At 33.4% G+C, this 72,089-nt stretch overlaps 1 protein-coding gene across 1 annotated transcript; it reads right to left on the reverse strand.

Moving 5' to 3' along the window:
• Positions 1 to 26,884: 26,884 nt before the first annotated feature.
• LOC136042352 (neurogenic locus notch homolog protein 2-like) lies at positions 26,885 to 52,388 on the reverse strand. The gene is made up of 36 exons (XM_065727320.1): positions 52,247 to 52,388; positions 51,885 to 52,034; positions 50,458 to 50,595; positions 49,734 to 49,883; positions 48,650 to 48,799; positions 47,564 to 47,713; positions 46,917 to 47,066; positions 46,555 to 46,704; positions 45,831 to 45,980; positions 45,107 to 45,256; positions 44,385 to 44,534; positions 43,299 to 43,448; positions 42,937 to 43,086; positions 42,213 to 42,362; positions 41,489 to 41,638; positions 40,766 to 40,915; positions 40,042 to 40,191; positions 39,320 to 39,469; positions 38,597 to 38,746; positions 38,235 to 38,384; positions 37,150 to 37,299; positions 36,794 to 36,937; positions 36,432 to 36,581; positions 35,740 to 35,889; positions 35,019 to 35,168; positions 33,927 to 34,076; positions 33,565 to 33,714; positions 33,203 to 33,352; positions 32,479 to 32,628; positions 31,755 to 31,904; positions 31,031 to 31,180; positions 30,028 to 30,177; positions 29,337 to 29,453; positions 28,580 to 28,729; positions 28,218 to 28,367; positions 26,885 to 27,051 (listed from the first exon to the last, which is right to left on the reverse strand). Exons 1-36 carry the CDS (start codon positions 52,386 to 52,388, stop codon positions 26,885 to 26,887), a joined length of 5,358 nt encoding a protein of 1,785 aa, XP_065583392.1.
• Positions 52,389 to 72,089: the final 19,701 nt, after the last annotated feature.

Raw genomic sequence — 72,089 nt, forward strand, 5'->3', positions numbered from 1 at the left:
ATTAAAATTTCATCGTTGTTATTTGGCATTAGTACACCTGGGATAGTTTCTGTAGTAACTTCTGACATTGAGGTGTCTAACTCTATTGGTTTTGTGTCAGTAGTTGTGGGGTTTGACGTGGGGAATGTGTCTTCCACTTCTGTTACTGGGGTATGTTCAGTTTCGATTGTTGTTGGAGTAAATTAAGTTTCTGCTGTGGTTTCCTCGTTCTGAATATCGTACTTCGAGAAGGTAGTCACTTCATATTTCTTTGAGGTGCTTTTAGAGATATCCATTAATTTGTTTGTGTTTTCTTCGGTATTAGAAGTAAGATGTGGAATATGGGAGGTCGTGTTGATTTTGGTAGCTTCCGTTCTAACGTTTATTATTCTACAAAAGTATTGACATTTAAATTTGTATTTCGGTTTGCTGGTACCATTAGTGGAATTTGATCCTACTTCAATATTTTTTATATCCCTTATTATCTCTGTTATTTATTTGTTCTTGTTACAAGGTCAGATACAATGTTTGTTGTTTGGGTTTCAATTGCAGCGGTTTGTTGTGTGTTTGGGGAAATATTTGTTATATCTCTCGTTTCAACTTCTGTTGGCTTTATTTCAGACAAATTTATTTCTTCTTGTACGGGTTTGTTCTCAGCCTTGTTAGCTTGTTTTGGTCCATTCCATAGTTCTTTGAAGAAATTCCATACTGTTGGCAATTCGTTTATTAATGCATATTGTCCATCGTAAAATTTTCTTTGTCTAAGTTGGGTCTTCATTGGTTTAATTACATTTTGGGTCTCTTTATCGGTATCTGAGTTTTGGTTTTCGTTAATTGATCTTTTTTTTCTTTTTTCAATGGCTTTTCCGAGTCCTATAGCTTTATCAATTTCGGCCATTATTTTATTTATTTTGACTTTGGGATAGATAGGGGATGGTATATCTTTCTTCTCTTTGTGGTTGCTTTGGCTTGCTTGCAGTCCCTTGTCTGATCTTAAGAATTGAAAAAATTGATTCTTTCAGGTCAAATGTGTTTTTCTCGAGTCTTATAACTTGTTGGAACAATGTTTTAAATAGTTTAGGGTCTAACTTCATGAATATTTTCCAAGCGTTGTTACTAGTTAGAAGTGAAATTTCGTGTTTGAATATTATCCCATGTTTTACGATATCTTGTGAATGGGTACTTATACACATGGTCATCAAAAATGTTAAGAACATCATTTCTTATCTGTAATTAATGTTTAATAAATTATTTTTGAATAAATATTATAAAAAAAATGAATTGCGTGGTAATGAGATTGATTAAAGATCATTTGAATTGCTGAGCATAGATTAATCTAAAGGGCCAATAACCTTGTAGTTATAAAGAAATAGTATTAAAATAGTTAATTAAATAATATCAACAAATCTAAATTAGAGCTGAGAACGGAAGTAGTGTTTTTTCATAAAATCAATTTACAATTAAGTAGTTTGTGGTAACAAACTGTGATAAAGAGCGATCTGGCTCAATAGTAACGAAACTTAAAAAAAATAGAATTTGATGCTAAAAGACACTTTAAAAGAATTGAATCTTCAATCTAATTCTAAATATATGTTTCATTAATAATTTCTTAGACCACACTGCTTTTTAAGAAATTAAACCCGCCCTTTCTCCAATTACTCTTTTCGTATAAGTTTCATTAGATTTAGTCCTTGTCATCAAAAGTTTCCTATTAAGTTACTTGCTGAAAAATGGGTCTTATAATCTTTGTAAATCTTGTATAGTATGTTTGGTTTTTCCAACATGACATTTTTATTTCTTCTTATTAGTATTGACAGAAATCTTAGGGGCCATATGATCGTATAGCCTCTTTCGTTATAGATTCTCCAGAAATTTTCGCTGATCAATTTTGCTATTAGAGAGTATTTTTGAGGGGGACTTTGTCAAGTAAGATCGTAAAAGTCCAAGACGCAAGTTGTTGTTTACATTGGAAGTCTTCTCTTCTTATTTTACGTGTAAATGAACAGAATAAGAAGATGAATAAAATTTCCGTTTATTAAATTATTACTGACAACTATAGGAACTTCAAGTAGGAGGTAGAGAGTTTGGTAACGTAAATCTCTTGTTGCATTCTTAACGGCAGTTTCTAAATCTCGGTCCAATAATTTGTGGTCAATTTTAGACAAGTTTGGCAAACTTTGGGTTTTACACGGAAACCAAGTTGTTTGGGTCTTGGGGTATCTTGGGGGACTTTTTATTGTCCTGGTTTTTATATCAAAACTTTCCCCACGCTTTAATCTGGTAAGGTTTGGATAACTTAATGTCCTTTTTAAGGACATTATTTATATCAATATCTGTTAGTTAAGAGCAAGTTAGTTAGTTAATTAGCGGTTACCTGATTGACACCGTTTCTTCTAGAATTGGATATGATGTAAGGGTATTTTCCTTTTTCACGGCCAACCAAATTTTTCCTTTATTTTAATCAGTCCTTCTTTGTCTACAAATTAGAAAAATTAAATAAAGGGTGTGGAAATATCTTACTGAAACACTGTTTTAGGATCGTCAATGTCATACTTTTCCGTAAGTCTTAAGATTGGTCCATTATTGGACAGTAATTTACATTCTGATTTTAAAAGATAGGGGGTTGTAAATGTTAATTGGAAGTCTTTGTTGTCTACTTCGGGACCGTTTTCAATGTACATTAGATATTTCTTTAGGACAGTGGGGATTTGGAGGCTATGTATAGAATAATGAATATCCTTTTTTTTAACATTTGCCGTATTTGCTTCCTGCATTGATCTTTTAGACTGAGTTTATTTGAGGCTGTGTGAATTATCTTATAAATCAATTGCTTACGGAAGCATAGCGGGCTAGTTGTGTCTAGCAGTTTTTCATACACAATGATGTCTTTATTTGGCAAAATTTTTGATCCAAAATTTTCATCATTCATGTAGAATTTAATTGTTACATGTTTTAATTTTATATACCGTTCATCATAAATATAACGGGTTGTATTGTTTACAATCATTGGGTCAAAATCGGCACTGTACCATAAATAATTCTCATATATTCCCAACAATGTATTTTCATCTTCCACTATTTTGTAATTCAAGTCTAGTAGCAACTCCAGAAACTTCAAGGGCCAAACTATCTTGAAACCTGGTTCTTGTTGCATGTGCCAAAAGTTTTCGAGTTTTAAAGATGCTATTAAAGGATACTTGGCGGGGGGTATTGCTCGGAGTAGGGCTGCGAAGGTGTATAAAGCATTTTCGTGCCTATCATTGTAATCTTTGCTCATTATATCTTGTGAAAAGGAGCCATATAATAAAATGATCATTCCGTGTATAATGAAATCGTCTTTAAAAATAACGGGAACTTGTAATAGAGAACTTAAGGTATTATATTGTAAGTTCCTTATTGCATTAGTTATTGCGGATACAAAGATTATTTCACGTAGTTCATAGTCTATTACCGAGAGGTTTGGTAAACTTTGGGTTTTATTTGAAATCCAAAATTCTTGTCTCGTAAATACCAGGTCTTGGTTGGGTCTTAAAGCATTGGTGCTACTTAAGGTTCTTTGTCGCGCCATTTTTCCCCGGTTAGTACTAGTTACGCGTACAAGCAGGCTAATTAGCTAATGAGTAATTACCTTTTCAGCCTGGAGTCCTTCTGGTGTTTCGTCTAAAAAATTGTACATTTTCTTTATCGTTTGATTTTTTTTATTTTAATTTAATTTTTATACGCGTCTTTTTTTACTTCTACTGATTTTTTTCGCTTTAAGAAAATGTTTTTTCCCCTTACTGCATATTCGTGAGATGTTGGGTCATACATAAATTTGGCATAATGTCGGATTTCAGCTAAGGGGTGGTGTACTCCTTCGTACTTGATAGAACTTTTATTTTCTTCGATTTTATAACAAATTTTAGGTGGTCTACATTTTTCAATTAAAAGTAGATCGGTTTGATTGGGGCCCTTACAAAACCAATAGCTTATATTAAATCTTTGTTGTAGTTTTCTTATTAATAGTTGAAGGCTTGTCAAACTCTTTCCTTTATTACTTTTATTTGAATATTTTAGTTTTACTTCTCCTCTCGCGGGTTGGTACTTAGGGGTATTTGCTAATTTTAAGCCAAATCTATATGTATGAGGTTCAAATTTTGTTAAATCATAGTTAAGGTACCACGTTTCAGCGTACACTTCTTTACCATTCTCGTCTTGAACTAAGATCGCGGCCGCGTATATAATATTTTCTTTAGCATGAATGATTGAAATAAATTCCGTATCTATAATTGCTTTGGACATATTTTGGTGGTAAACGGGGTAGTCAATTAAGTTAAGAGGGATTTAATAACTTGGAGAAATTAAATGTTGGACAACAAGCAGAAAAATACAACGATAAAAGAATTTTTAGTCAAATTTGTTAAAAGACGAGCGAATATTGATTATATAAGTAAATATAAGGGAGAGTTTATATAAGTGAAGAAACTGGAGGTCAAGAATTAGGAACGGTCTCACCTACTGATCTAACAAAACGATCGGTTGGCGAAACAATTCCAAACTTTAGTCGCAAACATTTAGAACTTTGTCACAAGAAAGAGGAGTTGTTATTTTATGATTATTTTATCTGATTAGTTTGCAATAAGGAAAGGTTAATATAAATATTTTTTTTTTTAAGTATGATCTTTATTGGAAAGAACTTGAAACGAAAAGTAAACGAGTATTACTGTTCTTTTTCTCCCGATTTTTTAAAAAGTATGATCTTTATTGGAAAGAACTTGAAACGAGAAGTAAACGAGTATTACTGTTCTCTTTCTCCCGATTTTTCTCCCTTCTTTTTCGATTGATGGCCATGGCCTTCACCAGTAATCTGTTCACCGGAATCGTCTGCGTAATTCTCTCTTCCAGTAAGAGCCGTCTCAGTAAGGAGAGCTCTTTTCTTCTTCTTGTACGTTCTAGGTGTTCTAGGTGTTGAAGTGGTCGGTTTGCTGCGAGGAGGCTGGGGGTCGGGAGGGGCACTTTTTCTCTTTCTTCGGCCAGTAGTTGTACTTACATCTGGCTGCTGAATCTGAAGTGGATCGGTGGATCCGAATCCACCATTATCCCCTGAAGGTAGAGTATAAAAGATGTAAATTGATTGGCAGTTGAATGTATCACCCATTGATAAATGTCGTTTCACCCTTTGCCAATGCCTACACAAAACGAAAAAATCCTACAGGCTGCGCCATATGTTACGGGGGGGGGGGGGTTTAGTGAAAATAAACGAGTTTGGTGTGAATTTTAGCTTAAGGGGGGTTGTTGCCGTGAGGTACTTGGAACTTTTCTAAGTCTTTGCAGTTTAATGTTGAGGTGAGATATGGGAGCTAAATTATTAACAGAATAGAAAGGTTCTGTAGACAATCCCCAGTAACCAGGGAGACAGAATCATCTCAGTGTTGTTCGAGGTCTCCTAAATAGTATAGATTCCTTTGGGACCGTACCTGAAGACTAGAGGAACTGTACCTGATGCCCTAGTACATAGACAAAAGATGATTAAGGACAATTAAGTTTTATTTACTTACAGTATACAACTTTGGATAAAACAGCTCCAATAATTTATAGCATGAATATACACTGGAACTTGACTATTATAAAACTCCTGAAACTGAACTACCCACTGCCTGCTTTGAGCTGATATAAGTCTAACGCGATTTCTAAACAACAACTTGGCGGACAGGCCTGGTGACCTGGGTGGTTGACCTCTATCGCTAATGTTGCCATACCGCTGGTATTCCCAAATCATGATACTTTGACTAGTCTCCGCACCCAGAAGTTATTTTCGTAACAAGGATTTCCCTTCTTGTTTTGAGTTACAAAAAGTAAGGTTCAAATAAACCTGTTGGTTGGTTCCAAAAGGAACATTTAACTTGTGTCTAAAGGCACATAGTCCACAAAATATTGAATAACTGCTAAATTTTAGATTCTATAAGACTTTACTTAATCTTTTTTCTAATTTGAAATTTACTAAAGGTGTATTTTTCTAATTTGAAATTTACTAAAGGGGTATGACTGAGAAATTTAGTCCTGAATTTAAGAGTTTCTAGAGGAGTATGGATGAGAGATTTGGTCCTGTATTTGAGAATTTCTATGGGGTATGAATGAGATTTGGTCCTGAATTTTATAGAGGGGGGGGGGGGCTGGTCTATATGTTACAACTCCAAAAAGTTGTTCATCATTTTCATTGATATGCACTTTTAGTTTGGTATGATATAGGGACAAGTTAGCAACCTCTGGTTCTACTGGCTAATGGATCTCAAATATTAAGTGGGTTTTTATTTCATATAGAATGTTTTCCAAGTTTGAGGGGTCTACTAAGTCGTAGGACAGTTATCCTCCCGTTAGTTCAAATAGTGCGAATTCGAACTTTCTGACATTACCTAGGTTCAACAATAACATTATTACTATATCAAATGAAATCATCGTTAAATCTCTATCAGAAATCACTCTGTCGACTTCATTTGTTAAAACATTCATGGTGTCGACGGTTTTGAAATTTTTTTGGAGAGGGTTTCAATTTTTTTTATAGTTGGCTATACTCGCTTGTATTTTTTGTACATGTAACGTGGTATTCATGACTGTGTTTAGTCTTTTAACATTTCCTCTTAGCATACTAAAATATTCTTCGGTGGAAAATCTGAATGAGCGAGTTGCAAGTTCGCCAATTATGGGAATTAGGCTTGTCCATCTTCGATATTTACTTCTGCAAAAATATACTTCAAATATTCGTTTTTTGGTTTGTTAAAGGTTTTGTATTTCTGCATTAAATAGCTCAAATATCACCACCAACCTTTGCCTATTTAGCATTAGGAAGGCTTGGTGAGTAGGAATTTTATAAGCGTTTTCCATAGTTAAATCTGGAAGAATTCGTCAATGAGCATATATTCTGCTTCTGGTACGACGCTCATGAAGGAGTTAGTCTCTTTAATGTTATTGGGGAAGGTAGATATTTTTTATAAGTCGTATATGGACTGTTAATTGACCAGTGGAATTTTAACTACTGGAAAAAGCTGTTCATGATTTTTGGTGACATGCACTTTTAGTTTGGTATGATGTAGGAACAAGCTAGCAACCTCTGGTTCTACTGGCAAATGGAGACCAAATATTACGTGGGTTTTTATTTCAATGCGAATGCGATTGCCTCTTGGCAATGAAGTTTGAGGGGTCTACTAAGTCGTAGAACAGTTATCCTCCCGTTAGTGCAAATAGTGCGAATTCGAACTTATTGACATCATTAGCTAGGTTCAACAATAAGATTGTTACCATATTAATTAAAATCATCGTTAAACGTCTATAAGAAATCATTCTGTCGACTTCATTTGTTAAATAATTCATGATGTGGACGGTTTTTGAAATTTATTTGGAGATGTTTTAAAAAAATTCTTTTTGATAGCTGGCTTTACTCGCTTGTATTTTCGTACATATTATGTAATATTCATGGCTGTGTTTAGAATTTTAACATTTTCTCTTAGTATTCTTAAATATTCTTTGGTGGACAAACCGAATAAGCGAGATGCAATTTCGCCAATTATGGGAATTAGGCTTGTCCATCTTCGATATTTACTTCTGCGAAAAAATACTTCAAACATTCGCGCTGGCTAGCGTCAAAAGAAACATTTTTCTTTGCTGTTGCAAGATCATCAAATAAATCGAAGCAATGTTCAAAGCTTGAATTTTGTGGGGAAATAGAATAGAGAATTTTATTAGAATTTTAAAGGGAAATAAACGTGGCATTTTATTTTGAAAATTATTGGGGAATTGCGGGTATATGTGTCAAACATCCCCCTTCCTAGTGTAGAATGATGTCCTCATCATTTAGAGAAGTCCTCTTTAAATTTTATACTTTCTCAAAAATCTTTATTGCTTGTTAAAGGTTATTTTTATAATTAACTCACCGCGAAATGGTTATTGATCTACATCTATGGTATTACATAGTGTATTTTTTCTTATTTTTGTCCTTACCCCTTTAATTATTGTGTTTTAAAATTATACTCCTGCACCTAACATTAATATAAAGCACTTGAACAAAAGTATATGTTTATACTGATAACACGTAGTTTCAATATATTTTGTTAGTGGTAATTAGTTTTTTGTTATTATAATTCAATCCTGGTATCCAATTGCTCAAAGGTATTCGAAAACATTAAAGTATTACAGCTAGATTAAATTTACATCATAAAATCACTACTGGCAAATGTGTCGTAATTTTTCACCAAGTTAATTTTACTAATCACTGTTAGTACATTGTTTTATCATTCATCACTAAGTTTATAATGTTTCTTTCTTTCACACCTATGCCGTAATTTTTATGTCTGCCCATGGGACTAATTGATTTGGTGTATTATCGTTTGTCCCTTCAACTAATATAAATCTTTTGTTTTTCACCACAAAATACTCTACTGTAAAATTTCTTTACAAGTTCGGTAAAGTTTAACATTTTTGAAACGTTTGTTAAATTATTTCAAGGGTAGTTTTACTTAAATAGTTGTCAAAACCTTACTGGGTATGTCGATTCATAAGTTATAAAATTGTCATTCTTTTCCAAGCTTCATGAGTATTCGTGATTTTGACAATGTTGGGTTTCTATATACTTTTGCAGGCGATCTGTTGTTTTTCATATTTCTCATTGGTGTTCTACATAATGTTTAGTGGGTGTATCTTCTCAGCTGTATACTTTTCCTTCTTAGGTTTACATAGTTTAGTTGATAGGATAAGAGATGATTGTAGAATTGCAGGTGGTACTGTCGTTCATACGATTGACGTTTTTGGGGCATTCTGCTTTTGTATATAGCTGCTGGGTATGGAATTTCAGATGTGTGATTTATTTGTGCAGTTTTTAATGGTTGATAAATCATTAAAACAGATGTTACTCGTTATTTGTTTTTTGACCATAATGCATCTTGGGTCAGTGCCATAGTATGCCAGCTATTATAATAAAAATTTCTTGGCAGAATTACATTCTTAATAAGCAAAATGACACATGATAATATATATTGTTATCTTAACACTATGTATATAGCACATAATAAGTAATATTTGAAGCATTAATATTTTGCTACTAACTACATATTATGGCTGCGAATACAAGAGCACTGTTCTAAAAAGACGGTTAAATACGTGGTAAATGTTAGAGGTTTTAATTTTGCATACTATATTTTCTGCCAAATGCTTTATATTTCCGAGGCATGAATGTGTTGAAAAGAAACGCAATTTATTGTGTCATAGCCTTTCAAATAACTTATATCATCAATATTCCCAGCTATAGGGACAGGATGTTAGGATATACAGAAGATGACCTCTTAATTTTCTCTTGCTGCTATAAAAAGGGATTAGTTCTTGGTAATTGTTAGATATCTTAATTTTCTTCATAATATTTTCTGCCAAATGTTTTATATTTCTAATTGGTACAGGTTATACGAATAGGATTACTTTCGGACATAATATAAGAGTATACATGAGACGACTTCTTAATTATCTTTTATTATTATTTCCTCCCAGTTCTGATTTTTTACAGATCGTCGAGGGTAGTAGGATTTAATTGATGTATTTACTGTGCCTCAATTTTATCCCGTTTGACCTTTGTTCTTCTCAGTCTTTTGTGCTTTCCATAGTTTAGTGCTACTAGTGCCCTTAGTGTCAGTGAAATGAGAAATACCTGAAATATAGTGATTATAATATTATACCTGGATTTTGGTTAAAAATCCCATCCTTTTTTCAACATATTTTAATCTTTGGTCTTCATTAGTGAATACTATTTGATATAATGCCTCCTTTATTTTCGTTAATTGCATTGTGCCTTTAATTTGTTCTGTTTCTGGTCCTTTGAATGTTTTTGATTCCTCGTTGTTTATATTTGGGATTGTAAATGACTGATTTATTCCTTGAAAGTTTATTATTTTTGGCTCATGATTTTTGTGCTCGTTGTGATTAAAAGTGTTTGCACACTCGTCTCTTTGGTTACGAGTTGACACCCTTGTTTAATGTTGATTGTTCCAACTTCCTGTAGTAGTAGTTCAGCTCGATAACTGGGGTTAATTTTATCTGTATTTTTTTAGAAGGATATGGTTCCCACCGTCTTTTAAATGAAACATATTCTTTTAATTCCTGGACGTTTGCTAGTCATATTTTCTTCTGTCCTGATCAATGAGCATATATTCTGCTTGTTTTACGATGCTAATAAAGGAGTTTGTCTCTTATGTTATTGGGGAAGGTAGATAATTTTATATAAGTCGTATATGAACTGGCAATTCAACTGATTGATCAGTGGAATTGTTACTACTGCAAGAAGTTGTTCGTTAATTTCGGTGGTAAGATTTTTAGTTTTTATAATATAAGAACAAGTTAGCAACCTCTGATCCTACTGGCAAATGTAGATCGAATGTTGAGTGTGTTTTTAATTTCATCTAGAATATTTTTCAAGTTTGAGGGGTCTATTAAGTCGTAGGACAGGGATAATCTTGTTAGTTCGAATAGTGCTAATACGAACTTATTGACATAAGTAGCTTGGTTCAACTATATCAACTGAAATCAATCATTAAACTTGAATTAGAAATTACTCTGACGACTATTTTTAAATAATTCATGGTGTTGACGGATTTTGAAATTTTTTGAAGATTTTTTCAATTTTTTCTTTTTGATAGTTGGCTATACTCGCTTTTTTTTTGTACATGTAACGTAGTATTCATGGCTGTGTCTAGTCTTTTAACATTTTCTCTTAGTAGGGGAGGCCGGCCCACATTCGCCACTTTTTTCGTTGTTTATTTATTGTAAACACAGTTTTCGACTTAAAATAATTCTGAAAACCCTGGAATATAGGCTTATCTATGGGGTATCTAGGAAAAAAATCCCCAGCAGTCGATCTTTTTCGATGCAGCAAAAAAAGAGCCACAGTGAGATTCTCCAAAGATGGCTAACCTGGGCCAACCTGGTTCACGTTCGCCACACATTAGCCGATGTTCGCCACCATCTTGCATCATGGCTATTAAAGCATCTATTGCTGTAAACGTAGCACTAAAATAGGTGTTTATGGATAGTTATTTCAGATATTTATTTTTCACGCAACTACAAAAGGAATTAGGTATAGGATAATTCACTTGAACCATCTTTTATACTGAAAGGTCCACACAAAACTTCAGCCGTTCAGAAAGTCTTGAAGTTCCACCTGAGATTGAGGGTTTTCCTAATCTTGTCACAACCACGGACTTCAAGACGCATGATTCCTCTTCATTCAGCGCGAACTTGCTGATTTATACACACTTCAAGAAGTTAACACCAAGCTCATCTGGATATTCCTTTAAAACTTTTCAGCATAGAAATGCTTGTCACTCTTTTTACCTGCAAGACCAACTAAGATAAAGTCGCCCACTTCTATTGACCTGCTTCCCTAATCCTTTTCATCTTCTCCTAGATTTAGACTGTTTCGCTATCATTATCGAGCTCCATCTCAACATGATCGGATTTACTTTCACTCAAGAAATAGTTGCTTGCTTGCTTCTTGTAATTTGTCTTTCTTGGCATTCTCCTTCCCCTGGCCCTTTTTCTGTTCTTTCTTCTTCTTCCTGGCAGTTTTCAGTTCTTCTTCCTGGCGGATTCTTTCCTTTACTGGGGTATCAGTCAAGATTTTGGTAGATTTTTTTTCACTGCACGTCTGATTTGTTTTCTTGGAGAACCTTTTGGGAATGGAGAGATGTCAACTAGTTCATAAAAGCTTTTGTCAGCCGATAGGTCTAAATCTGAAGGTAAGCCCGATAAAGATTGGGTAGCGTTGTCACAGTCGGTAGACTGGCTAGCCGCATCATCTTTACAGGAACCAGAAACTGGTGATGTAGGCACTAAAACATCCTGGTCCAAAGGATATGGTTGATCAGAGACATATGAGCTGAGATACTCGTTATCTTTGAAAACATTGGGATAGAAAGGGAAAATTCCAGTGCAACGAAAACCGCTCATTATGTTTTCTTGAGTCAGTGCTTTGGGACGCGCCTTTCCGCAAAGCTCGGATACATTGTACATGGAAATCTGCTTGCATTTGTGCTGGGTCCTAAAAGTCGCAGATTCCCTGTTGTAGAATACCTTCAAAGGATGCATAACTGACCTGTCAAGTGGTTGCAACCTATGCGTTGTTTGTGGAGGCACTGTCAGCATGACAACTTGATTCTCTTTCGCTAACTCAAGCAATTCACTACTGTAACGACTAATGTGATCGTCCAGAATTAGAAGCACAGGATTATCAGCAGCATTATTTCTATAATGCTGTCATCTAAATACCCTTTCACTTGACATTGCTCACTAATTGATATTGATATATAAATAGTTTAATCTAGTTTGAATTTCGGCATTATATCCCTTAGAGGAAGCAAGAGAAAGAAGCAATGAATCTCTGATTTGGACAACAATCGGTAAATGATGGAGAAGAAACGCTATTTTTTGTTACCTTGCTCACTAATACGTGAGTAATCGCAATTTTACATACGTAAGGAATCTCATTGGTGCATGAACCACGTCTGGCTTTACAAACAGATAAGTTTGAGCAGAATAATGGTGGTTAGTGCAGCACTAGTTACATCTTAATAAAGAGTGAAACACGAATTATTTTCAACTTAATCTTAAAACGCATGTTGTAAGAATCGTATATTGTGAAATATTTCCGAATGAACGCTGATACAAAATAATAGCTATTATCTGATTTAAAAAGAACAATAAACCTGTCGTTATTGAGACAAATTTTTGAGGATTTCAAAAGAAGCTAGAAACACCTCAAAAATGATGTCAAATTGAAATAAAAAGCGCACCATTGAAATCGAAATTCTTGAAAATTCTCGACTGAGGACTTACAGTCTCACACACTGAACAGAAAGGAAAAGCCCAAACTGGAACGATCAGTTTTCTTTTCATAGTTGATGCTTCCGCCACAACCACCATAGCAGCCAAAAATTTAAAACATGTTTGGAAAAAACTGCCAAGGGAGGAGGAATCGTCATTTGAAGCTGTTTTAGGAATATCAACTATTGTGTTTTTTCTCGGGGTTGATCATACCGACTGTTGGTCACAAAGTATAAGAAGAAAGGTCATTTAAACAAAAATCAAAACATTTACTTCCCGGTTAGGTAAAAAGAAGAAGATAGGCTTAGTCGGTTTGTTACGAGAATTCGACCGTCCAGGTTCGCCAGGCCCTGGTTCACCAGGGCTGGTTTTTGTTGGCGAACGTGGGCTTGTTCCCTCTTTTGAGAAAAAAAAGTGCTGATCAGTTATTACCATGGATGGTGTCATATATTCACCCATCATTGTTGCTAAGTTGCAGATAATCACGTTGAGATAAAGGTTCCTGTCATACCTTTATGTTAAGCATTGACTTTTTTCATTTTCCATCAGGATAAAATCTAGTTTTAAAGCACCAAAAAAAAAAACAACTCACCGCATAGAATCTACAAAACGTGTTTTAGCATGCTTCTTAATCTACTTAAACTTTCGCTTCTAGATGGTAAAACGCTAGATTATGGGATCCTCTCCGTGAATGGGTTGCAAGTAAAACGCAGATGGCGAACCTGGGCTATCAACTTTTGGACTGACCGTCAACCGGCGGTAAACTTGAATAAATATTTCAAAGGTAAAACGTTTTATCTTTATGCATCTTTGTGGCACCGTAAACTTTTGTATGTATTCTTTAGACACTTTAACACCACAAACATTAAGCGCATCTTTGAGTTTTGACCTATCTTCTTCATGCGAGCCAAAAAGTTTCTCTATATAGCTAACTTGCAACACTTGTTCAGATTCAACAGATTCAACATTAAGTAATAATCTCGTATAGGCTTTATTTCCGCTCTGGTATACAGAATAATTTCTGCTCATTGTAAGTTTTAATTATGCTTCTTATTTTTGTTTGAAAAAACTTGTGTTTTTATTTAATATCTGATTTATTTTTCAAATGTCTCACCAATGTCAAGGATAAATTAATTCTTCCCCCTCCCCTGGGCCGGTCTCCCCTATATTGAAATATTCTTCGGTAGACAAACCGAATAAGCAAGATGCAAGCTCGCCAATTATGGGAATTAGGCTTGTTGATTTCTGACATTTACTTCTGCGAAAAAGTACTTCAAATATTATGGTTGTGCTTTGCTTAAGCTTTTGTATTTTTGCATTAAATAGTTGAATAACGCCGCCACAACCATTACCGTTATAGTATTAGGAAGGCTTGGTGAGTAGATATTTTATAAGTCTTCTCCAAAGTGAAATCTGGAACAACTTTGAACTCAATTTTTGCCGGTTTGTCAGCCATTGCCAGTCTTGCACAGGTTTTTTTTTTACTTAACGTCAATCGTTTAACACTTCTATAATTATTATCAGGGTAATTTTCGTCTCCATCCATGCATTCAGTTCTACCATAGTCAGTATCAACAAAAGGTATTTTCCACCCAAATTGTACTCTTCTTTTTTTGAAGATTTCCATTACCCACTTGTGGATCTTACTGCCTGCCTTATTGTTATTAGGATTTTGTCGTTGTTATTTGGTCTTAGTACATCAGAGATTATTTCTGTAGTAGTCTCTGAAATCGAGGTATCGAATGCAATTGATTGTGAGTCAGTAGTTGCAGGTATATTAGTGGGGATAATGTCTTCCGTGTTGGTTGATATGGTGTATTTAGTTTTGATGTATTTTTTCGTTTGGACTACTCGATTCCCAGAAGGTAGGGGGGTTGAATATTTGTTCGAGACACATTTCGTGGTTTCTGACTTTTGCTAGTGGTCATCTCTTTATTATCATTAATCGTAATATTGAGATTTGTGGAGATTGTTTTATTTGTGTCCTTTCCCGTCGTAGTGTTTATTATTCTACAAAAGTACTGGCATTTAAATCTATGTATTGGTTTACTAATATTGTGTGTAGTACTTGACGTAATTTTTTCACTTTTGGTACCTTTTTTATATCTAGTATCTTATCTCTACGTGTTACTATGTTTGATTTGATTGAATGTCGGTTGGGACGGTTTTTGTTGGGTTTTGAGGAATATTTGAAGCAGGTTTGATCTGGATCTGCTTGATTTCAGTTGGTTTAATTTCAGACGAATCTTTTGCTTTATTTGCTGATTTTTCATCAAATTTACCACTACAAATAACTCACCGCAGCACCAAGTCGTCTTAAGTCCAACACACCTGCGCACGCTCCTCTTCCAATCTAATCTATTCAAGGCTTCCTTCTTTACACCCTCCCAAAAACGTCCCATTTCCTTTAAATTTTTATATATGACATCCTCCCAACCTAGACGAGGACGACCCGCTTTCTGTGTAGCCAGACGGTTGGCCAAACAGGACAATCTTCGGCAATCTATCATCCTTCTTCCGTAGAAAGTGGGCTAGCCATCTTAACCTTTCTTTCATTATAGCCCAAGATAGCGGGATTGAACCAAATTTTTCACACAACCTACTGTTTGAAATACAGTCAGTCAGCCGGGTACCCAGAACAATCCGTAGGCAATTTCTCTGGAAAACCTATAGTAAATTGTCATCTGCTTTTCGTAGCGCCCATGCTTCAGAGCCATATTTGACCACTGTTATTGCTGTAGCTTCCAATATTCTTATCTTGGCCTGCAGATTTTTTCTATTCTTCCAAACTTTTTTTTAACTGAAAAAAACGTCCACTGCTTAATTAGAATAACATCTTCACTGCTCCCACGTCTTCACTAATAATAATAACCAAGGTAAGTGAAGCTGCCAACCCGATCAATCTTTTTGTTACCCAACGTCACCTTCATCTTCAATTATTCCTAGACTTAGTGACTTAGTCTTCTTAACATTAATTTTCAAGCATATTCTAGCACCATGAACTCGCAAAACCTTTAAAAATTCATTCATTTTGCTCACACTTTTATATAATATGCTTAAATCATCAGCATAATCTAAGTCCAGGAGCGTTTTCCTCCCCATTTGATTCCATGGTCTCCAATTTCCTTTCCTGTGCTCCTTAAGACAAAGTCCACCAAAATGATCCATATAAAGGGGGCAATGAACAAAACCTTGCCTGACTCCTCATTTAATACAAAACCAGTTTCTAACCTCATTTCCTACCTTAACCTCAACAGTATTATTCCCGTACATAGCACAAATCACCCTGATGTATTTTTCTGGTATACCATATAAGGATAAGACCTTTGCTTACGCTTTTCTATCAGCAGAATCGAAAGCTTGCTCATAATCGACAAGACCAAGGGACTTCTTAATTATTAATCTAAGAGTGAAAACTTGGTCGACACATCCTCAACCTTTTCTAAAACCACGCTTTTCATCCCTTAAAGCTTTGTCTACACCATCTCTCAGTCTAAAAAGTATTATATTACTAAGTAATTTGCTACCTACAGGGACCAGACTAATGCCTCGATAATTACGACACTCACTCATGTCACCTTTTTTATACAGTTGTTTAATTGAGGTTTTCCTAAAATATTTAGGTACTTAACCTTTTTCGAAAATCGTATTTATAATCTTCAGGAGCTAATTCCTAACCTTAGAGCCACCATATTTAAAATATTCATTTTTCAAACTATCAGCACCTGGAGCCTTTTACTTTTTAAACCTTTTAGTACTGTCGCTAATTCTTTCTCACAAAACAAATCTTCCTTCACATCCAAGGTGTCACAAACTTTTTCATTTTCATCTATATCTTCCTGCAACTGTATCCCGGTTTAGTGCATTCTCAAAATGTTCCGCCCATCTCTCTTTGACTGTTTCCTTATCACTAATTGTGGCCTCATTCCTATCTAACTGGGACTAGTCTGGATTGATTACTAATTATTATTAGTAATCAATTGAATATTAATTGATTAATAAAATTGATTATTAATTTATGCCAGTATAACAGGCCAGTATAATATTTTTTTATTATGCCTTCTAGCTGTATCCTCCAGATCCTTAACAATTTTATCCGTAGTCTTCGCTTCACATCTCCTTAGTTCATATTTTAATGCTTTCTCCACTTTCTTTACGTCACCATCAGCAACTTCACAAATTGTTTTTCTAAAATTTTTCCATCCATCCTCCACATTGTCAAATTTTAAACTGGTATTCAACTTTCTGGTATTCAGTTTGGTATTCAACTGTTCCTGGAACGTTTTTCTCAAATTTTCATCCTGGAGTCTACCAATATCATAACTTCCACGGAGGTAGTTACCCTTCCGAAATGTCAGCTTAAAATTAACCTCAGATGGCGATATTTACTTTTAACATCAGTAACATCACTCCTATACACCCTAGTATCTTGTATTGATCGTACTAGGAGTCGGTTAACAATAAAAAAATCAATAAGGTTTGCTCTCTTACCATCACGTGAATACCATGCCAACTTATGGACCATTTTGTGGCCAAGCACTACATTGGTTATAACTAGGTTGTTATACCTACAAAATTGCAGAAGTCTAGCCATTACTGTTTTCTTTTCCTACACCAGATTTACCTAGGCTAGGATACCATCTATCCCTATTTCTACGAACCTGCGCATTAAAATTTTCTAGCAAAAACACCATATTTCTACCTGGTAACCTGTCTATTTGCTCCTGTAACTGTAAGTAAAATTCATCTGAGTCACTAGTATATCCGTCAGTTGGTTCGACAGGGGCATATACTACTATAACTGAAACCCTGAACATTTTATCCGTAAAGTCTTCCTGATAAACAAAACTGAGAATTATGTTTTAGCTGAAGATTGAACCAAAACGTAAAAACTTAATGGAACTTACATTGCACCTCTACTGAAATCCTGGTCTTTTCAGATCCTGCAGCATTTGTAGCCGCACATTCATATGACCAAGTTGCTTTTTCATTGATCTTTGACATTCTTGGAATTGAAATTGTTTTTACCTAGGTAAAAATTTCTCCAATATCAAATATATTGTCCTTAGAAGTCTAGAAAAAATGGACTGCGCCTTTTTGCATCACACTTTTAATTACTTTCCATGTTTTGCAGGGTTGCCACAAGTCTCAGTTAATTTATTTACGAAATATTTTTTTTTTACATTTCTCAGTAATTCGTTCAGGGTATTTCTATAATTTTTATAAATTCTTAAGCAAGTCGGATCATTTCCATTTATTATGGTATTCTTATAAAGTTTATCTCTTTTATTAATACAGCACAAGGAGCTAGGCAACATCAATGGTTTCTTAGGATTATTTGTCCTTGATGGCGAACGAACCATTATACATGTTTTTGTCACTAACAAAATTAGTTTATCGTAAAATATTTGAAAACTCGTATTTATATCATCCGTAAGGTCTTTCTGATAAACAAAACAGAGAATTATGTTTTTGCTGAAAATAGAACCAAAACGTAAAAATTAAGGGAACTTACATTGCACCTCCACTGAAATCCTGGTCTTTTCAGTTCCTGCAGCATTGGTAGCCGCACATTTATATGACCTCGTTGGTTTTTCATTTATCTTTGACATTCTTAGGATTGAAATTGTTTTTACCTCGGTAAAAATCTCTGCATTATCAAATATATTGTCCTTCGAAGTCTAGAAAAAATGGACTGCACCTTTTTGGATCACACTTTTAATTACTTTCCATGTATTTGCAGGGTTACCACAAGTCTCAGTGAATTTATTTACGAAATATTTTTTTTTTACATTTCTCAGTAATTTGTTCAGGGTATTTCTATAATTTTTATAAATTCTTAAGCAAGTCGGATCATTTCCATTTATTATGGAATTCTTATAAAGTTTATCTCTTTTATTAATACAGCGCAACGAGCTAAGCGACATCCATGGTTCCTTAGGATTATTTTTCCTTGAAGGCGAACGAACCATTATACATGTTTTTGTCACTAACAAAATTAGTTTATTGTAAAATCTTTGAAAACTCGTATTTATATCATCCGTAAGGTCTTTCTGATAAACAAAACAAGTCTCAGTGAATTTATTTACGAAATATTTTTTTTTTTACATTTCTCAGTAATTTGTTCAGGGTATTTGTATAATTTTTATAAATTCTTAAGCAAGTCGGATCATTTCCATTTATTTTGGTATTCTTATAAAGTTTATCTCTTTTATTAATACAGCGCAACGAGCTAGGTGACATCCATGGTTTTTTAGGATTATTTTTCCTTGATGGCGAATGAACCATTATTCATGTTTTTGTCACTAATAAAATTAGTTTATCGTAAAATCTTTGAAAACTCGTATTTATATCATCCGTAAGGTCTTTCTAATAAATAAAACGGAGAATTATGTTTTAGCTGAAGATAGAACCAAAACGTAAAAACTTAATGGAACTTACATTGCACCTCCACTGAAATTCTGGTCTTTTCAGTTCCTGCAGCATTGATAGCCGCACATTCATATGACCCAGTTCCTTTTTCATTGATCTTTGACATTCTTAGGATTGAAATTGTTTTTACCTCGGTAAAAATCTCTCCATTGTCGAATATATTGTCCTTCGAAGTCTAGATAAAATGGACTGCACATTTTTGCATCACACTTTTAATTACTTTCTATGTTTTTGCAGGGTTACCACAAGTCTCAGTGAATTTATTTACGAAATATTTTTTTTTACATTTCTCAGTAATTTGTTCAGGGTCTCGATGGCGAACGAACCATTGTACATGTTTTTGTCACTAACAAAATTAGTTTATCGTAAAATCTTTGAAAACTCGTATTTATATCATCCGTAAGGTCTTTCTGATAAACAAAACAGAGAATTATGTTTTTGCTGAAAATAGAACCAAAACGTAAAAATTAAGGGAACTTACATTGCACCTCCACTGAAACTCTGGTCTTTTTAGTTCCTGGAGCATTGGTAGCCGCACATTCATATGACCCAGTTTCTTTTTCATTGATCTTTGACGATTGTAATTGTTTTTAACTCGGTAAAAATCTCTCCATTATCAAATATATTGTCCTTCGAAGTCTAGAAATAATGGACTGCACCTTTTTGCATCACACTTATAATTACTTTCTATGTTTTTTAGGGTTACCACAAGTCTCAGTGAATTTATTTACGAATTTTTTTTTTTACATTTCCAAGTAATTTGTTCAGGGTATTTCTATAATTTTTATAAACTCTTAAGCAAGTCGGATAATTTCCATTTATTATGGAATTCTTATAAAGTTTATCTCTTTTATTAATACAGCGCAACGAGCTAGGCCGACATCCATGGTCTCTTAGGATTATTTTTCCTTGATGGCGAACGAACCATTATGCATGTTTTTGTCACTAACAAAATTAGTTTTTCTTAAAATCTTTGAAAACTCGTATTTATATCATCCGTAAGGTCTCTCTGATAAACAAAACGGAGAATTATGTTTTAGCTGAAGATAGAACAAGAACGTAAAAACTTAATGGAACTTACATTGCACCTCCACTGAAATCCTGGTCTTTTCCGTTCCTGCAGCATTGGTATTTGAACATTCATATGACCCAGTTGCTTTTTCCTTGATCTTTGACGTTCTTAGGATTGAAATTGTTTTTACTTCGTTAAAAATCTCTCCATTATCAAGTATTTTGTCTTTCGAAGTCTAGAAAAAATGGACTGCACCTTTTTGCATCACACTTTTAATTACTTTCCATGTTTTTGCAGGGTTACCACAAGTCTCAGTGAATTTATTTACGAAATATTGTTTTTTACATTTCTTCAGTAATTTGTTCAGGGTATTTCTATAATTTTTATAAATTCTTAAGCAAGTCGGATCATTTCCATTTATTATGGAATTCTTATAAAGTTTATCTCTTTTATTAATACAGCGCAACGAGCTAGGCGACATCCATGGTTTCTTAGGATTATTTTTCCTTGATGGTGAACGAACCACTATACATGTGTCCTATTCTGAACTTTTTGTTCCGAGTGAGGGCGATTAGAAATATTCATGTTGATATAGCGAAAACTGCCTCGGATTTTTCGAACATAAAAAGGTAATGGAAGCTAAAAAAAAAAATTTTTCGCTAACTGCGCTAATCGTCCTCATGAAAGGTACAAATCATCGGAAAACTGTCTTGTTATGCTGAAAATACTAGAAAAGTGTGCCAAGCGCCAAATACTTTTGCCACGTTTTGTGATCTACGAGCCTGACGGAGTTGCCGTTATCTCTGGCGATATGAGTGGAACCCTAACCCGCAAATTTAATTAACTGTGCTTAAAACAGGACAACTTTTCCCGGACACAACGCAGCATCATGCCCACTCCAGAAGCATTTCTGAAGCAACATCCAAAGCTGACCTATGCCGTCATCCTGAAAAACCCGGCAAAAGAGTTGGTTGATCCCAAGAAGCGTAGAGCGTTTATAGACAATCTTTGTGGCGATTCGAAAATGTCAATAGCCGAGCTAAAACCCGGTAGAGAGACATGGTGCCTTTTCGTCAGCGACAAATATGTACCATTCGCAATTGCTAACTCTATTAAGGCCAAAGATGAATCTCTAAAGCTCCAGTTAAAAACTCTTATGTTGTATAGAATAGCTCGCTTAGTCCCTGAAAACGCTACTGAAGAACAGCTTTGTGATTTAGTGACCAACTGCATCAAAGCCTCTCGTATTGGCAGCACTAGATCTTTTAAGCCGGAATTTTCATGCCGTGATGATCTCACTGCCACCATGTCGGCTCCTGTTGCCGTCGAATATGAGCGGGTTTATGTAGAGGATTCGTGCCCCTCCCACCCCGCTGCTGTTATTGTCAGGCGTATGGTCATATATCTGCTGCTTGTTGTTCAAGCTATGGATAAGAAGGACACTCCAGCAAACGTGATTGTCCCTGCCTGAAAAATGCCCAGTGTGCCCATTGCTCCCAGACTAGTCACCCGTGTCATAGTTACAAGTTCCTTATTGCACAGAAACTCATGCATCCGTCAAAATGAATCCTGGACTACGAGTCACATCATGGAATATTAACGGTGGTGTCCAGCTAAAGCTGACAATTATTAAGGCTCTATGCAAAACAAATGATGTAATTTGCGTGCAAGAGCACCTGCTTACCTCAGATAGCCTCCCTCTCCTTAATGTTGACGCTACTACTATCACTTACTGTCGTTCTGCTAAATGTAGAGGTATGGGTAGACCGAGTGGCCGCACTCATGTGCTCGCATGAAACGAACTAATGCCTGAGCTCTTTCGTGATAGTGATTTTTTCATTGCGGTTAAAATCCAGAATCTTGTGATTGCTTCGGTGTACTTACCTACTGATTATCGTAATGCTGGCTGCGAAGTGATCTTTGATAAAGCGTGTCGAGCTCTCAGGACCCTTGCCTCAGATTGTGAGTCCCATAACCTTGTAGTAATTTTATTTGGCAAGATGAAGTGTAATCTCCTTGACGACTGCAGTAGTCGAACGAATATTCTAAGTAGCATGTGCTCCCAGCTTGTGCCAGTAGAAAATGACCCAGGCTTTAGATACATCCACCCCTCAGGAAGCACGTCATCCATTAATTTATTTTTATATTTTGCTCTCCCGAAATAAAACGGGACTCAACAACTACAGTTATCACTTTGTTCCAGACCTCTGATCATCTGCCGATCAGTATCATTTTCCCCATTATTCTGATGCCTCCCAAGCCTACCCGGTCAAGCAGCTGTAGCAAGTGGCGCGAAATCAGTGACTGGAAAAAAAAACATGTTAATATCTATTATGTTGTTGCTTGATGTAAGTAAGTTTCACAACTGGAAAGTTTTAACGAATTCATTTCCTTATATTAATGAATGACATAGCTCTTAGATATTTGCACCAATCAATGCAAAGAGAATTGCTGACGTATGTTCTTCGGAAACATTCCGTTTAACGGTTGTAACAGCCCAATTCACCTGTTTCTTGGATGTAACAGCCTTGCATAAAAGGCCCAGTAACAGCGCTATTTTAGTTATGGTTGTAATTAAAATCTTGTTTTCCAAAATCTTACAGTCGTGAAAAACCTAGTATGCATTTTACGTTTGAAGCAATGCATAGCAAATAGTATGATTCAAATCATTAGGAATACATTCAGCCATTGAAATGTATGGCTGAAACCAAAAATCAATGCGCTTAAAACTGGCAATTAGGCTCAAATAAATATCAGTGGAACGTTATTTTTGTTCATAGAACTTATTTACCTTTTTTGGGTGCTTATTTTTATCTTTAATTTTTTTCTAGAATAAAATGTACCAGCATATCAATATTTGTAATTATTAATTCGAATTACATTCTTGATTAGGTTTTGAAATCCAGGTTAGGTTTTGGGGTTTGAACCCCTCCCCCGAAATGTTTTCTGACTCGTAAAAACAAAACAGAAATGGATATAAGCACATTTTTGTCGTTATTAGTTGTTTTTTTGTTTGTGTGAACCCCCCACCCCACCCTCGGAAAAATTCATGTTTTTGTTTAATGTTTTAACACAGTAGCTTAAAACATTTTCCTTGGAAAACTACTCCGATTAGCCCGAAGCTATTCTGAGTTACTTATTAAAAGGGGCTTCCGAAGTTTGGAAGAACATTTCGCGGTAAGAATCGGCCTTTTGTCCTATATTGGACTGTAAAATTTCATAAGAATCCCCCTAAACCACGGTTTATTGCTGGAGCAGCTAAATGTCCAACCCGCATTGCTGCTACTGACCTTTCTTTAATTTTAAAGGAAATTGTAAATAAATTTAAAACCTATTGTTCTGGTATTAAAAAATTTTCGAATTTTAATCCATATTGGAGTGTTAATAATTCACTGCAGGTGATAGATTCTATAATAATGGTTTCAGCTAAAAGAATTGAGTCTTTCGATTTTGCGACAATGTATACTAATTTATCACTTAATGTAGTGTTTGATAATTTAAAAACTGTTATCAAGAAATCTTTCCTCTTATCTAGTAAAAGGTTCTTAAAAATAGACATTTATAATAAAAAAGCTATATGGACAAATTGCTTTAATACTACAGTTAACTTGAGATGTTACAGCTTGGATATGATTTTTGAGTTATTGTAATTTGTTTTATACAATACTTATATAAGATTTGGGGGTGATTTGTACAAGCAAATTGTGGGAATTCCCATCTATATTAATCACTAATTTAGGAAAACAGTCTTCCTTTTCTCCTTCTGTCTCTCTCTCTCTCTTTTTTTTGTGTGTGTGTGCTATTGCATTGGTGATTTCTCTTTTCATGATATATATATATATATATATATATATATATATATATATATATATATATATATATATATATATATATATATATATATATATATATATATATATATATATATATGTATGTATGTATGTATATATGTATATGTCTATTTCCCGTTATATTGCAAAATAAAATACAAAACAGGCGGAGTAATAAGAGAAAAAAACAAGAAGAAAAAACACACTTCCAAAAACGAAAGCAAATTCAGCATTTATAACATGAAAAAAATATCGGATAACACTTAGCGAAGTGCTATTACTGCTCAGGCGTGTTATATAGCGCTCATTTCAATTTTTTACTGTACGCACTGGACTAGCTACTCTGTAACGAGTTGATAGAATTACAGTATTGGTCCATTGAGGCAATCTAAGCAGATATTTAACATATTTGTAAAAACACTTCTTTATGTCGCTGACATCTGTGTGCGAGAAAAGAGACCAAAATGGAGCAAGCGCAAGCGAATGGGGAACTACAAAAGCATTATATAAAGTAGCAAGTATGCGACAGTTAAAATTGAACTTCAGTACTACCAACATGCCACATGCATTCCCAGTTTTATTCGCAAAATAATCTTTAAGCAAGACCAGTGTCAATTGGATATTTTTCCAATTGGGACCCCAAGGTACGTAAGACGTTCTTGGTCTTGTATGACGGGCAAACCAAGAGATACAGCAAAGGGCAATTTGGCAACGGCGATTAAAACTAGAATCTCACTCTTACTATGACTAGAATTGAGATCAATACGATTATATTCGTCAGACAATATACGAAGGTTTTCCTTTAAATTTTCCTTTATTTCTTTAAAAATACATGTCGCAAGGGCCTTTTGCTTGGAATCGATTACATTGTTATTGAACAGGCTCACAACAATTGAACTAATCAGGACTAACAATTACTGTTCAATGTCTTCCACTTGTAATAGGTCCTGGCAAAAAGAGCAACTTTTATAGATCTCAAGTATGACCCTCTCAAAATTGTCTCCAATGCTGAATATTGTAGGCTTTCTGTAACTATAGATTTTAAACGTTAAAACATTTTATTGTTTTATGGTTTTTACAGATATTGTAACTCCATCGGGTTTTATGGCGTTTGTGTTTATTGAGAATATCACAAGTTTCTAGATGGTATAATAAAGATTTTACAGTGATTTAACTGTTAAAATGGTGATTAGCTATCTAACCACTAGGTATCTTAGGTCTAACTACTAGGTAACTAGGTATCCTACTATCAAATATATACCGTGTAGAATTTGTTGATTTATTGAAAACCCAGGCACTTGAGAACTAAAACAATAGTAAAAGTACAAACAATATAAGTAGTGCTGACAATCCCCATGGTTTCTTATTAGGACTTTAAAGATTAAATATAATTTCATTTTAAGCAAAAATGAAAACCTGCACTAATTTAAAAACGTTCAGAAGTTAAATACAAAAACAAGTTGTTTTTTTAACGGAAAGTTAGAGGCGACATTAAAACTTAAAACGAACAGAGATTAATCTGTATATGAAAGAGGATACCAAATACTCAACGCCCCGTTCTTTACGCTAAAGTTTGACTCTTTCTCACAAATCTAATTTTAAAACAACAGAAAACTGTAGAGTAAAGACCTGGGCGTTGAAAATGGAACAACCCCTTTCATACAGGAAATAATTTCTGTTCGTTTTAAGCTTTAATGTCGCTCCTTGCTTTCAGTTAAAAAAAAAATATATTTAGTATGTACAGGGGCTGCATGGATTTGTACATGAAATTATACACACTTATATACTGCTGGCGAATTTTATACCTATTTTTATACTTATTTAATCCTGGTTCATTCGTAAATATATTAGGCTGGACTCCGTCAGCCAGAAAGTTAACAGTCATATTAGGTCGAGGAATATCAGCTCAACAAGTTACGACAAAAAAGAAAACAAATCAAACATCTGTTCCAAAAGGTCAAGAGGCGATGTTCCCCCTCGAAGAACAAGAAGGCAGTTTAAAAATGTATTCAAGAGGCAGAGGCATTTTAAAAAAAAATTAGAAACACTTACGCCCCCCTCCCCTCAAAGAGAAGGTTCCTGGAGGCGCTCTAAAATAACCCATCTAAATTTGTAGAGTTCTCATGGCTGTATTAAAGGTATCAATGGTTTTCCTTGAAATAAATAACTCTTTTTGACTCTTGCGACTAGAAAAAAAATCTTTGTTAGCAATATTGTATTTCCATCAGCAATTAGTTTAATTGATGATATGTATAAAAAAAAAAGAAAAACAAACATTCTAACCCCCTTCATATTTACGAGATTGCTGGAGAAATGGTTGCATTATAGTAACAAACTACTTAACAAGCTGTAATTAATCATTTTTTCTTAAAAACAAAGCCTTTTTTTTCCTTTTCATTCTCTCAAACCTATTTATCTTTCCGTTTTTTATTATTATTCCTTTTTTATTACGATTCGTCATGCTGATTTTTCCAATTCTCAAGGCTGAAAATACCGACACCAAACATTCACAACAAATAAAAAAAAAAAATCTAACAATGGTTATTAATTCGTATATTCTTGCAGATTTATTTAGCTAGTTCCTGATGACGGTCCCAAGTGGTAGTAAGTACCCCAGCATGGGTGCATTTGAATCATCTTAGCATTAAAGCAATGGCTAGTTGTAGTTTAGGAACTTTATCTTATTGCAAGTAGAGAAAGCTGCAATCTTTATTGTATCTAATCAGTCGAAGACTAGTAAGAAGAGGAGGGAGGGTTTTTTTTATAAATAAATTATAAATAAATTGAATCTGATTATTTAATTGTAAACTGAAGAGATAACCCTTTTTATATAGGAGCTAACTCGTATGACAGCATTGATGTAACGAAGAATTACATTATTGGGGCAATATGTGGCATCTTCAAGTGGGTAGAGGATGTATTTAGGACTACTTGTAATATAATGGTGCTTTCTAAGACTCGTCCCTGCATTTTAAATACCAAACTTGACATGTATACACGAGCTTAGGGTGAGAGAAAATCTCCAAGCGCTAGATGACCTTGGTGATCTTTCTTTTCGTCACTAGTACCAGTTTCCAGGCTCAAGAGTTTCCCAAATTCTTTGGCTGTACTTGCAAAATTTGATTCGAAATGTCTGGGGAGATACTAATAATGACAGGGGAAAAATTTGCAACATAGTAACAAGCTGTAATATTCGGGATGGCTATTTGTCAGAAAAGAGATATAGCCGTGATCTTTTTGTACGTGCCATGTACCTATTCAGTGGAAGACTAATAATGAACCTAAATTAACTGAATTTTAAATTAAAAGATGCTACTGCTTGCAATTGAGCAGTTTTTCGATTAATTAACTGTTTAACTGCTATGTTATTTGGACTTGCAAAATAAATAATCATTTTAAAATGTAAGAAATTTAAATATTTGTTTTGTTTAAAGATAAATTTTTATATCTTAATTTCAATATTATTTTTATTTAAATATAATTAGTAAAAATAATTTTAATAATGTTTTCAAATGCAAAAATCCTCATTTTTCTTAAATTTTTGTCCATGCCAGGTACTAAAACGAAGAAGATGAATAAAATCTAGCTAAAAAATTAGCAAAAGTAGAAAAAACTTACCTTTAAAGAAAAAGAAATAAGTTTTATAATGGTGCAACGAATTTACTACATCCTCTTCTTAAAAGGTCTTTAGCTTAATTCTTGTCGTTTCTAATTGTCACAGAAGATTTGTCAACACATCAATAACGCAAAAGAGACAATATATACTTACTTTTGCATTTAGCCTTATGGTTAATTGGTTTACAAAAATCATTCATAGCACAAGTGTCCTGTGAGCAGGGAGTCATACATATTCCAGTTAAACACGCCTTGTCAGTTAGACAATCCTCATTTTTCTTACATTTTTGTCCATGCCAGGTACTAAAACGAAGAAGATTAATAAAATCTAGCTAAAAAATTGGCAAAAGGAGAAAAAACTTATCTTTAAAGAAAAAGAAATAAGTTTTATAATGGTGCAACTAATTTACTACATACTCTTCTTAAAAGGTCTTCAGCTTAATTCTCGTCGTTTCTAATTGTCACAGAAGATTTGTCAACACATCAATAACGCAAAAGAGACAATATATACTTACTATTGCATTTAGCCTTCTGATTAATTGGTTTACAAAAATCATTCATAGGACAAGTGTCCTGTGAGCTAGGTTTCACACATATTCCACTTAAACACGCCTTGTCAGTTGGACAATCCTCTTTTTTCTTACATTTTTTGTCCATGCCAGGTACTAAAACGAAGAAGATGAATAAAATCTAGCTAAAAAATTAGCAAAAGGAGAAAAAACTTATCTTTAAAGAATAAGAAATAAGTTTTATAATAGTGCAACTAATTTACTACATCCTCTTCTTAAAAGGACTTTAGTTTAAGTCTTGTCGTTTCTAATTGTCACAGAAGATTTGTCAACACATCAATAATGCAAATGAAACAATATATACTTACTATTGCATTTAGCCTTATGGTTAATTGGTTTACAAAAATCATTCATAGCACAAGTGTCCTGTGAGCAGGGATTCACACATATTCCAGTTAAACACGCCTTGTCAGTTGGACAATCCTCATTTTTCTTACATTTTTTGTCCATTCTAGGTACTAAAACGAAGAAGATGAATAAAATCTAGCTAAAAAATTAGGAAAAGGAGAAAAAACTTATCTTTAAAGAAAAAGAAATAAGTTTTATAATGGTGCAACTAATTTACTACATCCTCTTCTTAAAAGGTCTTTAGCTTAATTCTCGTCGTTTCTAATTGTCACAGAAGATTTGTCAACACATCAATAACGCAAAAGAGACAATATATACTTACTTTTGCATTTAGCCTTATGGTTAATTGGTTTACAAAAATCATTCATAGCGCAAGTGTCCTGTGAGCAGGGATTCACACATATTCCAGTTAAACATGCCTTGTCAGTTGGACAATCCTCATTTTTCTTTCATTTTTTGTCCATGCCAGGTACTAAAACGAAGAAGATGAATAAAATCTAGCTAAAAAATTAGCAAAAGGAGAAAAAACTTATCTTTAAAGAAAAAGAAATCAGTTTTATAATGGTACAACTAATTTACTACATCCTCTTCTTAAAAGGTCTTTAGCTTAATTCTCATCGTTTCTAATTGTCACAGAAGATTTGTCAACACATCAATAACGCAAAAGAGACAATATATACTTAATATTGCATTTAGCCTTATGGTTAATTGGTTTACAAAAATCATTCACAGTACAAGTATCCTGTGAGCAGGGATTCACACATATTCCAGTTAAACACGCCTTGTCAGTTGGACAATCCTCATTTTTCTTACATTTTTTGTCCATGCCAGGTACTAAAACAAAGAAGATGAATAAAATCTAGCTAAAAAATTAGCAAAAGGAGAAAAAACTTATCTTTAAAGAAAAAGAAATAAGTTTTATAATGGTGCAACTAATTTACTACATCCTCTTCTTAAAAGGTCTTTAGCTTCATTCTCGTCGTTTCTAATTGTCAAAGAAGATTTGTCAACGCATCAATAACGCAAAAGAGACAATATATACTTACTATTGCATTTAGCCTTATGGTTAATTAGTTTACAAAAATCATTCATAGCACAAGTGTCCTGTGAGCAGGGATTCACACATATTCCAGTTAAACACACCTTGTCAGTTGGACAATCCTCATTTTTCTTACATTTTTTGTCCATGCCAGGTACTAAAACAAAGAAGATGAATAAAATCTAGCTAAAAAATTAGCAAAAGGAGAAAAAACTTATCTTTAAAGAAAAAGAAATAAGTTTTATAATGGTGCAACTAATTTACTACATCCTCTTCTTAAAACGTCTTTAGCTTAATTCTCGTCGTTTCTAATTGTCACAGAAGATTTGTCAACACATCAATAACGCAAAAGAGACAATATATACTTACTATTGCATTTAGCCTTATGGTTAATTAGTTTACAAAAATCATTCATAGCACAAGTGTCCTGTGAGCAGGGATTCACACATATTCCAGTTAAACACGCCTTGTCAGTTGGACAATCCTCATTTTTCGTACATTTGTTGTCCATGCCAGGTACTAAAACGAAGAAGATGAATAAAATCTAGCAAAAGCAGAAAAAACTTATCTTTAAAGAAAAAGAAATAAGTTTTATAATGGTGCAACTAATTTACTACCTCCTCTTCTTAAAAGGTCTTTAGCTTAATAATCGCCGTTTCTAATTGTCACAGAAGATTTGTGTTTATTTCACATTGCACAAGTGTCCTGTGAGCAGGGATTCACACATATTCCAATTAAGCACGCCGTGTCAGTTGGACAATCCTCATTTTTCTTACATTTTTTTGTCCATGCCAGGTACTAAAACGAAGAAGATGAATAAAATCTAGCTAAGAAATTGGCAAAAGGAGAAAAAACTTATCTTTAGAGAAAAAGAAATAAGTTTTATAATGGTGCAACTAATTTACTACATCCTCTTCTTAAAAGGTCTTTAGCTTAATTCTGGTCGTTTCTAATTGTCACAGAAGATTTGTCTACACATCAATAAGGCAAAAGAGACAATATATACTTTCTATTGCATTTAGCCTTATGGTTAATTGGTTTACAAAAATCATTCATAGCACAAGTGTCCTGTGAACAGGGATTCACACATATTCCAGTTAAACACACCTTTTCAGTTGGACAATCCTCATTTTTCTTACATTTTTTGTCCATGCCAGGTACTCAAACGAAGAAGATGAATAAAATCTAGCTAAAAAATTAGCAAAAGGAGAAAAAACTTATCTTTAAAGAAAAAGAAATAAGTTTTATAATGGTGCAACTAATTTACTACATCCTCTTCTTAAAAGGTCTTTAGCTTAATTCTTGTCGTATCTAATTGTCACAGAAGATTTGTCAACACATCAATAACGCAAAAGAGACAGTATATACTTACCATTGCATTTAGCCTTATGGTTAATTGGTTTACAAAAATCATTCATAGCACAAGTGTCCTGTGAGCAGGGATTCACACATATTCCATTCAAACACGCCTCGTCAGTTGGACAATCCTCATTTTTCTTACATTTTTTGTCCATGCCAGGTACTAAAACGAAGAAGATGAATAAAATCTAGCTAAAAAATTGGCAAAAGGAGAAAAAACTTATCTTTAAAGAAAAAGAAATAAGTTTTATAATGGTGCAACTAATTTACTACATCCTCTTCTTAAAAGGTCTTTAGCTTAATTCTGGTCGTTTCTAATTGTCACAGAAGATTTGTCAACACATCAATAACGCAAAAGAGACAATATATACTTACTATTGCATTTAGCCTTATGGTTAATTGGTTTACAATAATCATTCATAGCACTAGTGTCCTATGAGAAGGGATTCACACATATTCCAGTTAAACACGCCTTGTCAGTTGGACAATCCTCATTTTTCGTACATTTTTTGTCCATGCCAGGTACTAAAACGAAGAAGATGAATAAAATCTAGCTACAAAATTAGCAAAAGGAGAAAAAACTTATCTTTAAAGAAAAAGAAATCAGTTTTATAATGGTGCAACTAATTTACTACATCCTCTTCTTAAAAGGTCTTTAGCTTAATTCTCGTCGTTTCTAATTGTCACAGAAGATTTGTCAACACATAAATAACGCAAAAGAGACAATATATACTTACTATAGCATTTAGCCTTATGGTTAATTGGTTTACAAAAATCATTAATAGCACAAGTGTCCTGTGAGCAGGGATTCACACATATTCCAGTTAAACACGCCTTGTCAGTTGGACAATCCTCATTTTTCTTACATTTTTTGTCCATGCTAGGTACTAAAACGAAGAAGATGAACAAAACCTAGCTACAAAATTAGCAAAAGGAGAAAAAACTTATCTTTAAAGAAAAAGAAATAAGTTTTATAATGGTGCAACTAATTTACTATATCCTCTTCTTAAAAGGTCTTTAGCTTAATTCTCGTCGTTTCTAATTGTCACAGAAGATTTGTCTACACATCAACAAGGCAAAAGAGACAATATATACTTACTATTGCATTTAGCCTTATGGTTAATTGGTTTACAAAAATCATTCATAGCACAAGTGTCCTGTGAGCAGGGATTCACACATATTCCAGTTAAACACACCTTGTCAGTTGGACAATCCTCATTTTTCTAACATTTTTTGTCCATGCCAGGTACTCAAACGAAGAAGATGAATAAAATCTAGCTAAAAAATTAGCCAAAGGAGAAAAAACTTATCCTTATAGAAAAAGAAATAAGTTTTATAATGGTGCAACTAATTTACTACATCCTCTTCTTAAAAGGTCTTTAGCTTAATTCTCGTCGTTTCTAATTGTCACAGAAGATTTGTCAACACATCAATAATGCAAAAGAGACAATATATACTTACTATTGCATTTAGCCTTATGGTTAATTGGTTTACAAAAATCATTAATAGCACAAGTGTCCTGTGAGCTAGGATTCACACATATTCCAGTTAAACACGCCTTGTCAGTTGTACAATCATCTTTTTTCTTACATTTTTTGTCCATGCCAGGTACTAAAACGAAGAAAATGAATAAAATCTAGCTAAAAAATTAGCAAAAGAAGAAAATACTTATCTTTAAAGAATAAGAAATAAGTTTTATAATGGTGCAACTAATTTACTACATCCTCTTCTTAAAAGTTCTTCAGCTTAATTCTCGTCGTTTCTAATTGTCACAGAAGATTTGTCAACACATCAATAACGCAAAAGAGACAATATATACTTACTATTGCATTTAGCCTTATGGTTAATTGGTTTACAAAAATCATTAATAGCACAAGTGTCCTGTGAGCAGGGATTCACACATATTCCAGTTAAACATGCCTTGTCAGTTGGACAATCCTCATTTTTCTTTCATTTTTTGTCCATGCCAGGTACTAAAACGAAGAAGATGAATAAAATCTAGCTAAAAAATTAGCAAAAGGAGAAAAAACTTATCTTTAAAGAAAAAGAAATCAGTTTTATAATGGTACAACTAATTTACTACATCCTCTTCTTAAAAGGTCTTTAGCTTAATTCTCGTCGTTTCTAATTGTCACAGAAGATTTGTCAACACATCAATAACGCAAAAGAGACGATATATACTTACTATTGCATTTAGCCTTATGGTTAATTGGTTTACAAAAATCATTCATAGTACAAGTCTCCTGTGAGCAGGGATTCACACATATTCCAGTTAAACACGCCTTGTCAGTTGGACAATCCTCATTTTTCTTACATTTTTTGTCCATGCCAGGTACTAAAACGAAGAAGATGAATAAAATCTTGCTAAAAAATTAGCAAAAGGAGAAAAAACTTATCTTTAAAGAAAAAGAAATAAGTTTTATAATGGTGCAACTAATTTACTACATCCTCTTCTTAAAAGGTCTTTAGCTTAATTCTCGTCGTTTCTAATTGTCACAGAAGATTTGTCAACACATCAACAACGCAAAAGAGACAATATATACTTACTATTGCATTTAGCCTTATGGTTAATTGGTTTACAAAAATCATTCATAGCACAAGTGTCCTGTGAGCAGGGATTCACACATATTCCAGTTAAACACGCCTTGTCAGTTGGACAATCCTCATTTTTCGTACATTTGTTGTCCATGCCAGGTACTAAAACGAAGAAGATGAATAAAATCTAGCAAAAAAATAAGCAAAAGCAGAAAAAACTTATCTTTAAAGAAAAAGAAATAAGTTTTATAATGATGCAACTAATTTACTACCTCCTCTTCTTAAAAGGTCTTTAGCTTAATTCTCGTCGTTTCTAATTGTCACAGAAGATTTGTCAACACATCAATAACGCAAAAGAGACAATATATACTTACTATTGCATTTAGCCTTATGGTTAATTGGTTTACAAAAATCATTAATAGCACAAGTGTCCTGTGAGCAGGGATTCACACATATTCCAGTTAAACACGCCTTGTCAGTTGGACTATCCTCATTTTTCGTACATTTGTTGTCCCTGCCAGGTACTAAAACGAAGAAGATGAATAAAATCTAGCTACAAAATTAGCAAAAGGAGAAAAAACTTATCTTTAAAGAAAAGAAATTGTCAGTTTTATAATGTGCCAGGTACTAATGAATACTACTATCCTCTTCTTAAAAGAAATCAGTTTTAGCTTAATTCTTCGGTCGTTTCTAATTGTCACAGAAGATTTGTCAACACATCAATAACGCAAAAGAGACAATATATACTACTATTGCATTTAGCCTTATGGTTAATTGGTTTAAAAAAATCATTCATCGCACAAGTGTCCTGTGAGCAGGGATTAACACATATTCCAATTAAACACGCCTTGTCAGTTGGACAATCCTCATTTTTCTTACATTTTTTTCCATGCCAGGTACTAAAACGAAGAAGATGAATAAAATCTATCCAAGAAATTGGCAAAAGGAGAAAAAACTTATCTTTAAAGAAAAAGAAATAAGTTTTATAATGGTGCAACTAATTTACTACATCCTCTTCTTAAAAGGTCTTTAGCTTATTCTGGTCGTTTGTAATTGTCACAGAAGATTTGTCACACATCAATAAGCAAAAGAGACAATATATACTTTCTATTGCATTTAGCTTATGGTTAATTGGTTTACAAAAATCATTCATAGCACAAGTTTCCTGAGAGCAGGGATTCACACATATTCCAGTTAAACACACCTTGTCAGTTGGACAATCCTCATTTTTCTTACATTTTTTGTCCATGCCAGGTACTCAAACGAAGAAGATGAATAAAATCTAGCTAAAAATTAGCAAAAGGAGAAAAAACTTATCTTTAAAGAAAAAGAAATAAGTTTTATAATGGTGCAACTAATTTACTACATCCTCTTCTTAAAAGGTCTTTAGCTTAATTCTCGTCGTTCTAATTGTCACAGAAGATTTGTCAACCATCAATAACGCAAAAGAGACAATATATACTTACTATTGCATTTAGCCTTATGGTTAATTGGTTTACAAAAATCATTCATAGCACAAGTGTCCTGTGAGCAGGGATTCACACATATTCCAGTTAAACACGCCTTGTCAGTTGGACAATCCTCATTTTTCTTACATTTTTTGTCCATGCCAGGTACTAAAACGAAGAAGATGAATAAAATCTAGCTAAAAAATTGGCAAAAGGAGAAAAAACTTATCTTTAAAGAAAAAGAAATAAGTTTTATAATGGTGCAACTAATTTACTACATCCTCTTCTTAAAAGGTCTTTAGCTTAATTCTCGTCGTTTCTAATTGTCACAGAAGATTTGTCAACACATCAATAACGCAAAAGAGACAATATATACTTACTATTGCATTTAGCCTTATGGTTAATTGGTTTACAAAATCATTCATAGCACAAGTGTCCTGTGAGCAGGGATTCACACATATTCCAGTTAAACACGCCTTGTCAGTTGGACAATCCTCATTTTTCTACATTTTTTGTCCATGCCAGGTACTAAAACGAAGAAGATGAATAAAATCTAGCTAAAAATTAGCAAAAGGAGAAAAAACTTATCTTTAAAGAAAAAGAAATCAGTTTTATAATGGTGCAACTAATTTACTACATCCTCTTCTTAAAAGGTCTTTAGCTTAATTCTCGTCGTTTCTAATTGTCACAGAAGATTTGTCAACACATAAATAACGCAAAAGAGACAATATATACTTACTATTGCATTTAGCCTTATGGTTAATTAGTTTACAAAGATCATTCATAGCACAAGTGTCCTGTGAGCAGGGATTCACACATATTCCAGTTAAAGACGCCTTGTCAGTTGGACAATCCTCATTTTTCTTACATTTTTTGTCCATGCCAGGTACTAAAACGAAGAAGATGAATAAAATACCTAGCTACAAAAAAGAAATAAGTTTTATAATGGTGCAACTAATTTACTACATCCTCTTCTTAAAAGGTCTTTAGCTTAATTCTCGTCGTTTCTAATTGTCACAGAAGATTTGTCAACACATCAATAAGGCAAAAGAGACAATATATACTTACTATTGCATTTAGCCTTATGGTTAATTGGTTTACAAAAATCATTCATAGCACAAGTGTCCTGTGAGCAGGGATTCACACATATTCCAGTTAAACACACCTTGTCAGTTGGACAATCCTCATTTTTCTTAACATTTTTTGTCCATGCCAGGTACTCAAACGAAGAAGATGAATAAAATCTAGCTAAAAAATTAGCAAAAGGAGAAAAAACTTATCTTTAAAGAAAAAGAAATAAGTTTTATAATGGTGCAACTAATTTACTACATCCTCTTCTTAAAAGGACTTTAGCTTAATTCTCGTCGTTTCTAATTGTCACAGAAGATTTGTCAACACATCAATAATGCAAAGGAAACAATATATACTTACTATTGCATTTAGCCTTATGGTTAATTGGTTTACAAAAATCATTCATAGCACAAGTGTCCTGTGAGCAGGGATTCACACATATTCCAGTTAAAGACGCCTTGTCAGTTGGACAATCCTCATTTTTCTTACATTTTTTGTCCATGCCAGGTACTAAAACGAAGAAGATGAATAAAATCTAGCATAAAAATTAGGAAAAGGAGAAAAAACTTATCTTTAAAGAAAAAGAAATAAGTTTTATAATGGTGCAACTAATTTACTACATCCTCTTCTTAAAAGGTCTTTAGCTTAATTCTCGTCGTTTCTAATTGTCACAGAAGATTTGTCAACACATCAATAACGCAAAAGAGACAATATATACTTACTATTGCATTTAGCCTTATGGTTAATTGGTTTATCATTCATAGCACAAGTGTCCTGTGAGCAGGGATTCACACATATTCCAGTTAAACACGCCTTGTCAGTTGGACAATCCTCATTTTTCTTACATTTTTTGTCCATGCCAGGTACTAAAACGAAGAAGATGAATAAAATCTAGCTAAAAAATTAGCAAAAGGAGAAAAAACTTATCTTTAAAGAAAAAGAAATAAGTTTTATAATGGTGCAACTAATTTACTACATCCTCTTCTTAAAAGGTCTTTAGCTTAATTCTCGTCGTTTCTAATTGTCACAGAAGATTTGTCAACACATCAATAACGCAAAAGAGACAATATATACTTACTATTGCATTTAGCCTTATGGTTAATTGGTTTACAAAAATCATTCATAGCACAAGTGTCCTGTGAGCAGGGATTCACACATATTCCAGTTAAAGACGCCTTGTCAGTTGGACAATCCTCATTTTTCTTACATTTTTTGTCCATGCCAGGTACTAAAACGAAGAAGATGAATAAAATCTAGCTAAAAAATTAGCAAAAGGAGAAAAAACTTATCTTTCAAGAAAAAGAAATAAGTTTTATAATGGTGCAACTAATTTACTACATCCTCTTCTTAAAAGGTCTTTAGCTTAATTCTCGTCGTTTCTAATTGTCACAGAAGATTTGTCAACACATCAATAACGCAAAAGAGACAATATATACTTACTATTGCATTTAGCCTTATGGTTAATTGGTTTACAAAAATCATTATAGCACAAGTGTCCTGTGAGCAGGGATTCACACATATTCCAGTTAAACACGCCTTGTCAGTTGGACAATCCTCATTTTTCTTACATTTTTTGTCCATGCCAGGTACTAAAACGAAGAAGATGAATAAAATCTAGCTAAAAAATTAGCAAAAGGAGAAAAAACTTATCTTTAAAGAAAAAGAAATAAGTTTTATAATGGTGCAACTAATTTACTACATCCTCTTCTTAAAAGGTCTTTAGCTTAATTCTCGTCGTTTCTAATTGTCACAGAAGATTTGTCAACATATCAATAACGCAAAAGAGACAATATATACTCACTATTGCATTTAGCCTTATGGTTAATTGGTTTACAAAAATCATTCATAGCACAAGTGTCCTGAGAGCAAGGATTCACACATATTCCAGTTAGACACGCCTTGTCAGTTGGACAATCCTCATTTTTCTTACATTTTTTGTCCATGCCAGGTACTCAAACGAAGAAGATGAATAAAATCTAGCTAAAAAATTAGTAAAAGGAGAAAAAACTTATCTTTAAAGAAAAAGAAATAAGTTTTATAATGGTGCAACTAATTTACTACATCCTCTTCTTAAAAGGTCTTTAGCTTAATTCTCGTCGTTTCTAATTGTCACAGAAGATTTGTCAACACATCAATAATGCAAAAGAGACAATATATACTTACTATTGCATCTAGCCTTATGGTTAATTGGTTTACAAAAATCATTCATAGCACAAGTGTCCTGTGAGCAGGGATTCACACATATTCCAGTTAAACACGCCTTGTCAGTTGGACAATCCTCATTTTTATTACATTTTTTGTCCATGCCAGGTACTAAAACGAAGAAGATGAATACAATCTTGCTAAAAAATTAGCAAAAGGAGAAAAAACTTATCTTTAAAGAAAAAGAAATAAGTTTTATAATGGTGCAACTAATTTACTACATCCTCTTCTTAAAAGGTCTTTAGCTTAATTCTCGTCGTTTCTAATTGTCACAGAAGATTTGTCAACACATCAATAACGCAAAAGAGACAATATATACTTACTATTGCATTTAGCCTTATGGTTAATTGGTTTACAAAAATCATTCATAGCACAAGTGTCCTGTGAGCAGGGATTCACACATATTCCAGTTAAACACGCCTTGTCAGTTGGACAATCCTCATTTTTCTTACATTTTTTGTCCATGCCAGGTACTAAAACGAAGAAGATGAATAAAATCTAGCTAAAAAATTAGCAAAAGGAGAAAAAACTTATCTTTAAAGAAAAAGAAATAAGTTTTATAATGGTGCAACTAATTTACTACATCCTCTTCTTAAAAGGTCTTTAGCTTAATTCTCGTCGTTTCTAATTGTCACAGAAGATTTGTCAACACATCAATAACGCAAAAGAGACAATATATACTTACTATTGCATTTAGCCTATGGTTAATTGGTTTACAAAAATCATTCATAGCACAAGTGTCCTGTGAGCAGGGATTCACACATATTCCAGTTAAACACGCCTTGTCAGTTGGACAATCCTCATTTTTCTTACATTTTTTGTCCATGCCAGGTACTAAAACGAAGAAGATGAATAAAATCTAGCTAAAAAATTAGCAAAAGGAGAAAAAACTTATCTTTAAAGAAAAAGAAATAAGTTTTATAATGGTGCAACTAATTTACTACATCCTCTTCTTAAAAGGTCTTTAGCTTAATTCTCGTCGTTTCTAATTGTCACAGAAGATTTGTCAACACATCAATAACGCAAAAGAGACAATATATACTTACTATTGCATTTAGCCTTATGGTTAATTGGTTTACAAAAATCATTCATAGCACAAGTGTCCTGTGAGCAGGGATTCACACATATTCCAGTTAAACACGCCTTGTCAGTTGGACAATCCTCATTTTTCTTACATTTTTTGTCCATGCCAGGTACTAAAACGAAGAAGATGAATAAAATCTAGCTAAAAAATTAGCAAAAGGAGAAAAAACTTATCTTTAAAGAAAAAGAAATAAGTTTTATAATGGTGCAACTAATTTACTACATCCTCTTCTTAAAAGGTCTTTAGCTTAATTCTCGTCGTTTCTAATTGTCACAGAAGATTTGTCAACACATCAATAACGCAAAAGAGACAATATATACTTACTATTGCATTTAGCCTTATGGTTAATTGGTTTACAAAAATCATTCATAGCACAAGTGTCCTGTGAGCAGGGATTCACACATATTCCAGTTAAACACGCCTTGTCAGTTGGACAATCCTCATTTTTCTTACATTTTTTGTCCATGCCAGGTACTAAAACGAAGAAGATGAATAAAATCTAGCTAAAAAAAGCAAAAGGAGAAAAAACTTATCTTTAAAGAAAAAGAAATAAGTTTTATAATGGTGCAACTAATTTACTACATCCTCTTCTTAAAAGGTCTTTAGCTTAATTCTCGTCGTTTCTAATTGTCACAGAAGATTTGTCAACACATCAATAACGCAAAAGAGACAATATATACTTACTATTGCATTTAGCCTTATGGTTAATTGGTTTACAAAAATCATTCATAGCACAAGTGTCCTGTGAGCAGGGATTCACACATATTCCAGTTAAACACGCCTTGTCAGTTGGACAATCCTCATTTTTCTTACATTTTTTGTCCATGCCAGGTACTAAAACGAAGAAGATGAATAAAATCTAGCTAAAAAATTAGCAAAAGGAGAAAAAACTTATCTTTAAAGAAAAAGAAATAAGTTTTATAATGGTGCAACTAATTTACTACATCCTCTTCTTAAAAGGTCTTTAGCTTAATTCTCGTCGTTTCTAATTGTCACAGAAGATTTGTCAACACATCAATAACGCAAAAGAGACAATATATACTTACTATTGCATTTAGCCTTATGGTTAATTGGTTTACAAAAATCATTCATAGCACAAGTGTCCTGTGAGCAGGGATTCACACATATTCCAGTTAAACACGCCTTGTCAGTTGGACAATCCTCATTTTTCTTACATTTTTTGTCCATGCCAGGTACTAAAACGAAGAAGATGAATAAAATCTAGCTAAAAAATTAGCAAAAGGAGAAAAAACTTATCTTTAAAGAAAAAGAAATAAGTTTTATAATGGTGCAACTAATTTACTACATCCTCTTCTTAAAAGGTCTTTAGCTTAATTCTCGTCGTTTCTAATTGTCACAGAAGATTTGTCAACACATCAATAACGCAAAAGAGACAATATATACTTACTATTGCATTTAGCCTTATGGTTAATTGGTTTACAAAAATCATTCATAGCACAAGTGTCCTGTGAGCAGGGATTCACACATATTCCAGTTAAACACGCCTTGTCAGTTGGACAATCCTCATTTTTCTTACATTTTTTGTCCATGCCAGGTACTAAAACGAAGAAGATGAATAAAATCTAGCTAAAAAATTAGCAAAAGGAGAAAAAACTTATCTTTAAAGAAAAAGAAATAAGTTTTATAATGGTGCAACTAATTTACTACATCCTCTTCTTAAAAGGTCTTTAGCTTAATTCTCGTCGTTTCTAATTGTCACAGAAGATTTGTCAACACATCAATAACGCAAAAGAGACAATATATACTTACTATTGCATTTAGCCTTATGGTTAATTGGTTTACAAAAATCATTCATAGCACAAGTGTCCTGTGAGCAGGGATTCACACATATTCCAGTTAAACACGCCTTGTCAGTTGGACAATCCTCATTTTTCTACATTTTTTGTCCATGCCAGGTACTAAAACGAAGAAGATGAATAAAATCTAGCTAAAAAAATAGCAAAAGGAGAAAAAACTTATCTTTAAAGAAAAAGAAATAAGTTTTATAATGGTGCAACTAATTTACTACATCCTCTTCTTAAAAGGTCTTTAGCTTAATTCTCGTCGTTTCTAATTGTCACAGAAGATTTGTCAACACATCAATAACGCAAAAGAGACAATATATACTTACTATTGCATTTAGCCTTATGGTTAATTGGTTTACAAAAATCATTCATAGCACAAGTGTCCTGTGAGCAGGGATTCACACATATTCCAGTTAAACACGCCTTGTCAGTTGGACAATCCTCATTTTTCTTACATTTTTTGTCCATGCCAGGTACTAAAACGAAGAAGATGAATAAAATCTAGCTAAAAAATTAGGAAAAGGAGAAAAAACTTATCTTTAAAGAAAAAGAAATCAGTTTTATAATGGTGCAACTAATTTACTACATCCTCTTCTTAAAAGGTCTTTAGCTTAATTCTCGTTGTTTCTAATTGTCACAGAAGATTTGTCAACACATCAATAACGCAAAAGAGACAATATATACTTACTATTGCATTTAGCCTTATGGTTAATTGGTTTACAAAAATCATTCATAGCACAAGTGTCCTGTGAGCAGGGATTCACACATATTCCAGTTAAACACGCCTTGTCAGTTGGACAATCCTCATTTTTCTTACATTTTTTGTCCATGCCAGGTACTAAAACGAAGAAGATGAATAAAATCTAGCTAAAAAATTAGCAAAAGGAGAAAAAACTTATCTTTAAAGAAAAAGAAATAAGTTTTATAATGGTGCAACTAATTTACTACATCCTCTTCTTAAAAGGTCTTTAGCTTAATTCTCGTCGTTTCTAATTGTCACAGAAGATTTGTCAACACATCAATAACGCAAAAGAGACAATATATACTTACTATTGCATTTAGCCTTATGGTTAATTGGTTTACAAAAATCATTCATAGCACAAGTGTCCTGTGAGCAGGGATTCACACATATTCCAGTTAAACACGCCTTGTCAGTTGGACAATCCTCATTTTTCTTACATTTTTTGTCCATGCCAGGTACTAAAACGAAGAAGATGAATAAAATCTAGCTAAAAAATTAGCAAAAGCAGAAAAAACTTATCTTTAAAGAAAAAGAAATAAGTTTTATAATGGTGCAACTAATTTACTACATCCTCTTCTTAAAAGGTCTTTAGCTTAACTCTCGTCGTTTCTAATTGTCACAGAAGATTTGTCAACACATCAATAACGCAAAAGAGACAATATATACTTACTATTGCATTTAGCCTTATGGTTAATTGGTTTACAAAAATCATTAATAGCATAAGTGTCCTGTGAGCAGGGATTCACAAATATTCCAGTTAAACACGCCTTGTCAGTTGGACTATCCTCATTTTTCTAACATTTTTTGTCCATGCCAGGTACTCAAACGAAGAAGATGAATAAAATCTTGCTAAAAAAATAGGAAAAGGAGAAAAAACTTATCCTTAAAGAATAAGAAATAAGTTTTATAATGGTGCAACTAATTTACTACATCCTCTTCTTAAAAGGTTTTTAGCTTAATTCTCGTCGTTTCTAATTGTCACAGAAGATTTGTCAACATATCAATAACGCAAAAGAGACAATATATACTTACTATTGCATTTAGCCTTATGGTTAATTGGTTTACAAAAATCATTCATAGCACAAGTGTCCTGTGAGCAGGGATTCACACATATTCCAGTTAAACACGCCTTGTCAGTTGGACAATCCTCATTTTTCTTACATTTTTTGTCCATGCCAGGTACTAAAACGAAGAAGATGAATAAAATCTAGCTAAAAAATTAGCAAAAGGAGAAAAAACTTATCTTTAAAGAAAAAGAAATAAGTTTTATAATGGTGCAACTAATTTACTACATCCTCTTCTTAAAAGGTCTTTAGCTTAATTCTCGTCGTTTCTAATTGTCACAGAAGATTTGTCAACACATCAATAACGCAAAAGAGACAATATATACTTACTATTGCATTTAGCCTTATGGTTAATTGGTTTACAAAAATCATTCATAGCACAAGTGTCCTGTGAGCAGGGATTCACACATATTCCAGTTAAACACGCCTTGTCAGTTGGACAATCCTCATTTTTCTTACATTTTTTGTCCATGCCAGGTACTAAAACGAAGAAGATGAATAAAATCTAGCTAAAAAATTAGCAAAAGGAGAAAAAACTTATCTTTAAAGAAAAAGAAATAAGTTTTATAATGGTGCAACTAATTTACTACATCCTCTTCTTAAAAGGTCTTTAGCTTAATTCTCGTCGTTTCTAATTGTCACAGAAGATTTGTCAACACATCAATAACGCAAAAGAGACAATATATACTTACTATTGCATTTAGCCTTATGGTTAATTGGTTTACAAAAATCATTCATAGCACAAGTGTCCTGTGAGCAGGGATTCACACATATTCCAGTTAAACACGCCTTGTCAGTTGGACAATCCTCATTTTTCTTAATTTTTTGTCCATGCCAGGTACTCAAACGAAGAAGATGAATAAAATCTAGCTAAAAAATTAGCAAAAGGAGAAAAAACTTATCTTTAAAGAAAAAGAAATAAGTTTTATAATGGTGCAACTAATTTACTACATCCTCTTCTTAAAAGGTCTTTAGCTTAATTCTCGTCGTTTCTAATTGTCACAGAAGATTTGTCAACACATCAATAACGCAAAAGAGACAATATATACTTACTATTGCATTTAGCCCTATGGTTAATTGGTTTACAAAAATCATTAATAGCACAAGTGTCCTGTGAGCAGGGATTTACACATATTCCAGTTAAACACGCCTTGTCAGTTGGACAATCCTCATTTTTCTAACATTTTTTGTCCATGCCAGGTACTCAAACGAAGAAGATGAATAAAATCTAGCTAAAAAATTAGGCAAAAGGAGAAAAAACTTATCTTTAAAGAAAAAGAAATAAGTTTTATAATGGTGCAACTAATTTACTACATCCTCTTCTTAAAAGGTCTTTAGCTTAATTCTCGTCGTTTCTAATTGTCACAGAAGATTTGTCAACACATCAATAACGCAAAAGAGACAATATATACTTACTATTGCATTTAGCCTTATGGTTAATTGGTTTACAAAAATCATTCATAGCACAAGTGTCCTGTGAGCAGGGATTCACACATATTCCAGTTAAACACGCCTTGTCAGTTGGACAATCCTCATTTTTCTTACATTTTTTGTCCATGCCAGGTACTAAAACGAAGAAGATGAATAAAATCTAGCAAAAAATTAGCAAAAGGAGAAAAAACTTATCTTTAAAGAAAAAGAAATAAGTTTTATAATGGTGCAACTAATTTACTACATCCTCTTCTTAAAAGGTTTTTAGCTTAATTCTCGTCGTTTCTAATTGTCACAGAAGATTTGTCAACATATCAATAACGCAAAAGAGACAATATATACTCACTATTGCATTTAGCCTTATGGTTAATTGGTTTACAAAAATCATTCATAGCACAAGTGTCCTGTGAGCAGGGATTCACACATATTCCAGTTAACACGCCTTGTCAGTTGGACAATCCTCATTTTTCTTACATTTTTTGTCCATGCCAGGTACTCAAACGAAGAAGATGAATAAAATCTAGCTAAAAAATTAGCAAAAGGAGAAAAAACTTATCTTTAAAGAAAAAGAAATAAGTTTTATAATGGTGCAACTAATTTACTACATCCTCTTCTTAAAAGGTCTTTAGCTTAATTCTCGTCGTTTCTAATTGTCACAGAAGATTTGTCAACACATCAATAACGCAAAAGAGACAATATATACTTACTATTGCATTTAGCCTTATGGTTAATTGGTTTACAAAAATCATTCATAGCACAAGTGTCCTGTGAGCAGGGATTCACACATATTCCAGTTAAACACGCCTTGTCAGTTGGACAATCCTCATTTTTCTTACATTTTTTGTCCATGCCAGGTACTAAAACGAAGAAGATGAATAAAATCTTGCTAAAAAATTAGCAAAAGGAGAAAAAACTTATCTTTAAAGAAAAAGAAATAAGTTTTATAATGGTGCAACTAATTTACTACATCCTCTTCTTAAAAGGTCTTTAGCTTAATTCTCGTCGTTTCTAATTGTCACAGAAGATTTGTCAACACATCAATAACGCAAAAGAGACAATATATACTTACTATTGCATTTAGCCTTATGGTTAATTGGTTTACAAAAATCATTCATAGCACAAGTGTCCTGTGAGCAGGGATTCACACATATTCCAGTTAAACACGCCTTGTCAGTTGGACAATCCTCATTTTTCTTACATTTTTTGTCCATGCCAGGTACTAAAACGAAGAAGATGAATAAAATCTAGCTAAAAAATTAGCAAAAGGAGAAAAAACTTATCTTTAAAGAAAAAGAAATAAGTTTTATAATGGTGCAACTAATTTACTACATCCTCTTCTTAAAAGGTCTTTAGCTTAATTCTCGTCGTTTCTAATTGTCACAGAAGATTTGTCAACACATTAATAACGCAAAAGAGACAATATATACTTACTATTGCATTTAGCCTTATGGTTAATTGGTTTACAAAAATCATTCATAGCACAAGTGTCCTGTGAGTAGGGATTCACACATATTCCAGTTAAACACGCCTTGTCAGTTGGACAATCCTCATTTTTCTTACATTTTTTGACCATGCCAGGTACTAAAACGAAGAAGATGAATAAAATCTAGCAAAACAATTAGCAAAAGGAGAAAAAACTTATCTTTAAAGAAAAAGAAATAAGTTTTATAATGGTGCAACTAATTTACTACATCCTCTTCTTAAAAGGTTTTTAGCTTAATTCTCGTCGTTTCTAATTGTCACAGAAGATTTGTCAACATATTAATAACGCAAAAGAGACAATATATACTCACTATTGCATTTAGCCTTATGGTTAATTGGTTTACAAAAATCATTCATAGCACAAGTGTCCTGAGAGCAGGGATTCACACATATTCCAGTTAAACACACCTTGTCAGTTGGACAATCCTCATTTTTCTTAAATTTTTTGTCCATGCCAGGTACTCAAACGAATAAGATGAATAAAATCTAGCTAAAAAATTAGCAAAAGGAGAAAAAACTTATCTTTAAAGAAAAAGAAATAAGTTTTATAATGGTGCAACTAATTTACTACATCCTCTTCTTAAAAGGTCTTTAGCTTAATTCTCGTCGTTTCTAATTGTCACAGAAGATTTGTCAACACATCAATAACGCAAAAGAGACAATATATACTTACTATTGCATTTAGCCTTATGGTTAATTGGTTTACAAAAATCATTCATAGCACAAGTGTCCTGTGAGCAGGGATTCACACATATTCCAGTTAAACACGCCTTGTCAGTTGGACAATCCTCATTTTTCTTACATTTTTTGTCCATGCCAGGTACTAAAACGAAGAAGATGAATAAAATCTAGCAAAAAAATAAGCAAAAGGAGAAAAAACTTATCTTTAAAGAAAAAGAAATAAGTTTTATAATGGTGCAACTAATTTACTACATCCTCTTCTTAAAAGGTCTTTAGCTTAATTCTCGTCGTTTCTAATTGTCACAGAAGATTTGTCAACACATCAATAACGCAAAAGAGACAATATATACTTACTATTGCATTTAGCCTTATGGTTAATTGGTTTACAAAAATCATTCATAGCACAAGTGTCCTGTGAGCAGGGATTCACACATATTCCAGTTAAACACGCCTTGTCAGTTGGACAATCCTCATTTTTCTTACATTTTTTGTCCATGCCAGGTACTAAAACGAAGAAGATGAATAAAATCTAGCAAAAAATTAGCAAAAGGAGAAAAAACTTATCTTTAAAGAAAATGAAATAAGTTTTATAATGGTGCAACTAATTTACTACATCCTCTTCTTAAAAGGTCTTTAGCTTAATTCTCGTCGTTTCTAATTGTCACAGAAGATTTGTCAACACATCAATAACGCAAAAGAAACAATATATAGTTACTATTGCATTTAGCCTTAACGCCTTGTCAGTTGGACAATCCTCATTTTTCTTACATTTTTTGTCCATGCCAGGTACTAAAACGAAGAAGATGAATAAAATCTAGCTAAAAAATTAGCAAAAGGAGAAAAAACTTTTCTTTAAAGAAAAAGAAATAAGTTTTATAATGGTGCAACTAATTTACTACATCCTCTTCTTAAAAGCTCTTTAGCTTAATTCTTGTCGTTTCTAATTGTCACAGAAGATTTGTCAACACATCAATAACGCAGAAGAGACAATATATACTTACTATTGCAATTAGCCTTATGGTTAATTGATTTACAAAAATCATTCATAGCACAAGTGTCCTGTGAGCAGGGATTCAGACATATTCCAGTTAAACACGCCTTGTCAGTGGGACAATCCTCATTTTTCTTATATTTTTGGTCCATACCAGGTACTAAAACGAAGAAGATGAATAAAATCTTGCTAAAAAATTAGCAAAAGGAGAAAAAACTTATGTTTAAAGAAAAAGAAATCAGTTTTATAATGGTACAACTAATTTACTACATCCTCTTCTTAAAAGGTCTTTAGCTTAATTCTCGTCGTTTCTAATTGTCACAGAAGATTTGTCAACACATCAATAACGCAGAAGAGACAATATATACTTACTATTGCAATTAGCCTTATGGTTAATTGATTTACAAAAATCATTCATAGCACAAGTGTCCTGTGAGCAGGGATTCACACATATTCCAGTTAAACACACCTTGTCAGTTGGACAATCCTCATTTTTCTTAAATTTTTTGTCCATGCCAGGTACTCAAACGAAGAAGATGAATAAAATCTAGCTAAAAAATTAGCAAAAGGAGAAAAAACTTATCTTTAAAGAAAAAGAAATAAGTTTTATAATGGTGCAACTAATTTACTACATCCTCTTCTTAAAAGGTCTTTAGCTTAATTCTCGTCGTTTCTAATTGTCACAGAAGATTTGTCAACACATCAATAACGCAAAAGAGACAATATATACTTACTATTGCATTTAGCCTTATGGTTAATTAGTTTACAAAAATCATTCATAGCACAAGTGTCCTGTGAGCAGGGATTCACACATATTCCAGTTAAACACACCTTGTCAGTTGGACAATCCTCATTTTTCTTAAATTTTTTGTCCATGCCAGGTACTCAAACGAAGAAGATGAATAAAATCTAGCTAAAAAATTAGCAAAAGGAGAAAAAACTTATCTTCAAAGAAAAAGAAATAAGTTTTATAATGGTGCAACTAATTTACTATATCCTCTTCTTAAAAGGTCTTTAGCTTAATTCTCGTCGTTTCTAATTGTCACAGAAGATTTGTCAACACATCAATAACGCAAAAGAGACAATATATACTTACTATTGCATTTAGCCTTATGGTTAATTAGTTTACAAAAATCATTCATAGCACAAGTGTCCTGTGAGCAGGGATTCACACATATTCCAGTTAAACACGCCTTGTCAGTTGGACAATCCTCATTTTTCTTACTTTTTTTGTCCATTCCAGGTACTAAAACGAAGAAGATGAATAAAATCTAGCTAAGAAATTGGCAAAAGGAGAAAAAATTATCTTTAAAGAAAAAGAAATAAGTTTTATAATGGTGCAACTAATTTACTACATCCTCTTCTTAAAAGGGCTTTAGCTTATTTCTCGTCGTTTCTAATTGTCAAAGAACATTTATCAACACATCAATAATGCAAAAGAGACAATATATACTCACTATTGCATTTAGCCTGATGGTTAATTGTTTTACAAAAATCTTTCATAGCACAAGTGTCCTGTGAGCAGGGATTCACACATATTCCAGTTAAACACGCCTTGTCATTTCGACAATCCTCATTTTTCTTACATTTTGTCCATGCCAGGTACTAAAACGAAGAAGATGAATAAAATCTAGCAAAAAAATAAGCAAAAGGAGAAAAAACTTATCTTTAAGGAAAAAGAAATAAGTTTTATAATGGTGCAACTAATTTACTACATCCTCATCTTAAAAGGTTTTTAGCTTAATTCTCGTCGTTTCTAATTGTCACAGAAGATTTGTCAACATATCAATAACGCAAAAGAGACAATATATACTTACTATTGCATTTAGCCTTATGGTTAATTGGTTTACAAAAATCATTTATAGCACAAGTGTTCTGTGAGCAGGGATTCACACATGTTCCAGTTAGACACGCCTTGTCAGTTGGACAATCCTCATTTTTCTTACATTTTTTGTCCATGCCAGGTACTCAAACGAAGAAGATGAATAAAATCTAGCTAAAAAATTAGCAAAAGGAGAAAAAACTTATCTTTAAAGAAAAAGAAATAAGTTTTATAATGGTGTAACTAATTTACTACATCTTCTTCTTAAAAGGTCTTTAGCTTAATTCTCGTCGTTTCTAATTGTCACAGTAAGATTTGTCAACACATCAATAATGCAAAAGAGACAATATATACTTACTATTGCATTTAGCCTTATGATTAATTGGTTTACAAAAATCATTCATAGCACAAGTGTCCTGAGAGCAGGGATTCACACATATTCCAGTTAAACACGCCTTGTCAGTTGGACAATCCTCATTTTTATTACATTTTTTGTCCATGCCAGGTACTAAAACGAAGAAGATGAATAAAATCTTGCTAAAAAATTAGCAAAAGGAGAAAAAACTTATCTTTAAAGAAAAAGAAATAAGTTTTATAATGGTGCAAATAATTTACTACATTCTCTTCTTAAAAGGTCTTTAGCTTAATTCTCGTCGTTTCTAATTGTCACAGAAGATTTGTCAACACATCAATAACGCAAAAGAGACAATATATACTTACTATTGCATTTAGCCGTATGGTTAATTGGTTTACAAAAATCATTCATAGCACAAGTGTCCTGTGAGCAGGGATTCACACACATTCCAGTTAAACACGCCTTGTCAGTTGGACAATCCTCATTTTTCTTACATTTTTTGTCCATGCCAGGTACTAAAACGAAGAAGATGAATAAAATCTTGCTATAAAATTAGCAAAAGGAGAAAAAACTTATCTTTAAAGAAAAAGAAATAAGTTTTATAATGGTGCAACTAATTTACTACATCCTCTTCTTTAAAGGTCTTTAGCTTAATTCTCGTCGTTTCTAATTGTCAAAGAAGATTTGTCAACACATCAATAACGCTAAAGAGACAATATATACTTACTCTTATGGTTAATTGGTTTACAAAAATCATTCATAGCACAAGTGTCCTGTGAGCCGGGATTCACACATATTCCAGTTAAACACGCCTTGTCAGTTGGACAATCCTCATTTTTATTACATTTTTTGTCCATGCCAGGTACTAAAACGAAGAAGATGAATACAATCTAGCTAAAAAATTAGCAAAAGGAGAAAAAACTTTTCTTTAAAGAAAAAGAAATAAGTTTTATAATGGTGCAACTAATTTACTACATCCTCTTCTTAAAAGGTCTAGCTTAATTCTCGTTGTTTCTAATTGTCACAAAAGATTTGTCAACACATCAATAACGCCAAAGAGACAATATATACTTACTACTGCATTTAGCCTGATGGTTAATTGGTTTAAAAATCATTCATTGCACAAGTGTCCTGTGAGCAGGGATTCACACATATTCCAATTAAACACGCCTTGTCAGTGGGACAATCCTCATTTTTCTTATATTTTTTGTCCATACCAGGTACTAAAACGAAGAAGATGAATAAAATCTAGCTAAAAAATTAGCAAAAGGAGAAAAAACTTATCTTTAAAGAAAAAGAAATAAGTTTTATAATGGTGCAACTAATTTACTACATCCTCTTCTTAAAAGGTCTTTAGCTTAATTCTCGTCGTTTCTAATTGTCACTGAAGATTTGTCAACACATCAATAACGCAAAAGAGACAATATATACTTACTATTGCATTTAGCCTTATGGTTAATTGGTTTACAAAAATCATTCATAGCACAAGTGTCCTGTGAGTAGGGATTTACACATATTCCAGTTAAACACGCCTTGTCAGTTGGACAATCCTCATTTTTCTTACATTTTTTGTCCATGCCAGGTAATAAAACGAAGAAGATGAATAAAATCTAGCTAAAAAATTAGGAAAAGGAGAAAAAACATATCTTTAAAGAAAAAGAAGTAAGTTTTATAATGGTGCAACTAATTTACTACATCCTCTTCTTAAAAGGTCTTTAGCTTAATTCTCGTCGTTTCTAATTGTCACAGAAGATTTGTCTACACATCAATAAGGCAAAAGAGACAATATATACTTACTATTGCATTTAGCCTTATGGTTAATTGGTTTACAAAAATCATTCATAGCACAAGTGTCCTGTGAGTAATTCACACATATTCCAGTTAAACACGCCTTGTCATTTGGACAATCCTCATTTTTTTACATTTTTTGACCATGCCAGGTACTAAAACGAAGAAGATGAATAAAATCTAGCAAAAAAATTAGCAAAAGGAAAAAAACTTATCTTTAAAGAAAAAGAAATAAGTTTTATAATGGTGCAACTAATTTACTACATCCTCTTCTTAAAAGGTCTTTAGCTTAATTCTCGTCGTTTCTAATTGTCACAGAAGATTTGTCAACATATCAATAACGCAAAAGAGACAATATATACTAACTATTGCATTTAGCCTTATGGTTAATTGGTTTACAAAAATCATTCATAGCACAAGTGTCCTGTGAGTAGGGATTTACACATATTCCAGTTAAACACGCCTTGTCAGTTGGACAATCCTCATTTTTCTTACATTTTTTGTCCATGCCAGGTACTAAAACGAAGAAGATGAATAAAATCTTGCTATAAAATTAGCAAAAGGAAAAAAAACTTATCTTTAAAGAAAAAGAAATAAGTTTTATAATGGTGCAACTAATTTACTACATCCTCTTCTTAAAAGGTCTTTAGCTTAATTCTCGTCGTTTCTAATTGTCAAAGAAGATTTGTCAACACATCAATAACGCTAAAGAGACAATATATACTTACTATTGTATTTAGCCTTATGGTTAATTGGTTTACAAAAATCATTCATAGCACAAGTGTCCTGTGAGCCGGGATTCACACATATTCCAGTTAAACACGCATTGTCAGTTGGACAATCCTCATTTTTCTTACATTTTTTGTCCATGCCAGGTAATAAAACGAATAAGATGAATAAAATCTAGCTAAAAAATTAGAAAAAGGAGAAAAAACTTATCTTTAAAGAAAAAGAAATAAGTTTTATAATGGTGCAACTAATTTACTACATCCTCTTCTTAAAAGGTCTTTAGCTTAATTCTCGTCGTTTCTAATTGTCACAGAAGACACCAATGGATAGCATGATGAGTCTCTCTGATCAAACTGCACACCGGATCCTAACACCTTATAAGGATGGAAGTCACTGTAGTACCCATAGGCATTGTCAGCCCTAAATCTCGCCTCCCTCAGAGTTTTGTTCAATTCCCCGAATGGCCCTAGCTGATCAACGTTCTTGATCAATGGTATTATGTTTTCGCTCTTTAACATCTTTAGCACCACTAATGAATCAGACACCATTGACCCACCCGCAACCTGATCTGGCCTACTTACCCTGAGCTTCACTGAAGCATGTACCGTGATAGCTCCCCTTAAACCACAAATAGGAGAGAAGACAGCAAAGTGCCCCAAGTCTTCAGGGGTAATCATGGCCAAGAGTGCAATCGGACTCGCAGCATGCACAGCCTTATAGAAGTCAGTTGTTGACTTCTTCTGCTCTGCATTGTCCTTCATAGGCCACTGTTTCTGCATGAGGAACTTCTTCTCAAAACCAGTCGCGAGAGACCCTCCAGTAGTGTGTTTGGTCTACCTGAACATCGCCGCCCGGACACACAGAGCAGTGCTAGCATCTCTGGCACGCTGCAAGAGGTCATGCACCCTAGAGTCCTCATAAGCACCAACAGTGCTATCTGCCGGATCTTCAACAACTTTCCACTGCTTGTCGTGATCTGTCAGCCCAACCCCAAGCATTACAGACAGAAGGCGACACGCATCAAAGAAGGGCCTTCTTAGGTTGTCCACTGTAGATGAAGTGGAGTCATTTGCGCACAAAAATGCCTTAATGTCATCAAGGTTCCATTGTTCACAATAGACTGTGTCCACCAGATTGTCTGTTAGCTGTAGCTGTTCTAATTTACCCGCAACGTTTAACCTCTTAACATAAAGCCCACCCCCAAAAAGAACAAATCGTTGTATAGCTTCGCTGTATGCATTGAGATTGGTGACGTCATCCGGCGCTTTCTCTATCTTAAACGCTACCTCGGTTTTTGGACTAAATACCCTATTCGCAAAAGAATCCCCAAAAATTTCGTTAGACAGTGTATAATAAACTTTCTTTAAGCAGCTAGTTGGAATTTTAATATGTTCATCACCCGGCAATCCCGCGTCGGTCCCCACCTCCAATCCCGCTTCAATTGGCCCAGAACTAAAAAACTTTGTTAACAGAGGAGAAATAGCAGCATCCATATTTATTCGCAACAACTTCTCAATTTTTATATATCAATTTTTGATGGCCGATCCAGATGCTGGTTAAATAAAAAGATTTCAAAGGATGAAATCTTTGCAGATGTAGATGAAAGGAAACCATTTCATCTACATTTTCTGAAAGTATCCCAAGATGATCACCAGGCTCGAACGAGACAGGGTTATTCAAGCACACAACTTTACAAGATAATCTAATTTGAGACGGACATGGACCAGCGTCTCTGCTACCCGCAATCACTTCATTATATGTCACCTTGAGAGGTAAAACTTTCTTTCCTTGAGATTTGAAAAAATACTCTAGTGAGGTCCTACAGAAGGATGTGCTGAAACTAATTTGATACTTGATTGAACAGGCTCTTGGAAATATTCTGGGCCAATAGTAACCACATTATCCGATTCTATTTTTGGAGTGTTTTCTTACCTAACGAGCCTCTTCTCGAGAGATTTGTAAAATGTTTCTCCATTACCCACAGGGTCACCACTTCGAAATATAGACACGACTTCGAGAATCAAATCTTGAACTCCATCTTGGCAACATCAAAATCTTTCATGCACATAACCTCGGGTTTGAAAGCTTTTGAGAATATATGTGCCAATTGTTTGGCACAACCAAAGGATTTGTCTGGTATAAGCTTTCATAAACATCCTTTGAGCGAACAAAGCTGCCCTTGCCATTTGTCTAAACCTCTTCAAGTAATCGATTTCTCCCTTTTCTATTGTTCCTCTGATATGTTTCCCAAAATTATATGTCATCTACATTTTCTGAAAGTACCCCAGGATGATCACCAGGCCCGAACGAGACAGGGTTATTCAAGCACAACTTTACAAGATAATCTAATTTGAGACGGACATGGACCATCGTCTCTGCTACCCGCAATCACTTCATTATATGTCACCTTAAGAGGTAGAACTTCCTTCCCTGGATATTTGGAAAAATACTCTAGTGAGGTCCTACAGAAGCATCTGCTGAAACAAATTTGATACTTGATTGAACAGGCTCAATAATTGATTGATTCAATCGCACCTTGGCTCAATTCTTGACGTCTAGTCCATTCTTTTGCAAAATCTGGTGCAATTATCTGTACATCGATGCTTCCTGGTCCTGCTTCTGGACCTTGCTCAAAATATTTTTCCTAAAAATAAATAATTTGATAAAAAAGTAGCATAGATCTTCTATGGCTGATCCTGATAGTCGTACAAGAGTTTTATCCAGTAGAATAAAACTTCTTGGTGCTAAACTGGAGTTGTAAATGATCCAGGCTGGTTGACCCAACCCCAATCTATGGGACATCCACCTCTTTCCTTATGCTCGCTCTTGAAATGTTCAATAAGTCTCGCAAGCTTTCGAATGGTCAACTATGGTGATTTTGCTTCCCGAAAACTGCGCTACAGCGACAACTACAGCGACAAACTATGCGCTCGCTGACGGCAAAGTCTCGCCAATTGCTCTCGTTTGTTTCTATGTTTAGGCCCATGATACCAGCCATCACAGGTGCGAGATTGAATCTATGTTTATCTCCTAAATCACGTGATCCTATTTGTGAATCTGAGTACCAACCACTGAAGGGTATTGCACTGAATTCTAAACCACAACAGTCTAATTTTAAGCATGACACTCCCGGGAGGTTAAAGCACTTGTTTGATATATTTACAGTCCAACCAAGCTTCTGAGCAGCCTGAGTCAGTTCCAAGTTAAAAGGATCTCAAGAAGGATGCCATCAGGTTGTTTATAGCAAGCATATCCAATCATAGTAGAATTCCACACACGAAAGTCACATCTTCCTTTTTGATGGGATGGAAACACTGTTATTGCTAATCGAAGAATCCCACCATTTGTGGCGTATTGTATGTGGGTACACATGGCTTCTAACATTTCCTGTGTTGTACCAACATGACGACTATCAAATACATTTATCTTTTTTCCACTGGATACGTCCAGGACAGCTTGGAGCATTCCTCCAGGCAACTGTAGCACCGTATTTCAGTTCTTTGGTTTTCGTGATGTAACCATCTGCATCTTCGATCTGCATTTTAATCTCACTGCAACGGTTTAGATGCTCTTCATACTCAAATTTTTTCAAAGGAAGTATAGAACTCGTCAATAAACTTTTTGGTTTTGGTCAGAATTTTTTGGTCAACGTCAATAACGTCCAAAACTGCGTTTCCAATTCTAATGGGTTTCTATTCTTTAACAGTGTTCATATGATTTGCAGTATATATCGTTAGACGGCAATTCAAAGCCTTGACGTTACTGGTCGAATGCAGTTTATCATAGAGGACTTCGCCAGTGGACCAGTTTTTAAGCCGTATTCCTTCATTACTAGCATGCTGCTTCATTTCACATATCCTTCCCACTCTGATAGTTTTTTATCTGATTGAGATGTCTGCTTAAGTCAATATTCAAGACTAAATTAAAATAGATTTCATTAAATTTTTTTTTCGTATCGTGATGGATACGTGATGGATACTCACTGCAACGGTTTAGATGCTCTTCATACACAAATTTTTTCAAAGGAAGTATAGAACTCGTCAATAAACTTTTTGGTTTTGGTCAGAATTTTTTGGTCAACGTCAATAACGTCCAAAACTGCGTTTCCAATTCTAATGGGTTTCTATTCTTTAACAGTGTTCATATGATTTGCAGTACATATCGTTAGACGGCAATTCAAAGCCTTGACGTTACTGGTCGAATGCAGTTTATCATAGAGGACTTCGCCAGTGGACCAGTTTTTAAGCCGTATTCCTTCATTACTAGCATGCTGCTTCATTTCACATATCCTTCCCACTCTGATAGTTTTTTATCTGATTGAGATGTCTGCTTAAGTCAATATTCAAGACTAAATTAAAATAGATTTCATTAAATTTTTTTTTCGTATCGCGATGGAATGAAACAAGACGACTTGTGCACCATCTATGTTATATCAAAAGTTACTGTGGCTGAGTTTGCTTCTTTGCCCTTAATGGGATAAAGCTTCTGTTTTATTTTGAGTTTATCTCTATATTAATTTATTCACCCTAAAGATAGATTTTTAGCTAGTTAGTATCTGAGAGAACTTCTCCAATTCCTAAGATAGGTCTTTCTTTCTGGGTATTTTCACCGGTGCCATCTTTTTTTTACACACGACATCTATTTTTTTGACTTCATATAGCACCATCTTTGTTGTCATATCATTAAGGAATGTACTGAAACAAGCAGAAGAGGGGGAACCTCCCGCATGCGACGTATTGTACCCGCCGGTATTAAGTTACCCTTAAATTGCGGGGAATAGTTGAGGGGTTCCTTACACTTCCCTTGTTCCTAGGTTTCTTCATCACTGGTTTGGGTTGACGAATGTGCCACTCTCGACAAGAGAGGTCGTATTTTATTTCTCCCATGTAAAACCGGTTTGTGATGGGTGATAACCTAGTGATAAATGCAGTACTGAACTTTATCTCAAGAGCTATGATAGCAGGTGTGAAAACAAATTTTTTTTACAAGACGAGATGAGTTTTTCAGCCGTGAAGCGATTTTAGAAGCGAAGGAAATTGTCTATCGCCAGTCTGATTTAAGGGAACGTGTAATAAAACATGTAAGGGACGAGGAGAACTTGATGGACATTGCGAAGATGTTCGCTCATTTTGCCAAAGAAAAGAGACAGCTTCCTCAGTTCGTTGTTTTTGAGTCCCAAGAAATTCCCGCCTGTACTGAAGAGATCGCTGCTTGTGTAGTGTCAAACGTCAACGAGATAAATTGCAAGTTCAATGGCCTGCTTGACCGTTTGAACCAGAAACCATTACCTTGGCCAGAAGACGACAATTCTGTTGCTGCTCAAGCTAATGAGTCTAACCCTGTTCCTCCATCTTACTCAGTAGTCTTGAATAAGCCTCCTCCCACCGTTGTTAGCGCAGCTGAAAGGAAAATCTTCTTGTCGAATATTTGTGAGCTAATCACTGCATACCTTGTTTTCTATGATCTGCACCTTTACTCTTTGAATTTTTGGATGTGTATCGGATTCTCATACCCCAACCGCTTACTGTGGCTGTTAAACCCATTGTCTCCAGGGCAGGTATCAATGGATAAATGCAACCTTATATTAAATAATTTTTGTTAGCTGGATAAGCACTATGTCCGATCCTCTGCGTTCCTCCACCCTGTCAATGGCAAAATCTTCCCTGGTATATTCTTGTTAATCTTCCACGTCATATTCTCTAAGTCTAATTCGGAGGAATTCTAATTTGATATATTTAAGACAGTGGGCGGCCGTTACGATCCATCTTTTGTTTAGTATCGTGCCTCCACATTTGTAATAGGTTCCAACACTGCATATTTGCTTCCTCGGGTCATCGATCTGTATTGGTTCGCCAGGAAAGAAGCTGGAGCTTGTGTCAAAAACCAAAAAAGTGCTGCAATAAGTGCTGCATTTGATCCTGATTTGGAAATTTTGCTGATCAAGAAGCAAAAACATTAGAAGGAGATTAAAATTTAGAGAAAATCTGGAATGGATGAAGTCTGATGTAATAAAGATTTGAAATTGGATATTTTATTACTAAGGACATATCTTTTGAGTCTATGGTCTTTTAAAATATGTGTTAGAGTTTTGAAACCCATTCTCTGGCTAAATGGGCCCTCAGATTGTGTACCTAAGTGTTAATTGTAACGTATAGAAGGATGAAGAATTCAATTTCTTTTGGAAGATTCTATGAAATTGAATTGACAAATAAGATTTGCGTGTTTTTTTTAACACAATTTAATAAATCTGAAACAATATTGGTCAAATGCTGTTTCAGATCTAAATATCTGACGTAAATATCTTGACGCAAATAAGTTTTGAGACCATACTGACTGTGCATGACGTATGAAAACAAAGAAAAGAAATAATAAATGAAAACAAGAATCAAATAGGTGAAAAACGAGGATTTTATCAGCCAGTAGCAAAATATGAAAAACAAGCAAATATTTCGAGAAGGACCTCCGCCAAGTCGTCCTCAGTGCTCAAAAAAAAAAAAAAATAAGAAATAGGAAAAAGAAACAACAACATAATCTAACCTTTTTAAGTGAACTGTGCGAGAGGAAAAAAGACACTGAATCAAACAACAAAAACCAACTTGAAATCAATGAAAAAGATGTTTCCAATTAGATTGAACAAGTATCTTTTGCCTTGCAACAGATTTCGCCTCTCTACAATTTTGGTTTTTATTATATATATATATATATATATATATATATATATATATATATATATATATATATATATATATATATATATATATATATATATATATATATATATATATATATATATATATATATATATATATATATGAATCAGATGTGTCTGGTTGAATCAGATGTGTTTTTTGGGAATTTTTCGGCGGTTGATTAATCATGATAGGTGTTTTTCAGTTTTGACCATGACGTATCGTCGGCCAATGTCAAGAGTATGCCAAATTCTGTAATAAAAATTTCCAAGCAGAATCATGTTGTTAACACATAAAATGATAATAACGAAACGTGACTAAGAAGCATCATTATAACATCATAATTGCATAGCAGTAATATTATTTAAAAATTCAAAGGGAAATTGAATGTATAATAATTTTTGAGGTACATTCGAAGTAACGTGAGGTATATGAGGTTATATAGTAATTAAGAATATTCATATGTGTATTACACTAATACTATATCATTATGGTAACATGTAAATGTAAAAACGCTGAACAAAAGTGGGTGGTTAAATATACGAATACATAGAGGTCTTAATTTACTCTGGATCATACTTGAATCCATTCTTTTGAACTTCCAATGCATGATTTGTCGAAAAGTAATACAATTTTGCGTCATAGCCTTTCAATCACCTTTCAATTCACCTTTAGTTTGGTATAATATAAGAACAAGTTAGCTATTTCTGGTTCTACTGGTAAGTGGAGACCAAATGTTAAGTGAGTTTTTATCTCGTTTAGAATGTTCTTTAGGTCCAAGGGATCTACTAAGTCGTAAGAAAGGGATCCTCCTGTTAATGTGAATTCAAATTAACTGACATCAGTAGCTAAGTTCAACAAAGACATAGTAACAATTTCGAGTGACACCATTGTTAGGCTGGAATCAGAGATTACTCTAACTACTTCAATTTTTAAATAGTTCATTGTTTTAACTGTTCTTGAGATTTTTTTGTATATGGCCTCAATTTTATCTTTTTAATAGTTGGTGATACTTGCTTGTATTTTTTGTACATTAGTGTTGTATTCATGGCTGTGTTGGACCTTTTAACATTATCTCTTAATATATTTAAATCTTCCTCGGTGGACAAACCGAATAGACGAGAAGCAAGCTCCCCTACTATTAGGATTAAACTTGTTGATCTTTTATATTTACTCCTTCGGAAAAATACTTCAAATATACGTGTTGTGCTTTGTTTAAGTTTTTGTATTTCTGTATTGAATAGTTACGCAAGTTTTTTTTTACCGTCTATAGTCAAACATTCTCTCCAGTGATTTTCATCTTGGTATTTTTTGTCTCCATCCATACATTGTGTTCTACCATAGTCGGTATCGATAAAAGGGATTTGCCATCTAACTTGTATTCTTCCTTTCGTCGTAGAAGTCCATATCCAGCTAGTGGATCGGTACGGTTGCCTTACTGTTATTAAAAATTCATCGTTGTTATTTGGTATTAATACACTAGGGATAGTTCCTGTAGTAATTTCTGACATTGAGGTGTCTAACTCTATCGGTTGTGGGTCAGTAGTCTTGGGATTTGACGTGGGGAATGTTTATTATATTATGAAAAACGAATTAAGTATTCTCATACGGCTCATTGAGTTTTGTTTTATGGAGCGCATATAACGACATAACGTGGCGCAGGGGACTGCACATTTAGTGTTTTCCCATTTGACACGCGAGACAGAATGTTGGATAGCGCGATTTTTGTTTTTTAGGCAGGAATGCACTTAATGCAATTTTCTAGTTTGCTTTTAGGTATAACCTGAACATTACACATGTTTATTGTGCCCAAGTTTACGACCTGTCATTTTAGCTCATAAATAACGTTTCTTTTGACTTCCAAGATCTTTATAACTGAAAGGTTTATTTGAATACATTAGGGGGAACGTACGAAAATCTCCTTTTCTTTGTTTTTGATCTGATTGCTATGTTGATTATACACAATGTATTATATTGTAAGCTGATATATGCATTTTCTTTAACAGAGTAAGGCTAATTGTGATCTTAATCTTAAGGGTTTTACTTTTTGGGATTCGTCGTATTTCTGTGTTCTTTTCTTTTTCATTCCTTGTTCGGTTGTTAAGTTGGAAACACCATATTTTACTTAGTTAAATGTCGTATATAAATATATTTCGTGATCGAAATGCTTACCAGTTGTAGTCTTTGTTTTTTGGAGTGTGTTCAAAGTATGGATCTTGCTATGAATCAAGGTAGATTTTGGACAAGGTAAGAGATTGCATTTTGTTAAATATATTTGGTACTTTTAAAATTAATGATAAAAAAAATTTATTTTATTTTTATAACGTGCTATAGTCATAGCAATAGTCCAGAGCTCCGCCTTCCTTCTTAATGTGCAATAGTTATCGCCAGACCTCCGCCTTCTTTTTCCTAAGCCAATCACAACTATCTGTCTTATCAGCGGAATACTTTGATGGTGGTAGAGGAGCATTGAAGCTCCTCCTCCTAAGATTCTTACACCAATTGCTATCCCTCTAAAAGTTGTGGCCGATAAGGCATATCCGGCCCATGATACTAGTTGCGAAAATGAAAATAATTCCAGTGAAATTACGACAGCCACAGAGGACGAACCTGGGGCAACAAACGACACATCCGAAGGGGGTAAAACTGGCTGCGGAGTGGGAAGGAGCTACCTAAGCCAATCAAATCTCCTAAGCCAATCGATAATTAGGCTGTATTGTTGAAAAAAATTTGATCTAATTGTAGGGAATTGAAGAATTGAATTAGTAAAATTTATATAATATATATATATATATATATATATATATATATATATATATATATATATATATATATATATATATATATATATATATATATATATAAATATATATGCATTCGGAACATAACTAAATATTCCAATATTTCATAGCCGTGTTTTTTCTTGTTTGCTTTATTATTTTAAGGGTTCAATAGGCTAAGTTTTGAGTAGTCTAATTTTCTATAAAAGGAACACTTGGACAAAATATTATCATCACAGGCTGTTGTATTTCAGCTGGGGTATACGCATACTCTTATTTATAACGGCCAGCAAAATTCTGACAAGATCAGCGGTTTTGGTAATTTTAGACTTATTAAAATGATTGTATGCAAATAGGTAAAGATTGTTTTTTGATGGCTTTGATTTTTTCGGAAAGTTAATAAATTTTTAGCTACTTTTGGCTACATTACACTTAAAGCTATTATTTTATTAGTGTTAGTGTCGGCAAGCGTAATTTATTTTCAAAATTATTACCTTAAAAACATATTTCCTGTTTTATTTCCTTTTCCTGAAACGTTCGTTTATTTTCCAAATAAACGTTTTCCATTTAGGGGCTTTTTGTGCGAATATAATTTTTGATATTACTTCATAATAATTCTGTTTGCTTTTTGGTCCAGTCATCGATAATAGTTGTATACTTTGCACTAATTCCCTTCCAAATCCCTTGTTTTTAAAGTCGGATGTTAGGGAGGAGTGACGTTTTCTTGCCTCTTTCCTTAGCTTGTTTACTTTACTTATGTTTACCAACGTTAGATGTGGCTTCCAGCTTTCTTGATTTGCGAGTTGTACACCGCTTTTGGTGATTTCTTTAGTAAACTCTTCTAAAACTGGATTTAAGCGTGCCTTAACTATATTTTCGCTAGTTAACTTCGCATATAGAATTTGTTCAAAGAATTCTCCGATGCCTTGAAACTCAAGATATAGTTGGTCATTTGTAAATTCTTGTTGATTTTTCTCTACGGCCTTTACGAAAGCATTTCTTGTGAGTTCAACTTCGCTACTATTTTTCAGGTGTAAGACTTTTAATGTAAGATGGAAAGAGTTTTGTTTGATTATGGCCTTTGTCAAGCTGGGATCTTTTTCTATTATATGATTTTGTAATATTGAAGCATTAATTCTTATTTGAGCGTTCTTAATTTGGATGGCGAGAAAGTAATTTGGTGGAGGTTCTTTCATTATTCCAGATCTTTTGACAAGTCCAATTTCAAAATTAAATTCAGTTGGATTATTTTAATGATGGTTAGGTGAAATTAAACATGTTTTGATAAACATTTTCACAGGATTAGTTGATTAGCGGGATTAATCAGGGGCTCAAAGGTTTGGGTTACCGTTGATTTTATAATTACTGGAATATTTAGAATTGGTCCATTTAGAAGTGTTAAGAATTCTTTTGACCTGGATATGCGACTTGACCAATAGTTTAATTGAAATATTTGACTGTTATTTTCGGAGTTATCTTCAGCGAACATTAGGTATTGTTGTAAACATTTAGGGAGTTGAAGGTCGTTCAAAGTATAATTTATATCTGCCTTCCGTATAAGAAGACGGATGCGCTTTCTGCACTCTTCTTTTAAAGTCAGTTGTCAAAACTTTCCCAACTCTTCAGGCCGGTAAGGTTTGGATTACTTAAGGTTCTTTTTAATGACATAATTTTTATCAATATCTGTTAGTTAAATGCAAGTTAATTAGTCAATTAGCGATTACCTGGTTGACACAGGGTTCTTCTAGAATTGGGTATGACGTGTTTATTAAGGGTATTGATTCTCCTGTTTCACAGCCAACCAAATTTTTCTTTTAATTTAGTCAGTTCTTCTTTGTCTATAAATTAGAGAAATTACATAAAGGGTGTGGAAATAGCTTGTTAAAATACCTTTTTAAATGTCAAAGACATGATAGACACAAATGCTAATCGAATTTGACAAACAATTGGCCAGGGCAGTCAAATAGTTTTAAGTTCAGGCCATCCATTTGCTCAATTGCATTTGCTGTTGCAATTTTCGGGTCGTTCTCATTGACGAACATTGCATGTTGATGACTCGGACATATTGTGTTTTCTCTCCTATAAAATCTCTCCAACCCAGGTGTACACACATTAACCAGGATATGCAATTTCTCTTGGTTAACCGCCTGGGGAGTGGTGATCACTAGCCGACGACTAGGCTCGTCATTATAGGCAAATATCATTTTCCTCGAAGAGCCCTTGGCAAAGTGACGGCAAATGCCCTTATCACAATAGTGCACAAAGCGATGATTCTCATCTTAGCTGCTGCAAACACGTCTTCCTTGGACCGTCAGCCTATAAATGTTAATGGCTATTGAACTAAGAATTACTGAATCTTTTATGGATCAAATAATTAATCCTCTACTAAAATTATCTGAACCTCCAAATTTTTTCAACTTAAAAAAAATTCTATTAACCCTTTCTATTTATTTAAAAATCCTATTCTACCTTTCTTCAAAAATTTAAATATTTAAATAACAAATTATTAAACCTTAAAAAAATAAATTTAATAGGTTTTCTGTGTTTGTACTTGAACTTGTACTAAATCCTAAGGTGGGCATTCCTGGCTTGTATAAGCTGCTCTTTTCCTGGGTTTGGTATGACATATGGATGCCAATAGCAAGAACTCGCCGTTGGATATTACTGCTTCCTTTTCACGCAATAAAGCCCTCTCAAACGTAACGCCATCACTTCATGTTTTTGGAAATCTTTAATCCATGTTAATCTTTTTTATCTCTTAGTTAAGTTTGATTCAAAACTATATTCTCTCAGAAACCTCTTTGCCCGCAATAGAATGACAAATTCATATTAACTAAAAACACTGATTGCAAGTAGAATGTTCTAAAAGTTTCTAAAAATGTTTTAGAAAATTTTAAGAACAAAATTTTAGAACAAATTTAGAATATTCTAAAAGTCCTAACACTATTCGTTGTTTTATTTTTTTTATTTATCCTGTCCAATTCATATTCTTTTAGGGTAAGCTTTCGAAGCTTTGCGAATGAAACCAAAAAAATAGGAATTGGAATTTCTCATCTCCACGAAATTATTAAAAGATTCGCTCTAGTATTTTCATAAAAAAGAATTTAAAGAATTTGCAAAGCGTCGCTATAATTACATCAAATAGAATAAGTAATTTAATAGTATGAGCATATATGAACAGATATAAACTTACCGTAGTATTTTTGACAGAAACATGGAAACTTTTGGCGTAATTGATTCTATCATAAACGATCTTTTCACTAAAATCTAAGAAAAGCATTTTTGGCATAACTATATTCATATCAATATACACCCAAAACATAAAAAACAAAACAAAAATTAAATGTACAAAATTAAAATCTGATATTGCAACTTCCAGTTATGATACAATAAATACTGATGTCATTTTTTGGTGATGATTTTGTCGATTCCTATAAAAAATTCAGTAAGTTTAAATTGAATTAAAACCCAAGAAGAAATTGAACACAAACAAAATAAGAAAGAAGAAAGAGAATGACAAATAATACAAATGATAAGAATTAAGGCTGTGTTTCTACTATTCTGACATGAATTTCAGCCTGTTTTGTAGAATCTACGATAATACCTACATTTCAGCAATGGTAATTGAAGATTGCTTAAATTGCAGATTCTATAAAAACTAGATTCAGTATAACATTGTTTATTACGAACGATAAATTTCAATAAAAAAACTAAAAAGTTGAAAATGTAATTTTTTTCTAATTATCTAATAAATAACTGCCGACTGATAGAGTGCTCTGGAGTACTAATTTTTTTCTGATATTGGTTTGAATATTCAAAACTGATATCCTCTTTTGATATTTAAAAGTTGATATTAAATCTTGCTTTTGTAAACTTAGTATTTTCAGACATTTGGTATTTCAGCTTTCTCAAATCTAAAAACTAAATGTTGTTTGAAAATTGAACAGCAGAATACGCTTTAAATATAATCTAAATTTCACAATATACGGTCTAATTGCTAATGATCAAAGGATAACATTATATTTACATTTAATTACATTAATAGCAATTGCTAATTTAACTTGAAGCATTATAATTTCGAAAAGACAAAATTGGTGTAGTCATTACACAAATACGCTCCATAATTGACAAAATGTCGAAAAGAGCATGGCGTTATACAGAACAAAAGAAAGAATAGAGAGCGAGAGAGAGAGAGAGAAAGAGAGAGAGAGAGTGAGAGAGAGTGAAATGATTAACTAGATGTTTTCCCGCTGTTGAAATAAAGCATCTTTTTTTAAAGATGTTACAATTTTAAGAGCTGGTTCAAGTTCTGCAAACTAGTCTGTTTACTGTTGCATTACAATCTAGGAAGTAAGTTCAATCAGCACGCAACTAACTCCATGATCAAAATTGATTTTACAAGGTGAAAAATCAATGTACAAGTTTCACTAAGCAAAAAAATAAAAATCACGAGGAGAAAAATCAAGATGTAACCAGTAGATAACCAGTGGGTTGTTTTATATTCACCTTTATCCCCCCCCCTTCATCTTGAAAAATACCGCTGAAATTATTTTTTTGTATTTTTATCAGAAATAAACTATAAGAATGCCCTTCCCTGTTTTATGTATTGAGACAGGGGTCAATGTTGTAATTGTGTGATCAGCCAGAGTAGATCCAGCTTTCAACAGTTGCTTAAAGTAATCTTGAGGAGAACACCCCAAGACATTGGCCCCAACCAGATATTGTAGTTCAAGTTTAAAAAAATATAGAAAAATAAATATAAAGATGGGCTGATAAATCATAGCTGGCTCATTTAGAAGACCGGTGAACGCACAGAAGGCAGCTACACCACTATCATTGCCTTATATCAACGTTTCGTTTCACGCTTTGTCCAAGTGATTTCTTGGATAAAACATAAAAACAATGCCTTGATGACCTATGCTAAATTTAATGTTGCATGTTACCCATGCACGTGACTACCATGATCCATGACAATACCTCCTTAATTTTGTCTCCAATTTGAATTGAAGTATATTGGAATTAATTTAAAACTTGAAACTAGTAGAAATTAAAACATTGGCTCATCCTTAGTACCTAGCTTTTTGCGCCCGAGTTTGATTTTTTGTTCCAATAATAAGGAAAGACTCATGAACCATAAGGGTTGTTTTAGTAGAAAAATAAGCTTTTTGAGTTCTAAAAGAGCTTTAGCAAAATATTGAGGGGACAACCCCCTTGTATACGCAATAATTCCCGTTTTTTTTATTTTCAATGCTGCTCCTCACTTTTAGTTGATAAAATCTTATTCCTTATTTTGAAATAAAAAACTTGGTTTTTAATTTCATCTCTGATCATTTTTACATTATGCCGGGAAATCTAAGTTTCTTTAAATGGAAAATTTCTTTTCCCCCCCCCAAATTCTTCTATGGAAAGATTTAATGTCCTCATGGATCCCAATATTTGCCATGGGAAAAAGGCTTTAGTTTAGTTTATATTAGTTATGTTTTATATACCCTTATGTTATTAGCTAAAGAGATGAAGTTAATGAAGTCTTACTCCTCTATATCTTAAATTCCCTTTTGAGCGTTCCTAAAGATCACGAGAATTCTTCCTGGTATGTGGAACGACAGACAAAGAAATTATAATTAACAATTATTCTAACAAGTACTAATATACAAGATGAAAACTGACATATACTTGATAAGCAGTGTAGCAAAATGTACATTGGGTATCTGTAAGCTCTGATAAGTCTAAATATCTTGAGTATATATTCGATACAGCTGCACTTTAGACTGGTTATTTTTGGCCGCTTACGCTGGACCCAAATAAGGTTGAAGAAAAAACTCGGATGTTACATGTTTCCTAAATTGGAGACTGGATCTCTTAAAAGGATCTAGTTGTGCAGATAGAATGTTTAGTTTGTGAAATAACAGGTTTTTTAAATAAGGCGACAAATTCTCGAAAAATAATTTTTATTGCTATTTTGGGGCCGGGTGAAGAAGCGACAATATTCTATTTTAAAGATGTAATTTTAGTAAGGAAAACACTCTTATCTTAATTTTGCTATATGTAACACATTTCTTTTCCCACGGTTCAATGATCCCCTCATCATTAAGACTTATTCCCAATTTATTTTCCAGCTTAGAACGTTTATTATATTTACTTTACTTCTTATTGTACGATTTGTATTTTTACACAGTTTAAACACTATTGATTAATTTTAAATGAAATGATAATATTCCACGTTCTCTTTCACCGTGGAGTGGATAATAGTAGTGTATTTTTTATCATTATAACAATTTTGAGCAATATTTATCTACTATAGTTTAACGCTTGAAGGTTTATACTCCTACATCTTACATTGTAATAATATCATGTATTTCCGAATATTCTAAGCAATTATAAAAATAGTAAATGGCTAAGTGAAAGAACGATTCTTGCACCCAAAAATATAGACGTCCACGAAATCAACAATATTGTTTTAACCAAGATTCGAGACCAGGCAGTCCTTTACAAGTCAGTCGACACAGTTTTGGAACCAAATGAGGCGGTTAATTATCCATCTGAATTTTTAAATTCCGTAGATCTTTCAGGGTTTCCACCACACGTGCTACAACTAAAAATAGGCGTACCAATAATACTGTTAAGAAATATCAACCCACCAAAGCTTTGCAATGGCACGCGACTCACCGTAAAAAAAAAAACAATAGAAAACTTAATGGAGGCCACAATCTTGACAGAGCCTTTTGAAGGTGAGGCTGTTCTTATTCCTCGCATTCCCATGATTCCAACGGATCTGCCATTTCAATTTAAAAGATTGCAATTTCCAATTCGATTAGCGTTTGCAATCACCATCAACAAAGCTCAAGGTCAATCATAAGAAAAATGTGGTATAGATCTCAAAACTGATTGTTTTTCCCATGGACAATTGTACGTTGCATGTTCGAGGGTCGGTAAACCTGACAATCTATTTATATGCAATGACAATTGGACTGCGAAGAGTGTTGTATATTTGCAAATTTTACGAAGTTAATTTGTATTGTATCTATCTATCTATCTATATAAAAACGAGTTGTGTGTATGCATGTTTGTTTGTTTTTAAAAAGAGCGTTTGTATATGACGTCATTATAAGTACATAAGGCTTTGTATATGCAAAGACAATGGGAAAGCCAATAATGTTGTATATTCGCAAGTTTTACGTAGTTCAAAACACATATATGAATCTACTAGCTGTTGGGGTGGCACGAATACAACTTAATTTTATATATATAGATATCTATATATATATATATATATATATATATATATAAATAAGTTGTCTGTGTGTGTGTCGAGTGACGTCATGTTTGTGTGTCGGTTGACGTCATGTCACAACAAATGACGACCGGGACACTGGGACACAGGGAATATAAATGACGACCGGGACACTCGAAAATATATTCAGCAACTACAAAAAATGAATTCCGAGCTGTAAATGTTTTTATTTAAGTTGAGCTTATGGTTTCTTTTCTTTTCATTGTTAAAACTTGAAGTTAATGCAAGGTTTTCAAAATTTGGATATAACAGTGTAAACATAACAGTTATTATATAACAATACTGCTAAAAACAATTGTAATTTTAAAGATGTTGTGGTATATTTTTAATCATATCTTCACTATTTTGTCTTATTCTTTTCTTCACACCTACGTATCATTTCTATCTGTTTCTAATCTACGCAATCCACTTATTGATTTTGATCAAATATTGTTCTTCGTTGTAGATACAATTTTGTTTCCTCAATTTCCCACTTTCACTTTATTTTGTTTTGTAGATTCTTTGGAGTTTTTAATATTCGTCAAAGTTCCAATAATTGTTCAAATAGCTTTGTCTATCCTTATTTGTGAAATTTTGTTTGATTCAGAAAGTTATCAAAACCCTTCTAGCTATTGAAGAATGAACTCCTATAATCGGATTACTTTTTCTAGTGGAAAGGATTAAATTTGAAATTTTTTTTTTACTTTCCTATTGTGTAATTTGATGCAAGTATAGACTTTTACATACCGTTTTTCTGTCTCAATAATTGCCCTTCAAGACGAAGTTAGGCAAATATCAGTAGAAAATGCTAAGCTACGAGATGAAGCAAAAAAGCTTCAAAATGATCTAGAAAAAGGAAAATTTCGGAATAACGATTTGGAGAGTAGACTCGAAGTGAGGGAAAGGAGATTAAATTTGATTGTTCATGGTCTGCCTGCTGAAAGTCATAGTCAATCAGTGACTAGCAACGTAATTTCTCTTCTTTCTGACAAATTGGAAATTACCAAGGACAATTTCTCTTATCAAGTGTTTATCACATAACGAGAAATAGCAGTTCAAGCATTACTAGTAGGAAAACTAGTGTTCGACCGGTCCCCGTTTTTATATCGCTAGACACGGATTGTAGTATTCAGTCAATTCTCAGTGAGTAAATAAGTTGAAGGGTAGTGGAATTCGCATTTGCAGTGATCTCCCACCATAGCTAATGTTTTTACGGAATGAGCTATTGTCTAAGGGAAAGGAGATGCGTGATTCGGGTTCGGTTCATCTTACGGAGCAAATTACGGCTCGAATGTAAAAAGATTATGTCTTCACAGTGGGTTAAGATTGACTAGTTACGGTGATTATTAATGACATTTCGTTTGGTCAGATTATTTTTATTACCTTACAATATGTAATGTTTCCCAGTTCATACGATCATACTTTTTCTTGTGCGATTTTTGTCACTCTATACCTTAGTATCAGTTTATTTTATGTCTTTTTTCTTTTTTTTTGTGTTTCTATTTATATAAAGTAATTGACTGCAATAATTTTTTCATCTTCATTGAATATGTTCTATTTCTTTCTCTTGTTTCTATTAATTTTCAAGTAGTTTCTTTTTCTTTGATTATTTTTGAGTTCTCACTGGTTTAGTTGTTCTTTCTACTTTAGGACTTTTGCATTTTGCGAAAGTTTCTGCTGGTTCGGATCATAATTTTAATTTAGTACATTGGATGATAATTGTGTTGGGGATAGACTGAGATACCTATAGTCTAACCCTTTTGATTTTTCCATATTCCTGAGCCATGATAAATTTGCAGGAAATGAGATAAATGATGGTGGGCAAATTAATTTTCCAAATTATAAATATAAATTATCTTCTAAAGTTTCTGGTCTTCCCAGTACCGGTGTTGTGAGAACAAGATTTTTAAATTGTAGGGGTTTTCTTAGTTCACAGGATGATCTTGTCGATTTAGTTCATAAGCGATCTTGTCATGTCGTTGGATTCTGTGAGATTTTTCTTGCAGACCTGACTCCTCAGGTTGTTTGCCTAGTATCAATTTATTTTTTTAAACCAATTGACTTGGCGCCAAGGTGGTTTAGGCGTATTAGTTAAAGAAAGTATCTCTTTTTGACGCCTTGCAAATCTGAAAGGTTCTCATTAGGAAATGCTTTTTGAAGTAATGGTGACTGAAATTACTCTTGGAAAAACTTTTTTTTTTGTGTAGTATATCGACCACCTTCTTCTCCAGTCAAGTCTTTTCTCTCTAAACTCTATGATGTTTTGCATCAACCTCATTTTCAAAGAAAATACGTTATCCTTTCCGGAGATTTCAATGTTGATTTTTTAGAAGCTTCAAATGTCCTTTCTGTTATTCTATGAATATACTCTCTTCTTGCTTTTCTGTGTATCTGCTTCCTACTTTCTTGATACCTACAAGAATTTCACCTAATTCTGCTTCTCTTATCGATAATATTTCTACATCTTTATCAATTCAAGCAAGTTTTGCTGTTTTAAGTGATATATCGTCTCAGCTAGAAACAATTTTGGATTTTACAGTTTTTTTCAAATTTTATACAATGAGCTGTGTCAGTGGTACATCAGACATGGCACGACGTTATTTAGTTCTACAGTTGCTTATTGATGAAATAATGGATACTGATATAGAATCAGATGAAGATAAAGAATTGATGGTGGTAAGTTTTAATATAATATTCAATTTAATCTTGCATGCTATTCTTTTTGTAGACACAATCTTGTATATTCAGGAATGGACAAAGTTCCAAAGCTGCCAATAGCACAATTAAACAGAATTCCAAAAGCTGCTGACACTTTAGCAGCAACTGCCAAATAGCATTACTACTTAGCTACCCCATTTTTTGTATTTTGGGGTATATTAAAAATGAATGTTTTAGTGGAGACAAGTATTATATTGACTAATAATTTGTAATTTCTTTATATTACATAGAAAGTTTTATAGGTCTGTGAAAAATTTCTGATTTTATTTAAAAATGCAATATTTTGCCTTGCTTAGACCTTAGATCCTTCTGAGCCATTTGTGGCACATAGGGCGTCGACAAAGTCTTTCCATTCATCACGAAGCTGTGTGGCTGCAGTGATATC

Source organism: Artemia franciscana, unplaced genomic scaffold (genome assembly GCF_032884065.1).
Source record: "Artemia franciscana unplaced genomic scaffold, ASM3288406v1 Scaffold_1163, whole genome shotgun sequence".
Classification (NCBI taxonomy): Eukaryota; Metazoa; Arthropoda; class Branchiopoda; order Anostraca; family Artemiidae; genus Artemia; species Artemia franciscana.

Excerpts from the sequence above, each read along its gene's own strand:
- LOC136042352 (XM_065727320.1), bottom strand. The coding sequence starts at position 52,388 with ATGGACAAAAAATGTAAGAAAAATGAGGATTGTCCAACTGACAATGCG. Across the intron at positions 42,363-42,936 it reads CCATAAGGCTAAATGCAATA|TACCTGGCATGGACAAAAAA; the intron begins GTAAGTATATAT and ends TCTTCGTTTTAG. Across the intron at positions 40,192-40,765 it reads CCATAAGGCTAAATGCAATA|TACCTGGCATGGACAAAAAA; the intron begins GTAAGTATATAT and ends TCTTCGTTTTAG.